The 65401-nt window shown below is 41.3% G+C and overlaps 1 protein-coding gene across 1 annotated transcript; it reads left to right on the top strand.

Moving 5' to 3' along the window:
- The first annotated feature begins 31373 nt into the window (after nt 1–31373).
- LOC117520093 (antigen peptide transporter 1-like) lies at nt 31374–48176 on the top strand. The gene is given in 9 exon segments (XM_034181392.1): nt 31374–31501; nt 31503–31566; nt 32272–32343; nt 32346–32385; nt 40917–41033; nt 45432–45509; nt 45511–45649; nt 45740–45937; nt 48048–48176. Coding segments are annotated over 9 exon segments (903 nt in total). The 5' UTR covers nt 31374–31435.
- The last annotated feature ends 17225 nt before the right edge of the window (nt 48177–65401 follow it).

Below are 65401 nucleotides of genomic sequence, written 5' to 3'. Positions count from 1 at the left end.
GCAGCAGTAACATACAAATATTAAAAAATACATTGTGATTTACGATTTTTTTTTTTTGATTATGTCTCACAGTGGACATGCACCTAAGATGAAAATTTCAGACATGATTTCTAAGTGGGAGAACTTCAAAATCGCAGGGTGTTCAAATACTTATTTTCCTCATTGTATTTAAAGATATACGTTTAAACTGTGAAACATTAAGTTTCAGTTACATTTCTTTGTCAAAAGTTTTAAAGTAGGTATCGGTTGTGTAAATTTCTGTCTCTAACATTGTGAGTATCCCCCCCCCCCCCAAAAAAAAAGATAAAGAAAATCACTTCAGCCCACTGTCCTGTAAATGGGTACCAGTCCTGGCTGGGGCAGTAACCTTTGATGGGCTGTTGTCCCTTCCAACTGGAGTCTTGGACTGTCTCGTACCCGGGGATAATAACCAACCAGGACTTAATACACATAGTTCAGCACAACAACTACCGTGTTTAACATGGTAACTCATGATTGGTTGCACATTTCTTCATGAAAGTTGATAGACTGACAGATATGACAAATATTTTGGAGGGCTTGAAAGAAGAAGGTTGGTTTCTTGCAGATGTCCCCCGAAGGGTTGAAACAAACAAAAAAAAAATCCTTGCTTACAGTCACGCAAATTCTGAAAATGACAAGTGTTGCTGTTATTTCTTCCAGTCTGTGCATGAAGCCGTCAACTCACCACTCGCTTAAGCAAATGCAGTTACTGTACTGTACTGTGCTGTACCTCAAAAGTACAAATGCTAGCTATAAAATATATTTGTTACAAGTAACCAGAATCTAAATGCACACATTTCTCCAGTGCCTGCAGGATTCAAAAGTCTTTTTCTTTTGGGGAAAATGTGATTCTAAAGTCAGTTTGTCTAGAAAATGGTTGAATGTGTGGGTTTGTAGGTTTGTACGTGCATTTGTAATGTTGCACTTTAAAACACACACACACACACACATTATTCTATGGAAAGTAGCATCAGGTTATCAAGTCTCAGTGCTTTATTTTTGGTTATTTTATTCCATAATGTTTGTAAAGTTCTCACCAGCTTTGCTTCTGCTGGTGCAGTTTTTCTTTTTAAATGAATTGAACGTGATACTGCAGTTTAAAAGTGTTTGGTTCCTCTGGTTTTGTTTGCTGAAGGTTTTACTTTGCTTCATTAAATCTACGCATACGATGTGTGCAGAGTCCAAGCAAAACAAAAAATGTTTCAGGTCGTGACCGCCACGTGTAAAACCTCCACGTGCAAAACCTCCTCTCCCTTAGTCATTTTTTAAAATGTTGAACTGGTCTTTTTATTTGTTTTGTAATCCTCAAAACTACATTAAGTTATCATTATTGTTATCACTCATGTAACATATTGTGAGAGTGTCTGATTTCTGGCTGTAGCCTAAACAGCAGCACTCAGCTGGTGACAATTCAATGTTTTGTTCAAGGACACTTCTGCAGACAAAATACGTCCCAGCTTCCAGCTTGGGAACTCAGTCTTAGCACCAAGACGGTCTTTGGTTCACGTCCACCTGTTCTCCCTTCCTTTCTGTGTGGAGTTTGTACGTTCATGCTGCTTTCACTGCCCTTGAGCAAGGTAGTTTCTGTAAACCTCAAACTGGTGGCTGCACTGCCCCTAGTGGCTGACGTGTGTGTGAATGAGATCTTGAGTCAGGAACAGAACTGTTTGACACTTTTCACCGAAACTTTAAATGTAATTAATTAGATTTTTTTAATTTTTTTTAATGAATAAATGAAGATGCCATTTTCACCGGGTGGGTTTGTAGCAGACCTGCATCAAATATTTTTCCAGTACCTGCACAAATCAGAGTGCCTTAAATGAAGTGATTCTTCTTATTTTTAAACTATGGAAAGGGTCATGTGATAAATCATGCACTGCAATTTTTCACGAACATTTCAGTTTTTGCACCAGAGATTCTGACTGTAAAACCTCCGTGTTTATGGCAAAAGTGTAAATTCAGGCAGAGCTGCAGCTCAGGGAATCTGCTACTGTTTGTCTCTTGAATAGTTCTTTTTCCACTGTGACATATATCCAGTTTATCACTGTAACAGCGCTGACAAATCTACAAAATCACATTTTAATCAACATTTTGTAGCTACTCAGTTACTCAATCATGTAACATTGTTCTGTGACTACATGTAGAAATTGTAAGGATCACGTTAGATGCCCATATATGGACTTCCTCTGAGGCATAAGGCGTGAGCTTGGCTGGTTGTGGGTGTGGCAACAAGAAGCTCCTTCCCATTTAAAGGGGCAGGCGCACTCTGATTTTGGTTCACTAAAGTGTCGTTTGTGTCCCGCAGCTTCAATGAACGAGGTCGAGAATGCTGAATAATCATGGAGTGAAGTAAAGTTTTGTTTGTTTGTTTTTGTTTTGTTTTTTTTTCCTTCCAGTCATAAGGGACACATCACTGTAGTTTCCTGTAGTTGATGCATGACGAGGGGAAATGGTCAAATTTATGTTTGTTACAAATATCGAACTGACTGTGTGAATGGCGAGTGTGCATGAGATGACTAAAAACCTGCCAGAATGAGAAACCTGGAAGCACAGGTTTTTACATTTGCCTAAAATGCAACTTTCTCTCACATTTGCTGTATTTTTCATTGAAGAAACAGGACATGTTGTGCATTCAGGGCCTTTGTGCATGATGATTGACCAATTGACCAATTAAATAATATATGATTATTTTTCTACACCTTAAAACAAAATCTTTAAAACTTACTTCTTTACTCTTGTCGATGGTTTGAACTCAGTCATGTTGCATTTAATGCTCAGCTGATGATTGTAAATTAATTTTAAAGGGGTTGGGGCATAATTCTCAGTGGGTTTAAACAGCCTGTAACTATGTAGACATTTGATATAAATAAGTGATTTAATCATTGAAATGGAATTTTTGTGAATGATTTCAGCTTTTATTTTTATGGAGTTTATTATTCAGACAATCAATGAAATAAGGCTGCAAAACTTCTTGAAATGTTCCTTATTTGGTGAAACTGCCTTTTTTTGTGCTGTACTCGAATTAAATACAACTTATTCAGGTCTTGTGTCAATGGATGCTTTTTATGTTATTTACCCTGAAATAAATCTACACTTATTTTATAGCTGTTGATCTCTGATACTGAGTTTTAGCAAAAGAAAGTGTTACAATATAAACACAAGCTTTGAAATAAAGTGTGGTTTATTGTGTCATAAAAGACAAGCTTCTCTGTTTGTCTTTGAAAATTACTTGTATTATTTTTTGACGATGTTACTTCATTCCTCCCAAAGATTCTGTACAGATTTTTATTTATTTGTTTTTCAGAGTCTTAACTTGTAGCCGGCTGCAGGGCTGAGATAAGATGCTTTCAGGTGGAATGTTACAGGGACATGCAGCCAAATACTATTTTTGTGATCTATGGCTGAATAAAGAACACCTTTTGTGCCATCGATCTCGATGTAACTGTCGTGTTGCGTTTGAAGGTGTTATGGAAAAGAATGTGAGTTGGTATCAAGTTTAGACATAATCAGGTCCAGCAATGACCATAATAGCGGAGGATTTTATTTCAAGCTCTAAATTTAAAAAAAAAAAATTACAAGCCCTCCAGTGTTGTTTTAATTTATTGATTTATTGTTCCTGCAAAATAGTGGATCAGATCATGAAGAAAAAAAAAAACATGCATTTGGTGAAAAAAGCACCAAATTTGGCATGGCAGTTCTCATGCTATTAGTATATCTGGTCGATTGGCCACTTGAAAATTAAAGATGGTGGCATTTTCCAAGATGGCTGCCAATTCTCAAGGTCGTGCATTACACCACTACCCTCTGGTGGCCATTTGTGACGGTGACAACCGCGAACTTGGTACAAATGTCATTTGGTCACATTGCAAAGGGGTTAGACTTGTGAATAAAGTCAGTGTAATGTACACAGTTCATGTCAGGTCAGCTTGGTGTATAAATGTCATCGTTCCAGGCAGTGAGAACTGTCAGCTGGCTGTTAGAAGCAAGTTAGAGACAAAACCAGCTGGTTTCAACAATCAATCAATACAGCCCAAAGTGTGTTTTCACCCAGTGGCCAGTCGTGGTCGTGGAAGTAAAAATTTGTCACACTCTACCTCACCAATATGACCTATAGAAAACCACTTCTTGCATAGAAACCCTCTTATTAGCTTGCTTAAAATAATATTGTCAAATTCCATTCTGTTACATTTTATTTGCTATTCATGGTATTTTGCTTAGGCAAAGGCTATACGCCCAAACGTTGGGCAGATAAGTTATACACTGAACATTACACTCCATCCGTTGGGCAGATAAATATAATGTCTTACCTTATTCGCCCAACCATTGGGCAGATAAGTCATACATTGAACATTACACACCCAACCGTTGGGCAGATAAATATAATGTCTTATTTGCCCAACTGTTGGGCAGATAAGTTATACATTGAACATTACATGCCCAATCGTTATGGACAGATAAATATGTCTTATTCGCCCAACCGTGATCGTGTATTTGACACGTTTTGTGCATCTAAGCTGTTTTTACACCTCTTTTTAAAGCTCTATTGTGGCGTATGTTTGACACATTTAACGGCATTGTGTTTAATTACTGTGAAAACATCGCAATGGATCAAAACAGACAAACTTCAAAAGCATTTTGAATGGAAGCCTGTTAACAACGAAGAAACTGCTGCTTGTCTGTAAGACGGTGTTAGTTTGACACAGTTCCCTGGGTGTGATGAGCCAAACAGAACTGCTTTAGATCACAGCCCCTCCGCGGGGTGCGAACCCTCCTGCAGCCGGCGAAAAAATATCCACCTTTTTTCCCCTCCGGCGTTAGAACCCGAAGTGAGTTTCCAAACATACTCATTCGTCAGTTGTGGTTGGGCGTATATGCTCACATATTTCCTTTATTGAACCAAGGGTTGGGCGTATAGCCACTCCGTTTTGCTTATGTGTTATACATCATATTTTCTGTGCCTCCCCCAGATTGCTTCAGTTGCAAGAGGTCACTCTCACAAGCGCCACTAGCTTAGCTTATGGCAAGCTAAAACGCTCTATGGCTGAACAACTGTCCAGTTTCTGGGTATTCTATGTTAGTATGCGCCTGCGGCTGACATGCTTGATGAATTCCTGTGCAAAAAGTACTTCCTGTGAGATAATGAGTATATCTCATCTAAATAAATTTATAAAGATAACTGAAGTTTTAAGAGTGGCTGTAATAAACACTTAAGAAACTTAAAATTTATGAGCAACTTCACTTGCTCAAGCACGTTGTAAACATTGACATGATGGAGTTTGATGTGGAAGAGTTCAGAAAGATACGATCATAATGTTTTGATTACCATTTACAGTTGGCGATGAAAAACATGGGAAGCTTGAATCTTCGGACTGGGTTGCTTGACATGAAGACGTTTTGCTTCTAATCGCAGAAGCTTCCTCAGCTAAAATTCATGCTCTGGTAGTCTGACTTCTGTCTTGGCTCTTTCAAGACAGCCAAGATGTTTATATCAAGCTGTTTAAATATAAATTTTGGTGACCCAGTAGATGAAATACACCTCAAGAGAGGGATTCAAATTGTGCCATTTTCATGGAATGACTCATTTCTCCTATTGTACTTAGGTTATTGTCGGGTTTAGAATACTGTACCTTTGATAAGAGGAAGAGACAACCAGGCAATAAAACAAGTGAGAGATAGAATTCAATTTAAGCTCGCGAGGAGTGCAGTCAGGCTGTACACCAAAGCTACACTAAAGTCTGGCCTGCGCTCCCGCTCTTTTTATTTAGGACTTCCCTACATACATGGGCGGTACAGCTCCTGAGGGGAAGAGTGATAGCACGTGAGCTGTTGCCGCAGAACTGCTGATTGCACAATACATTCAGGATGTTCAGAACCTTTTTAATCTTGGGCTCGGTTAAGATGTGTTTAAGACATCTAACAATTAATCACACTTCTTCTGACAAAAGGACTGATGTATCACAATCACACTGTGGTTGGAACATTCAATTCTCTATTCTTTATCTTACTGCTCAGCTTCGGCTGCGTCCTGCATGAGTCATCTTCACATGTCCTAAAAAGAGCTTAGCGTGCACACAGAGATACCACAACTTGCAGAAACACGTCATGTCACATATCTTAAGTAACCTTCACCCATCACATCAGTACAATACACTTTATCAGAGCAGAGAACACAAAACATGCATGATAAAATAAAACAGTGTATCTACAGAATAACTCCAAGTTATTTTTTTTTTATGTCCACCAGTCAGGTACTTAAAGTAAAATACACTATGTTCTTTCTCCGATTCTGTTCTCTGTACACATTGATGACTTGTTAATTAAGTTTAAAGAAAGTGGTATCAGATATTATCTTGGGAAAAATTATGTCAGTTGTTTGATTTACGCTGATGATTTAACCCTGCTAGTGCCTACCAAAATGGGGTCTTCAAAGTCTCATTTAAATATGTGAAAATTGTATGTCTCAAAATTTGATCTTACATTTAAAGGCAAAACGAGTATATTTATGGTGTTTAAAGGATTTCTGGAATAATAAAGTTCCTCACAAACAACAACTGGAGTCCCTCATTTTAAATAAGTCCTGGGCATGTTGTGGTAGAAGTTTGTTTTTTAATTTAAACCTAATTTGTATTATGATATAGTCAATCAAATCCCAAAATATCAAAATATGCAACCAGACAACCAATGGATTCGTCAGCTCACGATATGGTTTCTAACCAATAATTGTTATAGCCATCTTTTGAAGCAAAAATATAGGTTTTGTAGTCAAGAATACAATAGTTTTGTGAGTATTAATATTTATAAAACAGATAAGGCAGTCCATCTTGGACATACACTCAGCTCTGTGGATATCAAAGGTATGGCTAGAGTGGCAATTGGTCAATTTTGGAAACAATTTAATATATTACTCAGTGATTTGTCATATTGACTACAATGAGATTTGTATTTCCTGGCTTAAGGCCCTTAGAATGATTGTGCTCAATTCTGACAACAGCCTTGTTAGATCTGTGGGTTACAATCTCTTGAGAAATCCTGTCTACCTTCTGTAGTAATTTTCAACAATTTAGAAGTTTACCTGGTTCTGTACAAGATTGTATTAAATATTCCAAGGAGATATGGTAGTATACTAGTTAGGGATGGGACAGACGCGTGAGTGTTCTGAGGCTGTTAAATACCATAAAAAGCCACCTCAGTGTGCAACTGAGGAGGAGATGCTGAACACAGAGACTCTGTCAGCCGAAAAAGGGAAACGTTTCCATCAAAGTTCTGCACGTGTGCATCGCTGATGATACACCTATTCTAGAGTTGAAAGGCTTCAGGCTTCCAAAAAGTTTGAAATTTGCGCAGCACGAAAACAGTGAGAGTGAGAGAGAGACAGCCACATAGGCAGAGAGAGAGAGACACAGACAGAGGACCTAATTTTTTAATTTTTACTCTTAACACTTGCTTTGACAATGTAAACATATGTCTCCCATAGTGATAAATCTCCATTGAAATTGACAATTCAGGAGAGACAGACAGACAGTGCTGTCTTTTCTCTTCAAGTCTTAGGCTATTAAAGTCTTTAAAAAATAAAAGTACTTAATTCTTTCAGTAAAACATCAAATCTAGGCTTTCATCTTAGATACACCTTCTGGCAAGTTGTAGCTGAACTTTCAGGTCTCCTGCTTAAGAAAATCATCATGAAATCAACAATAATTACAATAATAACATTAAAGCAAACAGAGCTCTGGTCTTGGATCGGAAAAGTATCGGTATCGGCAGATATCCAAATTCAGGTATCGGTATCGGATCGGAAGTCAAAAATTGTGGGTCGGTGCATCCCTAATACTAGTCAGCCTTTACTGAGTGGTTTCATGTCAAAGATAGATTTTATATAAGTATAATAATTTAAATCAGGGATGGTCAGTTGTCAAGCAATATACGCGTATTTTATTTATCTATTTTTTTATTGAATCCTTTTACCTTGTACTTTCATTATTGTCTATTTCTTAATTTGTTATAATTATTTTCCTCTTACCAACATGTACATGTGTGGAGAAGCATATTTTTTAACAACTGTCTGCCCATCGACAATCTTATTCGTTAATGTCTTTTAATATGGGCTTCAGCCATGTATTTATTCATAATATTTGGTTATTTATCTATTGTCATCATTACTTGTATATGAAACATAATTTCTATCCCCACAGCCCATCAACAGACACAAATGGGCAGCACATATTTTATACATATATATAGGAAATGAAAGAAATAAGCTGCTCATATAATCTATCTATAATATCAATATAAATATCAAACTGTTTTGAAATTAGTATAGTTTCATCATTATTATATTTATCAATATCTCTGCAAACAAATAAAAGCTTATCATATTCTTATTCTATCATACATGTCTATTAGTGGATCCACAAAAATATTCATAATTAATGTAGGAGCTCCATAATTGTATATGTATACATACCTTATTACTTCAGATGCAATTCCCCTGGTATCATATGGCCATAACAATAACTAAAGAAACTTGCATACTTTCTACATAATAACACTTCAAAGAATTATATTGATATTAATAATAAGAATAATCAGTAATTGCATTCTCTTATCATAACTGTAACTCTCTTACAACAACCCATACTTACCAATACTTACCCTTTACTTCAGGCTGTTTGTGTTGCTTCTGTTAGGAAAGTGTAGTGACACGGACCCACAACAGGGGGCGCAAACGAACGGTCAATAGATGAGCCAAAATATAACAATTTAATGTTGTGAATGTGCACAACGAACATACAGACAATCTCAGAATATCACAACAGTCAATACACAAAGGTGACGTGTGGGCAGGCTCGAGGATAGAAGACGTCTGTCCTGAGGAGAGCCAGAACCACACGATTTCCGCCGCCCCAGAACCTGGTGAATACTGGAGCTGCCAAGTCCCGAATTCCCAGGTGATCACCGTCCCCGACTGTCGGATCTGGTACTGCTGGCGAAGAACAAAGACAGTCAAGTGTGGGTGTGTGTACACCCAGTAACAACAACGGTGGGAATGCCACCTCCACCTCACACTCAGCGCGTTGCAGCGGTCTCAGCTGAAAAGGAGCGCCGTCTTGCACAGCCTCCTCAAAAACGACCGGTTCTCCTGCAAACACTCACAATAAACAGATTTACAAAAGGCTGAGGATATTACCTCCAATGAAGTATGATATCTCGGCAACGAGGTGGAGATGACGTCTGGTCTTTATGGAGTGAGATGATGTTGAGTAGATGGGTGACAGCTGTCACCCCCGGCTGAGTCCATGGCGGCAGCGCCCTCTCGTGCCTGAAGCCCGCACTTCAGGCAGAGCGCCCACTGGTGGTGGGCCAGCAGTACCTCCTCTTCTGGCGGCCCACACACAACAGCTTCCTCAAAACCCAGACTCCTACCTCCACAGGTTCTGGTCACACATCAAATTGATCCTGCAACAGAAACTTCTCAAGCACATTAAGCAATGCCTCTCTCATAAGTTTATATGAGTTACGAGTCAAACTTCCTGTCATCGTACCGTTCCCTTTATTGTCACTTTGCGTGTTCCTTCCCATTTTGGCCTCTGCCACAGTGATTTTGAATCATCCCACAAAAGTAGGATTTCCAAATCCGTACTGTCCTTCTCATAACGAGTTCTCTCTGGACCTACTATGATTATTATTATTATTATTTTATGAATTAGTCCCTATTTTTAAATTGTATTTAATTATTTTTTATTTTAAGCACCCAATTGTTTATTTATTTTATTTTAAATATTGTAATTTTAATGTTTTAGCACCCAGTCGTTTATAGGAATGTAAACCTATTGTTTTTTTTTCAAACCAAATAAGATGTGATTTTTCTTACTTCACCGACATAGGGCTGCAACACCAAGTGCAAATGATACTATATAGCGTTGTACCAAATCTAACTATTTAGCGTACTCTAAGTTCAACTACCATCATGCAGAGAATTTTGTTTCCGTCCGATAGGCTGTCCGCTTGATAGATGTGAAGTTATACTGACGGATGTAAAACCCATCCATCCATCCATCCATTTTCTTCCGCTTTATCCGGAGTCGGGTCGCGGGGGCAGCAGCTCAAGCAAAGCCGCCCAGACCTCCCGATCCACACACTTCCCCCAGCTCCTCCGGGGGAACCCCAAGGTGTTCCCAAGCCAGCCGAGAGATGTAGTCCCTCCAGCGTGTCCTGGGTCTTCCCCGGGGCCTCCTCCCAATGGGACGTGCCAAGGAACACCTCTCCAGCGAGGCTTCCAGGGGGCATCCGGAAAAGATGCCCGAGCCACCTCAACTGACTCCTTTCGATGTGGAGGAGCAGCGGCTCAACTCCGAGCTCCTCCCGAGTGACCGAGCTCCTCACCCTATCTCTAAGGGAGCGCCCAGCCACCCTGCGGAGGAGACTCATCTCGGCCGCTTGTACTCGCGATCTCGTTCTTTCGGTCATGAGCCAAATCTCATGACCATAGGTGAGGATCGGAACGTAGATAGATCGGTAAATCGAGAGCTTTGCCCCCCTACTCAGCTCTCTCTTCACCACAATGGTCCGATACAGCAACCGCATCACTGCAGATGCTGCACCGATCCGTCTATCGATCTCATGCTCCATCCGTCCCTGACTCATGAACAAGACCCCGAGATACTTAAACTCCTCCATTTGAGGCAAGGACGCTCCACCACTGTGAAGAGGGCAAAGCACCTTTTTCCGGTCGAGAGCCATGGCCTCGGATTTGGAGGCGCTGATTTTCATCCCGGACGCTTCACACTCGGCTGCAAACCGCCCAAGTGCACGCTGAAGGTCCTGATTTGACGAAGCCAACAGAACCACATCGTCCACAAACAGCAGAGACGAGATTCTGTGGTTCCCAAACCAGACCCTTCTACACCCTGGCTGCGCCTAGAAATTCTGTCCATAAAAATAATGAACAGAACCAGTGACAAAGGGCAGCCATGGCGGAGGCCAACGTGCACTGGAAACAGGTTTGACTTACTACCGGCAATGCGAACCAAGCTCCTGCTGCGGTCGTACAGGGACCGGATAGCCCTTAGCAAAGGACCCCGGACCCCGTACTCCCGGAGCACCCCCCACAGGGTGCCCCGAGGGACACGATCGAACGCCTTCTCCAGATCCACAAAACACATGTGGACTGGTTGGGTGAACTCCCATGAACCCTCGAGCACCCGATGGAGCATGTAGAGCTGGTCCAGTGTGCCGCGACCAGGACGAAAACCACACTGCTCCTCCTGAATCTGAGGTTCAACCATCGGTCGAATTCTCCTCTCCAGTACTCTGGAATAGATCTTACCAGGGAGGCTGAGGAGTGTGATCCCCCTATAGTTGGAACACACCCTCTGGTCCCCCTTCTTAAACAGAGGGACCACCACCCCGGTCTGCCAATCCAGAGGCACTGTCCCCGATCGCCACGCGATGTTGCAGAGGCGTGTCAGCCAAGACAGTCCCACAACATCCAGAGACTTAAGGTACTCAGGACGGATTTCATCCACCCCAGGAGCCTTGCCACCGAGGAGCTTTCTAACCACCTCTGTGACTTCGGCCTGGGTAATGGATGAGTCGGCCTCTGAGTCCCCAGTCTCTGCTTCCTCTTCGGAAGACGTGACGATGGGATTGAGGAGATCCTCGAAGTACGGTATTCCTTCCACTGCCCGACAACATCTCCAGTCAGGGTCAACAGCTCCCCACCCGCACCATAAACAGTACTGGTGGAGAGCTGCTTCCGCCTCTTGAGGCGCCGGACGGTTTGCCAGAATCTCTTCGAGGCCGACCGATAGTCCTCCTTCATGGCCTCCCCGAACTCCTCCCAGACCCAAATTTTTGCCTCGAGTTTTGGATGTAAAACCATGTTAGTTATTTAAGACCAGTTAGCTGATTAGCTGTTATCGGTTAGGCTAATGGTGTGCGCGCAACTGGTCAAAGACAAACAAAGACTGAATCACACTCACATTCCACAACAAATGAACCCGCATTCATTGTCTTAATACCTCCGTACCAATTCCTGGCACAAAATATCCCCCAAAAACAAATAATCAGAAAAATGAGTATTTCAGCAGTTTACAACTAATAATTGTAGCTCATCAGCTACTTCTCCTCCCCTGCTATTCAGAAACTTTCCACATGCTCACAGACTATGGGGTTAAAATTGTCTCATTAATATTTGTAAATGCACGCAGGGTGATCTACAAATAATCATTGATTTGCAAATGTGTTCACATATCCACAAATGAAAATTTCATATTTGTAACTTGTAAATTGGTCTTTGCAAATAATGTTGTATTTGCAAAAACTTAATTTGTAAAAAAAAAAAAAAAAACCTTTGTAAAACTGGAAATTGTATTTGTGAATTGAGTTTCAGCATTTGTGGATCACCAATTACACGCATTCATCACTTTCCTCTGTGCCGTAATTTTGAGACATTCTTTTCGCGAAATTCACACAAATCCACAAATGACAAATGCCTACTGATTCGCAAATACACAACTGCGCACACTGGATATCCACTAGATTGCAGTGTGGTTCCATTCATTGATGTGGCACACTGAAACTATATGCTTCTGGATGAGAGAAGACCGACATGATGACGGATGTTTTACCAGAACCTCATGCTAGCTAGGTGGCTCTGGTAAAACACCCGTCATCATTTTATACAACAACACATCATAATTTTAAAAAATAATTGACCTTGCAGACAATATCACCACATACATACCCATCCATCAGACGCCTCCATTACGGTAATGGGAAATGATTTATTCTGAAATGTCGGTCTTCTCTCATCCGGGAGCATATAGTTTCAGTCAAATGTTTCCTGTCGTTTTTCATCAGGTTTGCACACACTGCAGCAGGGATTTTGGTCCACTCCTCCATACAGATCTTCTCTAGATCTTTCAGGTTTGGAGTTTTAGCTCCCTCCAAAGATTTTCTATTGAGTTCAGGTCTGGAGACTGGCCAGGCCACTCCAGGACCTTGAAATGCTTCTTACGGAGCCCCTCCTTAGTTGCCCTGGCTGTGTGTTTGGGGTCATTGTCATGCTGGAAGACCCAGCCATGACCCATCTTCAATGCTCTTACTGAGGGAAGGAGGTTGTTTGCCAAAATCTCGCAATACATGACCCCTTCCATCCTCCCTTCAATACGGTACAGTCGTCCTGTCCCCTTTGCAGAAGAGCACCTCCAAAGTATGTTTCCACCCCCATGCTTCACGGTTGGGATGGTTTTCTTGGGGTTGTTCTCATCCTCTAAACATGGTAAGTGGAGTTGATTCCAGAAAGCTCTATTCTGGTCTCATCTGACCACATGACCTTCTCCCATGCCTCCTCTGGATCATCCAGATGGTCACTGGTGAACTTCAAACAGGCCTGGACATGTGCTGGCTTGAGCAGGGGGACCTTGCTGCTCTGCAGGATTTTAAACCATGACAGCATCATGTGTTACTAATGTAATCTTTGTGACTGTGGTCCCAGCCCTCTTCAGGTCATTGACCAGGTCCTCCTGTGTAGTTCTGAGCTTTCTCAGAATCATCCTTACCCCACAAAGTGAGATCTTGCATGGAATCCCAGACCGAGGGAGATTGACAGTCATCTTGTGTTTCTTCCACTTTCTAATAAATAATCACAACAGTTGTTGTCTTCTACCAAGCTGCTTGCCTGTTGTCCTGTAGTCCATCCCAGCCTTGTGCAGGTTTACAGTTTTGTCCCTGGTGTCCTTAGACAGCTCTTTGGTCTTGGCTATGGTGGACAGGTTGGAGTGTGATTGATTGAGTTTGTGAACAGGTGTCTTTTATACAGTTAACAAGTTCAAACAGGTGCAATTAATACAGGTAAAGAGTGCAGAATAAGAGGGCTTCTTAAAGAACAATTAACAGGTCTGTGAGAGCCAGAATTCTTGCTGGTTGGTAGGTGTTCAAATACTTATTTGCAGCAGTAACATTCAAATAAATTATTAAAAAAATCATACATTGTGATTTTTTTTTTTTTTTAGATTATGTCTCTCACAGTGGACATGCACCTACAATGACAATTTCAGAACCCTCCATGATTTCTAAGTGGGAGAACTTGCAAAACTGCAGGGTTATTCAAATACTTATTTTCCTCACTGTATATATATATATATATATATATATATATATATATGAAAATTAATTTAATTGACTGAATTGATTTTTTTGGGGGGGGGGGGATTTTTGTGGATTGTTGTAGTGTACTTCTATCATTGGTGTTTATTCTTTTAATACTGGAATTTTCTTTCAGTCCTTTGATTCCAATTATATTAGTATTATTACTTGCATGTTGCCTGTGGGGATTGGTGGGCTCTAGATTGGGTGGTTGGTGATTGGTTATTAAACGGGTAACTGACATTTTTCAAGGGTGGTAATAAATTATGCAAAGTTTCTATAATGACTTGGAATGGCACGTGAGTCCATAATATTTTTAGAACCTTAGACCTGAACAGTTTTTAGAAGAAGAAGTCAACCCTTTTATTTCTGGTTAATACGTAAGTATACATAATTCTTTAATGTTAATTTACTATCTTAATGTATGTATAAATTGTTTGGGTTCTTGTCATACACACACTATTATTATTATTAAATCTACATTTTATTATTATTTAGGGGTGGTGGCCATGTTATTAGTGCGCTTGGTTTCAATGCGGAAGGTTCCCTGTTCAAACCCCACCCCTGCCACATTTCTCCATGTAATGTGGAGTTGCGTCAGGAAGGGCATCTGGTGTAAACTTGTGCCTAATCAACATGCAGATCCACCTCAGATTTGCTGTGGCGACCCCGAGTGCAAACAAGGGAGCAGCTGAAGGGACTTACATTTTGTTATTACTTCTATTTTGTCATTTGATTTTTAAATGGACCAGAATGGAAATAAGTGTTTTCACTTTCTTGTGTCATCCATGTATTTTTAACGTGTTTGCAATTATATTATGTACTTACGTTGAACTTATGAAATAAAATCACTCACACACATATGTTTTTAATATATAGATAATTTACCGCCCCCTTCTGGATTGGCGTGTGAGTCCAGAAAGTAATTATCAGCATCCATTGTTCAGTGTTATTATCCCTAATTTCGCCAAAAATATTAGTCCTATCAACATTCTGTTTTGGCGGTGTTCATCCATGACCCAAAATACATAAGCATGCCATATGGCAAATGTCAGTTCTCCCCAGCATGCACAGCTTTTAGGCTTTTCTGCATTCTGCCGCAAGCAGATAATTTAGTTTTTACACACCCACTAATAGCCATGTGGCAGAAAACATAAAACACACTACACTTCTCAATCATGGTACTGGCAACATGACAGTTAACTGACTAAACCAATTGAACAACAAAACACAATAAATCAATAACACTAACAACACTGTTAAACTAACATTAACCACAACAACATTTAAAACCCCAAAACCCTGAACTCCCATGATGCATTGCAGCACAACATCCATAATTTCTCCAGAAATTAGTGCTATCAACTTTGTTTTCGCAGCGTTCATCCTTGACCCAAAATACATAAGCATACCAAATGGCAAATGTCAGCTCTCCCCAGGTTATCTGTAATTGAAGCCATACACACCCACACATACACATGCACAGAGGCCACTTGGCTATTATGATATACATTGTTATTAATGAATGTGTGAGTTGTTGGTACAGAACACAAGTTGCAGGACATTACAAATTTTGGGGGTTTAATTTTCAAAACCTTTATTTTAACATTGTAACATTCGTACTTACAAGATGGCGTGGCTCACTGATGTTACTGGTAGCAAAGTTAGACAACATCAGATATTTCATGTTGGTTGCACCGTTTCACAATGAAAACATTTAATGCCAGAATCTCAGCAAATACTTTTACTGTGAAAGGCATGCTGTCCGTATTCCTTGTGACTGAGTTTATCTTGACAACACTGAGGAGACATTAGCTAAAATCCATTTTTGATAACACCCAACAAATTTCCCACAATTTGTACAACATTCCAGTAAGTACATAAGGTAAATAAAATCTTAAATTTGCTTTGAGTTCAAGTTTAAATAAACTGTGTTCAGGAGGTGGGGTACTGATTTGCTGTTTCAGATATTGTAAATGTTCTGTTTAATTTTGTCTGACCCTCTTCCAGTAACCTGTTTACGAATCCTTTTATTTTCATATAACTGACAATAAAACTGATACTCCCAATTTTCTATAGGAATACAAACTTCCCACGGACACTGCACTAGTATTGAAAATAAAATGATTTATTTATAACAGCAATAATCCTTTGTAATAGAAACTTATGTTCAGAAATGATACATATTATGGTGACACACATCAGACGCAAATATACTAATTAATATTGATACAATTCCAACCGTCATAACTCTTGAACACTATTTTTGTTATCAGAATGTGAAGATGTTTATAACTTAGAAGAACATTTGACAGTCCAGGTGCCTCTTGTTTTCCAAGAACAAAGACAAAAAAGCAAACATTCTTCTTGAAACATTCAAACAAAAACAGTCTGATTTGGGGTAGAATGCGATATAGCTATTTATTTATTTATTTTTTAACTTCACAAAGCATAAGGAAGTTACACTTTAAAAGGTGATCTGGAGTACGTTAAATCAAGTACTGGATGCTAATTATTTGTGTGTGTGTGTGTGTGTGTTTTCAGGTTCAAAAGGGCAGCAGCTGATCACCAACTGGGGACCAGCAGCGTTTTCTGAAGCAGAGCTGGACCTGAGGATGAAGAAATGGTGCAAGGCGAAGAACCAGTCGACCCAGGCCCAGTAGTCCCACTCCAGCTCCCGGAACCTAAAACTCAGAAGATGGAGCACAAGCTGGTTTTACAGTGGAATCCAAATGTCAGATTTAACAGACAAGTGAAGCATGTCAGATCAGTTTGAAATGATTCATTTACCACCTTTTATAATTTTATCATTCTCTGTGGGATTCATCTGGCTAAAAGCTTCCTAAACTCCTAACAGAGCAAAAATAAATAAATAAAAATCAGTTAAAGTTTAAACAAGAATGTGAGAATTAAACTTAAAAACAAACAAAAAAAACTTTATTCTATTAATTAACAATGTTATTATGTAAGTAATATGTCAGGGAAATTGCCCACACTTTCATTCCAGCTTCTTAAATGTGAACATTTGTATTTTTTGATGTTTCATGTATCAGTGTTTGGGAACAACTCATTCATAAAAAATAGTGGAAACGATAATATAAATTATTTTAATAGACATTTTATAACCTAAATGATAAATAAATGAGCATGAAATCATTGACAGACTAACATAATTCCTTGTTGTACAGCGAGACGGTCCTGAACAGATGACTCTCCTGTGTCATGTTGTTTCTTAATTTTGACATTACAATCACTTATGGACATAATTTGAGGTTCACCACAAGAACCAGCACAAAACTGTCATATTAACAGCCACACCCTTTTTCGCAAAAAAAAAAAAGTGAAAAAATTTAAATATCTTGAAAACCGTTGGTCCGAAAAAGACTAAATTTGAAATTCTGGCTTTTCTGGCGAATAATTGCCTATAGGTCAAATTTCATGTAAATTGGAGGGGGTGAGGTTTAAAAATGCAATTTTTCTTTTTTTTTTTTGGATGATCTGAGATGTGTGTGTGTGTGTCAGGGTCAGTGTGTTGTGCTGCACACACTCACAGTGGTCACAGAAGGTCCTTCTGCAGCACGGCACGATCACTGCCTCTTGCAGAAACTCACAGCAGAGGGGACAGCAGAGGAGCTGAGGTATTGGCTCCTCCTCCTTCTGTGAGGTGGACGGGACCTGTGGAAGGAACGGACCTCTCCCATTGCTTCCATTGGTACGCCTCACTGCAGACACACACACACACACACACACACACACACACACACACACACACACACACACACACACACACACACACACACACACACACACACACACACACACACACACCATGTTTTATCCCACACTCGTCATCAGAGCCACTTTCACAGCATCAGATGTTTTTACTGAAGGTGACGACGAGCGAACACGTGACATTTGATGTGACGACCTCGCCGATTTCTTTTTGTGTTTGTGCAGAATCAGAGCAGAACTACTGACTGCTGACAAACATCTGGGTCAAAGATTGTCTCTGGTCTCCAGAAAGCAGATAAAGGAGCAGATTAAAGCCCTTTTAAGACATTCTGCTGCTGCTTTAGAGTTTAAATCTGTCTGTCCTCTAAATCTGCTCCAAACAGTTAAAATCAAACAAAAATCAACAGATGCTCACATGAAGGAACATTTCAAAGTTTTGAATTGTTTCTGCATAAATAATCCATTAATTAAAAAAACAGTCTGATTGTTTTTATGTTGTTTGACAAATTCTTTCAGATCCAGGAAGTTTTCCATCATACAGAAGAAGCAGTGACTGCACACACAAACACACATCCTGACTCTTTTGTTGTCACTCATGCATGCATGGTGGGATCGTCCACTTTCACCAAGAAGGACTGAGGGATCTCTGAGCTCCACTTGATCCTCTTCAGAGGCTGGAAACTTTCATCCTGCTCCAAAAGAACACAAAGAGGGCGTGGCTTCAATGCTCAGCATGAACATATGAAACATCAATCCATAGTGTGTTTACTGGATGAATCGCTCCACAGCAGTACTTTGGAACTACACAGGGCACTGCAGTCACGTTTGAACTCGGCATGATATTGCAGGATTTGACCTCTTATGGGGACCTTCGCTACCGTTGTGTAATATGTACACAGCATAACTTCACACAGACAAATGGTGTACTGTTTTTGTTTTCGGCTGCAATCACCGAAGCAGTCACGAAAGTGGGTTTTTTTTCAGTTCCCAATAGAGAAGGAAAGATGAAACGAGTGGGAGACATCGTGTCAGTAAGTGTTAAGCCCTGGTCCCACCGAATAATGAAGGATGAATAATGAGGCACGTAGCATTTATTTATTTTTTTTGGTATGAGTCCACTTATTCAACAAACGTGGGAGAATTGTGACTCTTAGAGGCTCTTTGTGGCAGAATATTCAGCTAATGAGGCTCATCTGAGTGTGGCGCTAATTTCAAGAAGTTCAAAATTTAGCAAAAACAGCGTGGATGGTTTGGGTACGAGGTACTATGAAGACAAACGAGGATGTTAGAGGCAGGCTCTTAAAAGCCCATTATCTGAGTACCTGGCAGCTACGAGGACAGGATGTTGTGTGGGACGCTGAAGAGGAGGTACTGCTGGCCCACCACCACCAGAGGGCACCCTGCTTGAAGTGCGGGCTTCAAGCACGAGAGGGCGTCGGAGCAACAGAGAGTGACAGCTGTCACTCGTCAACAGCACCAGCTGTCACTCATTCTACCATCACCATAAAAGCCGGACTGCAACTCCACCTCCCCGCCGAGAAATCAGCTACCACTCAGGTAACCTTCTCTGCTGTGATTTTTTCTGAGACTGAATATTGTTCTGTGTGCAGCCGTGTAAAGCGAAATCAAAATACCAGCATGGCTGCAGCTTTGAACACTGTTACAAACAGCCCCGGCCTCCCCTATTACCATTATAACTGGTCTGCTGTCCCAAAAAAGATCACAGCTTTGACCCCCCAAAACAAACAAAACAAACAAAAAAAATCACTCATTCGTTTTAAATTAAATTTTCATCCTCGTTTCCACACCAGGAGCAACATTGGGGAATAAATCCGAGCAGCTCGTCAGCTCACCTAAGCTGAAGTGGATCCAGAGGAGTCAGTCCGCAGCTGGCAGAGGTGGATGCGCTTCTTTCCACCCCGCAGTAAAGAGCGCAGATCAGCAGCCTCCGTGACGTGTGCGCGCTGACAGTGTGAATGAAGCCTGACACGGTTTATAACGAGTCAGACAAACGTCTCTCCTCCAACCGGGATGTGCAATTGTCATTAAACCACGAGAAAGATCTGATGTGCGCACCTCCATGCGCCTCCAAAAGGATCCCCGCGAAACTTTGGTGTCATTGATTTGATTAGTTTTGTCCCGTTTTAAACCTCCGAAGAGTTCTTCAATTTACTCCAGCAAAACACACAGAGACAAAATATAAATAAATAAATATAACCCAAACGTAGCAACTACATACAATTGGTTATTTCGCTGCACTTCAAGGGCGCTTTGAATGATCGCCCAAGACGAGGAATGATACGTTCTCTGCTTCTGTCGGTGGAAATGCACTGTTGAATGAGAGTCAGTTGGAGGAAGTGTTGTTTTAATCATTCATATTACATGTAGGCACATACTATTAAGTAAAACTGACATTGATAATACTTTTTATATATATATATATATTATGACTTTTCCCCTCCACATCTAGGAGGGCAGCGCCCTAGCGCCCCCTATGGGCCAGCCGCCACTGCTGGTTATCCAGAATATGCAAAAATATAGGGAAAATAGAAAATGTGTCAGTGTGAGGTGACAAATGAAGCTAGAGATGCACAACTAACACCAAATTGTAGCTGAATCTGTACTGATTCAGTAAGGTGTCATCAGATTTGATGTAGCTTCAAATGTTATGGAGCTAGATCCAGAAGAAAACCGCCATTACTGAAAAATCGTTTTTATACAATAACGTTTGAACTAATAAAGACATAAAAGTGATTCCAAGTTCTAGTGGTATGTTTTCATGGTCAAGGATGTCAAATATAAAGGAAAGAAAAGTGTATGTATCATAGTTTTGGTTGTAACACTGAACTGTTGAATAGATCACTGTGCCAAGGAGGGAATCTCTTTAGGGTCAGTGACCCTATGGCCTTGTTAGTAAATGATGTCAAATACAACACACTGCAAAGAGGAAGTGTTGGGGTGCACAATGAATTTATTAGATGAAGGACTATCATTTGGCATTATTATATTTTAGTGGCAATGAATATCACTATCCAGATTACTTCAGTTAGCAAAAGCAAAGTGATGAGTCAGCAGTATACTCAGCAGTGGTTAAGTTTTGGTTCAGTGCACATCACTGAACAAAGTACACAAGGTGAAAAACCCACTCCCAAGTGTTGATGAATCATGCCTAGGATCCAGAAAACCCAGAGACTGACATCACCTCCTTACTGTTGCATATATTCTGCTTCGGTGCATTTCACTGAATATATAGAAGGTGCACTTCATTATGTAGCACATGCAACACTTAAAAAATAGTTCTATTTCAGAATTTACTGTTATTTATTTAGAGAAGTGTTTCATAAATGTTAAAAAATTCATATATTTGCAGTTTAGTTGAATAATAAATTGAATTTTGTCTCTTATTTGTTTTTGTCTATAAGCACATGCAATATCAATATCAGTGCTCAGATGACAGTAGCTTGTAGGAAAGGTGCAAGTTGCAATAAACTGTGATGCCAAGCGCTAAGGATACATGCTATCCAGTCACAGCAGATGAAACTTTTTTTACTACTGAGCAAACATCATTGTTAGACTTTTTTAGGTTCAATGATTCCACCGCGTGTAGATGTTATGGCGTCAGTGACCCCTTCGCCTTGGCGGAGGTTTGCACTCTGAGTGCTTCTAGTTATTCAGTGGGATCAAAGTTTTAGCCTACACAGCTAACCAGAGTAGTTCCGTTCTCTTGCCTGCAAAAACGCCTCGACATGTTTGTTCTCCGGGTCATAAACAAACCACAGCACATGTCCACTTTCCCACCGCATTGTCACTTTTTCTTAGCATTTTCACTTTGTCTGTGTGTGTAATTTTCCCAGAAAATCAGAGAAAGGCTGTGTGTTTCTGTCCCCTGAAGTAGAGAAATTACATCATATGCGTCATATTTTAGCCCTTTAGCGTCCACCCTCAACGAGACTGCGGTGCCAAATTGGAATGACGACAGGATGAAAATTACTGTGGAATATGGAATTTTTTTCTGATAAACAACTTGCACATTTTGTGGAGTTGAGGATGAATTTGTGTGAGGGGCACCAACTCTGTTCTCACCTGTTTGGTGGGACAGTCCCTGATGTGGTGCCCACCTCGTCCACAATGATAACAGACGTAGGAGTCTGGCGAAGGACGATCAACCTGCTGGTAACTGTGGAGGCAAAGAAAAGAGCAAAGGTCAAAGATGACAAACTTTAGTCAACCAGTGTGGTGATGAGATGAAAGCATGAATATACAGGATGTGTGAAAGTGAAAAAGCAGGGACAGAGTTCTGACACACAGCTGTGGATGAAGGACAAGATGTGAAATCTTGAGAGAAGTGACTCACTGTGTGGAAGTGTAGCAAGAATAAGACATGAGCACTTTGATTTTTTTCATCCTCTGTCATGTCATCAGTGAATTTCTGAAAGAGAACACGTGAATGTTCACTTCATTACAAACAAATATGCAACCTCTAATTCTAACAAATAAGCAGTGATGCAGGAAAAAAGGTGCAGGGCGACTGGGTTTGGTTCTTTACTGGTTCAAATGGTGTGAGCTGCTGGATTTTCTCAGCATGTCTGCTCCACCTGAAACACACAAAAAGAAATAGTTTATGACCGAGATGCTTCATGGTTATTTTACACTCTGAAATATGTAATTCAAGAAATCTTTCCATGTTTTAAAGAGTTGACCTTGAACATCAAGAAAAGCAACAATCAAATGCAGAATATCCAAATGTTAATATTTGGCCCCGCCTCTTTTTGTGTGGACACGGTTATCATGGTGTCTGGAGTGAAACTTTGAAGAAAAAAAGACCTGCCAGTGACTGAGGCCATTCTAACAATAAATATGTATGTATGTAGCTTGGTCATAAACAAACATGTTAAAAAAACTTTGCAATATTAAGATATTCTTTTAAAGTGTCCAAGCTGCATACTTTAATCTAGATCCAACAAAGTTAATTCATTCATTCATCTTCTACCGCTTAGTCCATTTAAGGGTCTCGGGGGGGGCTGGAGCCTATCTCAGCAACCATAGAGCACGAGGCGGGGTGGACCCAGGACAGGACGCCAGTCTGTCGCAGGGCCACAAACAAACAAACACACACAGACACACCCACACACACACACCTATGGACAATTTAAAGATTCCAATTCACCTAACCCAAATGTCTTTAGATGTGGGAAGAAACCCATGCAAACACGGAGACAACATGCAAACTCCACACAGAAAGGCCACGGGAATTGAACCCACGACCTTCTCGCTGTGAGGCAACAGTGCTAACCACTAAGCCACCGTGCTGCCCCCAACAAAGTTTAAATGGTTAAAAAGGAAACAGCAGCAAATTGAAAACATCAGTTACGTGTAGCGGCACTTCCTGACTGAGGAGTCGTAGCTTTTGATGGGGATTCTGAAAACCATCTTCGAAACGCTGCTGATCAGTCTGTCGTTTCTGGAGGCTGAAAGAGATGAAGAGAGAAAGTGTTTTAATTTTATTGAGGGATGATACTAATCAGTGGATCAGTTTGATGTAAAAAAATGAACATTATTTTAATTCTAACATAATGATCTCCCCCAACTATCATCCACATAAAGGTTTATTCTGTGAAATGATTTTCCACAAACACTGACTTAACAGCAGCTTCATTAGATACACAGGTATTTTATGTGTGTATGTGTGTGTGTGTGTGTGTATATATATATATATATATATATAAATAAACTTCTTAAAAATTGTGATTAATTACAAATGTGATTAATCACATGTATATTTTTTTGCAAGGTGCACAGCATGCAAATATTAGGATACCAGACTTTAAATAAAAGAACAAAAAATGTTACAATTTATTTTTAAAACCAATTACAGAAATGTTTTAATGTATAAAAATAAACAGTGCAGTCTCTGAACTTTGCAAAAAATGGTGCTTCAGGAACACACTGAGCACGACTTATTCTGGTACAATAACGAGTATTTTCAAAAATGTTTATCACTTTGTTTACTGCCGTAGGGGTTTGATCAACTGGTTTGTGCACTTGGTTTCTGTGCGGAAAGTTGCTGGTTCAAACGCTGCCCCTGCCACATTTCTCCATGTAATGTGGAGTTGCGTCAGGAAGAGCATTCCGGTGTTAAACGTGTGCCAATTTAACATGCAGAGCCACCCCCGATTTGCTGTGGCGACCCCGAGTGAAAACAAGGGAGCAGCTGAAGGATATTTATTTGATTTAAAGTGTTGTCTGTTGTGAAAGTGTAGGTACACGGACCCACAACAGGGGGCGCTAATGAACGGACAATGGAGGAAGTCAAATCACAAAGCTTTACTGTTGTGAACACGCACAACAAACACAACAGATTACAATTATAGCGGTAAGCCGAATTCCAATGGTGTCGTGTGGGCAGGCTCGACGATAGGAGACGTCTGTCCGAGTCGAACCGGAACCACCCGATTTCCTCCGCCACCGAACCCCGGGAATACTGGAGCCGCCAAGTCCCGAACTCCCAGGTGGCCACTGCCTCCGCTCGTCGAATCCGGTACTGCTGGCAAGGAACAGAAACAGTCAGGTGTGGGTGCGGCCGCACCCAGCAACACACGGGGTGGAAACACCACCTCCACCTCTACTCAAAATAGTACTGTAGGAGTGGAATGTGAGTACTTATCCTACTTCGTCCAATACGGTCTTCAGCTGACCTAAGCACAAGCAACACAGTATTAATTCTCAGAATAATACAACTGGCTGAGTTCGTTACCTCCTTAGTAGAGCGATATCTCGGCAATGAGGTGGAGATGCCGTCCTGCTGATATACCTCCCTGGTGATTGATATCAGCTGTCTCAGGTGATGGGTGACAGCTGTCACCCTGGCTGCTCCTGTGAGGCGGCAGCGCCCTCCGATGTCTGGAGCCCGCACTCCAGACAGGGCGCCCTCTGGTGGTGGTGGGCCAGCAGTACCTCCTCTTCAGCGGCCCACACAACAGTTGTCTCTGTGATGAAGCAACTTTCACTCTGCACATCAGTTTTTTTGTGACTTTTAAATATAGCTGCAATCCTGGGCCTTTGACAAATTAAAGTGTATGTACATATAAATTATCCACAACAATTTTTGGCCAATCAAAATCCAGTGAGTGGGCAGAAAGAGAAGGACAGCTATCAATCAACAGCACCAAGACTGCAGGAGATGCAGTGCTGCTTTTATTCCAAACTAAAAGTGGACACAAGAACATGGTTTATTAGCACTAAACCTACAGTCAGGGAGTACACGACAATTTTGTCAGAAAAGGAAACAATCATTTCTTGAATAAAAGCCTGGTTCATACAAACAACATACAGAGGAGAAAGTTTGTTTTGAATGATGGATGTTGGTGGATCTTTACTACATGACAGAGTGTTTAGTAGCAGCAAGACATCTGCTGTCAGAAATCACAGAATGAGCATTTTACAATCCCCGTACATCTCCAGCAGTTTTCCACAAGAAGGACTGATCGCTGAGCAACACACCAGCTATCTCGATCAGCCACTGGAGGCTGGAAACAGGATCCAACAACTCAATCAATGATGTTTTACGAAGTCAAGGAGCCTCTGTCACCATGGTGTTCACAGAACTATGGACCAGTCGTCAGAACCAGGCCTGTCAGTGCCACTGATACTAACCACAAAGTCATTCCAGCAGTACCCAGTGATCCTCTAAACCAGGGGTGGGCAATCATGTGCCATGAAGGGCCGAGACACTGCAGGTTTTCCTTTTAACCAATCACCTCAGCAGCTGATTTCATTGACGATTAGGTGTTTATGTTCAAGGGAGAAGCTCATCAGCAACCACCTGCTGAGGTAATTGGTTGCAAGGAAAACCTGCAGTGTCTCGGCCCTCGTTGCCCACCCCTGCTCTAAACAGACCTGGGACCAAAGACACCCAGAGTCATCACCTTCACTAGTTAGAGCCCAAGTCTCACAACCACACAGGAAGACAGGAAGCACCTGGACATCACTGAACATCCATCCATCCATTTTCTATACCCGCTGACTCCAATAAAGGGTCACGGGGGGCTGGAGCCTATCCCAGCAGTCATAAGGTGTGAGGCAGGGTACACTCTGGACAGGACGCCAGTCTGTCACAGGGTCACATACTGATATTGACAAACATGCACATTCACACCCACATGCACTCCTACGGTCAATTTAAAGTTTCCAATTCACTTAACCTGCATGTCTTTGGATGTGGGAAGAAGCTGGAGCACCTGAAGGGAACCCACACAAACACGGGGAGTACATGCAAACTCCACACAGAGAGGGCAGGAAGCGATCCCACGACCTTCTGGTTGTGAGTCATCAGTGCTAACCACAAAGCCACTGTGCCATCCATCACTGGACATGGCTTTACATGTCTTCAATGATGATCAAAAATGATTTGAAGCTTTTGACTGAATTGATTTATTTTGGGTGTTTTCAATCATATTAAGCACTGAGCCCTCCTGCATGGCAGCAGGCTGTCAGACTGAAACGTGCTACAGAAATGCAGTGCATTTAGTATTTTAGATATAAACCAGTAAACTGGTGTCCTTCACTGTCAACAAATGGTTTCCAGAGACTCCAGAATTTGTCAGATTTATGTCCGAGTGAATTTGAGACAGAAGGCATCTGTTACAGATTCTGTCACAGAATTATTAAAATCATTGCCAGAATACTTTATTCATAGAATCAAACAGACAGACATTTGGTTTACAAAATAAAATAAACAGATTTGTTTTCTGGGAATCTTTGAATGACAGAATGAATTAATTTTCAGAAGCTTTGGATCAAATGCACTTTTATAACAACTGTCTGGCAACATTGTCTAAAGATAAAAATACATCTTTTAAAAACCATTTAATTTCTTTTTTATGTGGAGAAATGGAATATTTTGGGGATAAAATCCCATTGTACGTCTTCAGGACTAAATGTGAACCCAGATCAGGTTCCCAAACCGGTTTTAAAGGCAGACTGAAATCAAACCAGGATTTTTTTTTTTTTAACAGTTCTTATTCTTTTACAACGGATGGAGAAGGAGGGTTATTTAAGAGCGATGCAGGAGAGGCAATGGGAGTGCGGCCATATTGGTAAAGTTGTCGGGCAGCACTGTGACGTCATACTGTTCTGTTGAAACACCACACGCACATACATGTGCACACTCACTCACTCTCTCTCTCTCTCTCTCTCTCTCTCTCTCTCACACACACACACACACACACACACACACACACACACACACACACACACACACACACACACACACACACACACACACACACACATAAATATGTACATATATGTGTGTGTGTGTGTGTGTGTGTGTGTGTGTGTGTGTGTGCGCTTGCAAACAAACCCAAATCACTTTGACAAATTAAATATTTAACAATGAAATAAAATCAACAGTGGGCAATGTGTGTGAACAGTGTGTATCACACAAATATATGCAGAGTTTTTTTTTTTTTTTTTTACGTTTCACGCCCTTCACACGCGCGCACACAATAAATTAGTCACAGTCCAGCCCAGTCTCACTCGTTTTTTATGCTCCTGTCACGAAATGAGTCAGATTTTTGTAATGCCATCACAAAGACTTGTGAGGTTGGTTTGACCATTCTGGTTGATTCATGGATGTTTTATTTTGTTTGTTTGTTATTTGTGTCCCGTCAAGAAATGAGAAATGTGTTTTTTTTTTTGTTTTGTTTTATTATCCATCCATCTTCTACCGCTTAGTCCAATGAAGGGTCGTGGGGGGCTGGAGCCTATCCCAGCAGTCATAAGGCGTGAGGCGGGGTACACCCAGGACAGGACGCCCGTCTGTCACAGGGCCACAAATAGACAAACAAACAGACACACCCACACGCACACCTAAGGACAATTTTAAAGATTCCAATACACCTAACCCGCATGTCTTTGGATGTGGGAGGAAACCGGAGCACCCGGAGGAAACCCACGCAAACACAGGGAGAACATGCAAACTCCACACAGAAAGGCCACGGGAATTGAACCCATGACCTTCTTGCTGTGAGGCAACAGTGCTAACCACTAAGCCACCGTGCTGCCCCTGTTTTATTATTATTATTATTATTATTATTATTATTATTATTATTATATCTAATCCTCCCCTTCTCCTAATCACCATAACCATAGATTATATATCTATGAACCATAACGATCGACTCTGAGAGGCTTCGTGGATCAGGCCTTGCTGCTTTAAACAGTTTCTGCTCTGGACGCGATGTCGCTGTTGCACAGAGCTGAGGTTATTGTCACCGGATGATACGGACATAGTTTAGATTCACTCTTTTTTTAAATACTGGCAGTAGTTTTTAAAACCATCCTGCTAAATGTTGATTTTCTACTATGTGGGAGTTGTTCTGACATTGTGTGTTGTAGTTTAGCTGTTTCAGAGAAATCAGCAGTGCTAAAGAAGGTGAAAGTGAAAGTGACCCAGACTACACCCTGCAGCAGTTTGGTCTCAGTAAAGGACTTAAATACATCTTTTTGTCTGGTTAACTGTTATGTTTTCACTCCTGTTTGTGTTTGTTTGTCTGTTTGTGAACAGCCTGTAACCCACAATTTTTCATATATCGTTTTAAAATTTTTACACAGGATTCCTGTCTTGATAGGTAACAAATGCTTCGATTTTCAAGGTCCAAGGCCAAAGTCTTTTAAACTCGCGTGGAGGAAAATTCAGAAATAAGGGTCAGTTTGTACAGTTCAATGACTCAGTGTTTGCTTACTTCTTTAAATCTCCTCTGGAAATATAATTTACATCCATAATACTATGAAAGGCATGCTGCACTCTTCAGAAAAGCATGTTTTCAGAAGTTAGCAGATACTTGAGATTTGTAACATGTTGTCACAGACATTTGCATGTATATACACTGCGAGTGCATGGTGATGCCTTCAGTGCTGCTTGTCATCAGCAGTGATCTGGAGCCTCATGTACAAAGATTTGCGCTGGTTTCCTACTGATGACCTGTTCAACAGCATTGTATAGGAATGTGATGTACCTGGATGACATTCAGATGATTCCATCCCACACAGCTGGCATGGCTCAGCTCAAGGTGGACTGGCACACTCCTGGCCGATCGGCCAGGTCCAGCTGGAATGCCCCTGTTGCCAGGAATGCCAGCATGGTCAGCACCTGTGTGGGCACAGACAACCCCTGGCTCCTCATCATTGCGCTCTATGGCAGGCTGCAGTTCTGAAACATGGTGTATGCTAAAACCCAGACATTGTCGTATGCACAAAAAACGTCAAATGTATCACAGTGTGCATACGTGTGGATCCAAGCATGTTCCTTTTGTACGTCCCAATCAATGTGGAATTGAGCGCATATTAAGAAGTACCAAACTCCTCCCTGTTCATACCCCCATTTAAACATTTATTTAACAATTCATTTAAATAGGCCCTGGGGGGTGGGGTTCCCCTCTCTGTCTGATCATTCTACATACAAAGAAAATAAATTATACTGAGTATGAGCTACAGATGAGTGGAAATGAAGTGAAGACATGCAGGGATATTTAATTTTGTACCCTGTCAAACGGGATAAATATGAAACGGAAAAGAAGTGTGTGGGAGTGTGTGTGTGAGGCTGTAAATGCTGTGGGATCAGAGCAGCGCACACACACTGAGATAAAAAACAAAAAACGTGTGCTGCGGCTGATAGTGTTATTCACAACTTTATGCATGTGTTTGACAAATACTGAACACAGGGAGGGAACTGGGGGCTTGTTAAGAAGCTCTAGTTATTATAATAATGACAAAAAACATATTTGAATGCGAACATGACCAAATCTGCCTGCGCTGGTTTTCATTCGGAACAGTTACATGAATAAACTATTTACCCACCAAACACGTCCTAGCCTGTTCCCAACCCAGTTCAGTGCATTTACGCATCACATATGATTTGAACATTAATGGAATGGAAAAAGTTTCCTATTAACAAAAACAAACTCATCATGTTCATATGATAACAACAGGAAAATTGCTGAAAATTGCGCTTTAATGTTGGCCTGTTCAACAGCATTGTATATAACAATGTAATGTGCCTGGATGACATTCAGATAATTGTGTTCCACACAGCTGGCATGGCTTGGCTCAAGGTTGACTGTCACACACTCCTGACTGATCAGCCAGCTCCCGTTGGAATGCCCCTGTTGGCAGGAACCCCAGCATGGTCAGCATCTGTGTGGGCACAGACCACACTTGGATCCTCACCGTTGCACTTTTGTGCCAGTCGCAGTTCTGTGCATGACTCCAGTAACACTGGCCTTGGTAAATGAAATTGGCTTATGAGCCAATTATCATTTGCAAGTAATTCCTTGCGTTCCCTGAATACTCACCTACATCGGATTGCACAATTTGCAAGGTCCTCTAACAACGCTAAAGCAACAATTGTTTATAGCATTTTTTTTTTATCACTTTGCACATGCTTTTATATCTACCCATATAATTGCAAACTCGTAGGTGTGTTAATTGTTCTTAAGTGTGTCTCTGGTGTGCACATCAGTCTGACTTCTTGTTTTCACACCATTGACAGTTTCCCAGCATCACCTCTTTGTGTCACCAGAGGGCCAATAGCTGTAGAAACGTGCGTACGCCAGCCATGGGTCACCACACATTTTCATGGTCATCTCACTTTTGATGCATCTGAACGTTAGTGTGGAGAAAGACGTACACCACGTTTTTGGGTGTACGCAACCTTTGTACATGAGGCCCCTGGTGACAATTGTGCAACACACAACTGCAGACTGCTGCTGCAGACAACTGTACCAGATAACTTCGCATTTGGACTTCAGGTGTCAATTTGTACCAGAAATCGCCAATAGGAGACTGGCCTTAGTTTAATTAACTCCCCTTTCTTTATCTTTGTTATTATCTTAAATAACTTAACCATCACTAAAATTCAGTCAGAATACACCAAAAAGCATTATTTAAAATAAATAAAGCTGCTGGGCTGGAGGTGTGCCCCTGGACCCTCTACTTTATAGGTGAGCAACATTTTTGATTGATGCACTTCATCTTTGACTCAAACAACATCAGGAAGTGTCTCTAGCCATTTTGTTGAAATAGCCATTCTACATATCCCCTGTATTGAAACATTGAACAAGACTTTTATCCTTGGTCCATGACCTTGACTTATTTTCCCTCAAAATCAAATCATTTGGTTCTGCGTAGAGTTGGTAATAATACCTATAGGTAATGAATTTGGTTTTATTCCAGCATTTGTTTGTTCATCAAACAAACAAACAAACAAAATAAAATGGAATTGTGGAATTTTGAGAAATGTTTTCCAGGAAATCCCAACTCTCAGTAAAAAGTTCAATAAGCACAGCTTTTGCACAAAAAGATCTGTTTAACATTACAGTTTGGGTAATTCTGAGTCTTGGCAGAGAAATTGTATGCACTTTCAGTGGTTTCCTCGAAATTTTGCTTCAAGGTGTCAGTTGTTTTGCAGATGCTACAGGGTTATGGTGTAACAGCAGTGGCCTGGATCTACTGGAGTCGATATATCTTACCTTGGTTGATGAAGACGACCACCAACAAGCCCAGCGAGGATACTGGTGCCATCCTGAAGAGACTGATGGAATATGTACATGCTGCCTTATCGCTGGCGTTTTTTTGCTGTGCTGATTTTTGTGGTTCTGTCCTCTTGTGGTGAGTAAAACATCACCTCTCTTTAAATGTAGTCTGCACAGAGTAATTAAACAAGTGTAGTGTTTTGATTGAAATGCTGACATAACCTGTATTTTCTGCTGTTTAAAGTTTTAAGTGAACATCACCAGTAATTCTGCATGTTTTAGCTGAAGCCTGTTCATACAATGTGTTCCTTACAACCACTTTACACAGCATGAAACTCAAGGATGCAGAAATTATTTTCAGGGCTTCCATTTGATTCACTTGATTCCAGTACAATCTTACAATCTGATTGCTGACATGGGGTCGATTATCTGTGCCAGCAAACAATTTGTGTGTTGGTTTTTATAAAGTCATATTTTTAGCATTTGAATGTGACAAAAAGTGCAGACTGAGTGGTTTGGTCAGGATGAATTTCGGAAGTGTTGTGAAGAACATTCAGCTGCATTGTTATCAGGTTGGGAACGTCAATGTGGATTCAGTAACATTAACCATATCAAAATGTTGTTTTATGCAAATTCTGTTTTTATAACTGGCTAAAAATGTGCAAAATTGCTCATCTTTTTTTGCAGCAACTTGCAAAGTTGCTCATCTTTTTTCAAGGTGGTAAGAATGTTGCATATTGTGATATTGAGTCCTTGTAGTCACGTTAGGAGGAATCTTGATGTAACACCCAGACTGTGTGTCACCAAAAGTGATTATGATTATGTCATCCTCTGAGTTCAGGTGAGATGGCTGTTCCGAAATACACTGGTCATGTGGCTGACTGGATCCAAAATGAAGAGGCACCTGGTGCATTTGAGAGGCCGTTACAATCATGAGAATAATGACTGTTGCCAGGTAATGTACTCTTTGCCACAGAGTGAAAGACTTGGTACATTTATGGCAAACACTTTAAACACTTCGTCCTGGTCGCGGCACACTGGACCAGCTCTACACGCTCCATCGGGTGCTCGAGGGTTCATGGGAGTTCGCCCAACCAGTCCACATGTGTTTTGTGGATCTGGAGAAGGCGTTCGACCGTGTCCCTCGGGGCACCCTGTGGAGGGTGCTCCGGGAGTACAGGGTCCAGGGTCCTTTGCTAAGGGCTATCCGGTCCCTGTACAACCGCAGCAGGAGCTTGGGTCGCATTGCCGGTAGTAAGTCAAACCTGTTTCCAGTGCACGTTGGCTGTCGGCGATCACCACACCGACAGATCACACAGCACTTCCTTCAGATCACACCTGATTGCAGTCGACTAGCACTTTAAAAGTTTTAATCATCACATTGTTTCATTATTCAGGTCTGTGATGACCTGATCAGTGGGTGATCAGGTCTGATCAGGTCCACTGATCAGGAAGCAACCAGTGCTTTCAACATTTAAAGAGTCACAGCCCTCCATTCAATCATGGCAGCATTTCCCACAGCCAGTCCACTCATCAGCATTATGTACACAATGAAAATAGTCCACCAAGAAAAAAAATGAAAATAAAAAATAAAATAATGTTACTCTGTTTCTGATGTGCACCACACGGTGCAGAACCAACCTGAACCATTGGGTTGAAACGGGACTGTCGGTATACACTGGATAATCATCAAGGTGTGACAGCTGCATTAATTTATTAGATGTATGACAGCGTGCGCCAGATGAAAATTTTTATAACACAGGCACTGTGCCAAAGAATTCCATTCGCAGTCTCTTAAAATAAAGTGGAGAGCGTTCAAAGAAATCAACCCAGACAGTTTCAATTCTGTTTGGAGGGCATTCCAAGCAGAGGGAGCAGAAAAACTAAAAGCTTTCTTTCCCGTTTCAGTGTGGACACGAGGTACACGAAAGCACAACATGTCATTCAAGCACAAACCATAACACCTTTTACATCTCCGAAGTAAACTGGATAAATAAATTTGAACAACCCAATAATAGCCTTGTATACCAGAGTCATCCAATGTGTAAAGAAGGCATGGCAGCATTAGCATACAATTTAAGCCTGCGTCCCACTGAATAATAAGCCATGAATAATGAGCCATGCATGGGTGTGTCAGCGATTATTCAAAAAAATGGCCCACGTTTTCATCTATCACGTATCCGCTATGAAAGTGTCTCTATGTGCCTCTGTACCCCGCATGTGCCACGTAGCAGCCTCTAGTGAGCCATGACTGACCTGTCATTAGAGCCTCGAATGGCTCACATCAGCCACACTAAGCCACGTAATGCCGTGATAACGCAATGTTGGCGCATGTTTAGGCATGATGGGTTTGGTCCAAACCTCCAGCCCTCCCACATCTGGTCCCTTAACATGTGGGTTTTCAATTCACAGATTCACAGCAGCATTTAAAGATGTCACATTTTTAAATGCAGTCCAAAAATAGATGCTCCAGTACAGTCCCGCGGTTGTGAGCTGTGCGCCAGGCTGCTGTCCCCCTGTAATGCACCAGAACCGCTAGAACCGAACCAAGGGCTCCTGGACAGCCACCTCTGTGCTCCTTGCTGGCTCCATGGTTCATTGGCTTCATTTTTTTCCCTGGCTTTAAACACACACACACACCATGATCCCACTTTAAACTTTAGGTTTGTCCGTTTATTTTCGCAAAATCGCTCTATTGTGTGTGCGCTGCTGCAGAGAGCTGGGTCCAAAGTAACAAAGGCTACACAGAGAGGGACTCAAATCCTACAGTGCCAGGCGTGTCCCCCTGCTTAAGCCAGTACGTGCCCAGGTCCGTATGATGTTTGCCAGAGAGCATATGGATGATCCAGAAGAGGATTGGGAGAATATCATGTGGTCAGATGAAACCAAAATAGAACTTTTTAGTAAAGACTCAACTAGTCATGTTTGGAGGAAGAAGAATGCTGAGTTGCATCCCAAGAACACCATATCTACTGTGAAGCATGGGGGTGGAAACATCATGCTTTGGGGCTGTTTTTCTGCAAAGGGGACAGGGCGACTGATCTGTGTTAAGGGAAGAATGAACGGGGCCATGTGTTTGAGATTTTAAGACAAAACCTCTTTCCATCATTGAGAGCATTGAAGATGCAACGTGGCTGGGTCTTCCAGCTTGACAATAATCCCAAACACACCACTCGGGCAACAAAGGAGTGGCTCAGTAAAAAGCATTTCAAGGTCCTGGAGTGGCCAAGCCAGTCTCCAGACCTCAACCCCATAGAAAATTTGTGGAGGGAGTTGAAAGTCCATGTTGCCCAGTGACAGCCCCAAAACATCACTGCTGTAATCAAATCAAATCAATTTTATTTATATAGCACCAAATCACAACAAACAGTTGCCCCAAGGCACTTTATATTGTAAGGCAAAAGCCATACAATAATTAAAAAAAAACCCCAATGGTCAAAACGACCCCCTGTGAGCAAGCACTTGGCGAGAGTGGGAAGGAAAAACTCCCTTTTAACAGGAAGAAACCTCCAGCAGAACCAGGCTCAGGGAGGGGCAGTCTTCTGCTGGGACTGGTTGGGGCTGAGTGGAGAGAATCAGGAAAAAGACATGCTGTGGAAGAGAGCAGAGATCAATCACTAATGATTAAATGCAGAGTGGTGCATACAGAGCAAAAAGAGAAAGTAACACTCAGTGCATCATGGGAACCCCCCAGCAGTCTAGGTCCATAACTAAGGGATGGTTCAGGGTCACCTGATCCAGCCCCAACTATAAGCTTTAGCAAAAAGGAAAGTTTTAAGCCTAATCTTAAAAGTAGAGAGGGTGTCTGTCTCCCTGATCCGAATTGGGAGCTGGTTCCACAGGAGAGGAGCCTGAAAGCTGAAGGCTCTGCCTCCCATTCTACTCTTAAAAACCATAGGAACTACAAGTAAGCCTGCAGTCTGAGAGCGAAGCGCTCTATTGGGGTGATATGGTACTATGAGGTCCCTCAGATAAGATGGGACCTGATTATTCAAAACCTTATAAGTAAGAAGAAGAATTTTAAAATTTAAATAATTAACAGGAAGCCAATGAAGAGAGGCCAATATGGGTGAGATATGCTCTCTCCTTCTAGTCCCCGTTAGTACTCTAGCTGCAGCATTTTGAGTTAACTGAAGGCTTTTCAGGGAACTTTTAGGACAACCTGATAATAATGAATTACAATAGTCCAGCCTAGAGGAAATAAATGCATGAATTAGTTTTTCAGCATCACTCTGAGACAAGACCTTTCTAATTTTAGAGATATTGCGCAAATGCAAAAAAGCAGTCCTACATATTTGCTTAATATACGCACTGTAGGACATATCCTGATCAAAAATGACTCCGAGATTTCTCACAGTAGTACTAGAGGTCAGGGTAATGCCATCCAGAGTAAGGATTTGGTTAGACACCATGTTTCTAAGATTTGTGGGGCCAAGTACAATAACTTCAGTTTTATCTGAATTTAAAAGCAGGAAATTAGAGGTCATCCATGTCTTTATGTCTGTAAGACATTCCTGCAGTTTAACTAATTGGTGTGTGTCCTCTGGCTTCATGGATAGATAAAGCTGGGTATCATCTGCGTAACAATGAAAATTTAAGCAATGCTTTCTAATAATACTGCCTAAGGGAAGCATGTATAAAGTGAATAAATTTGGTCCTAGCACAGAACCTTGTGAAACTCCATAATTAACCTTAGTCTGTGAAGAAGACTCCCCATTTACAAGAACAAATTGTAATCTATTAGATAAATATGATTAAAACCACCGCAGCGCAGTGCCTTTAATACCTATGGCATGCTCTACTCTCTGTAATAAAATTTTATGGTCAACAGTATCAAAAGCAGCACTGAGGTCTAACAGGACAAGCACAGAGATGAGTCCACTGTCTGAGGCCATAAGAAGATCATTTGTAACCTTCACTAATGCTGTTTCTGTACTATGATGAATTCTAAAACCTGACTGAAACTCTTCAAATAGACCATTCCTCTGCAGATGATCAGTTAGCTGTTTTACAACTACCCTTTCAAGAATTTTTGAGAGAAAAGGAAGGTTGGAGATTGGCCTATAATTAGCTAAGATAGCTGGGTCAAGTGATGGCTTTTAAAGCAATGGTTTAATTACTGCCACCTTAAAAGCCTGTGGTACATAGCCAACTAATCGAAGCATTAATTAATGGTAGGGCTTCCTTGAGCAGCCTGGTAGGAATGGGGTCTAATAGACATGTTGATGGTTTGGAGGAAGTAACTAATGAAAATAACTCAGACAGAACAATCGGAAAGAAAGAGTCTAACCAAATACCAGCATTACTGAAAGCAGCCAAAGATAACGATATGTCTTTGGGATGGTTATGAGTAATTTTTTCTCTAATAGTTAAAATTTTATTAGCAAAGAAAGTCATGAAGTCATTACTAGTTAAAGTTAAAGGAATACTTGGCTCAGTAGAGCTCTGACTCTTTGTCAGCCTGGTTACAGTGCTGAAAAGAAACCTGGGGTTGTTCTTATTTTCTTCAATTAGTGATGAGTAGTAAGATGTCCTAGCTTTACGGAGGGCTTTTTTTTTATAGCGCAACAGACTCTTTTTCCAGGCTAAGTGAAGATCTTCTAAATTAGTGATATGCCATTTCCTGTCCAACTTACGGGTTGTCTGCTTTAAGCTGCGAGTTTGTGAGTTATACCACGGAGTCCGGCACTTCTGATTTAAGGCTCTCTTTTTCAGAGGAGCTACAGCATTCAAAGTAGTGCTCAATGAGGATGTAAAACTATTGACGAGATAATCTATCTCACTCACAGAGTTTAGGTAGCTACTCTGCACTGTGTTGGTATATGGCATTGGAGAACATAACAAAGAAGGAATCATATCCTTAAACCTAGTTACAGCGCAGTCTTTGGATGTGGGAGGAAACCGGAGCACCCGGAGGAAACCCATGCAAACACGGGGAGAACATGCAAACTCCACACAGAAAGGCCGCGGGAATTGAACCCACGACCTTCTCGCTGTGAGACAACAGTGCTAACCACCAAACCACCGTGCTGCCCCATATATATATATATATATATATATACACAACAAAAATATAAATGCAACACTTTTGGTTTTGCTCCCATTTTGTATGAGATGAACTCAAAAATCTAAAACTTTTTCCACATACACAATCTCACCATTTCCCTCAAATATTGTTCACAAACCAGTCTAAATCTGTGATAGTGAGCACTTCTCCTTTGCTGAGATAATCCATCCCACCTCACAGGTGTGCCATATCAAGATGCTGATTAGACACCATGATTAGTGTACAGGTGTGCCTTAGACTGTCCACAATAAAAGGCCACTCTGAAAGGTGCAGTTTTGTTTTATTGGGGGGGATACCAGTCAGTATCTGGTGTGACCACCATTTGCCTCATGCAGTGCAACACATCTCCTTCGCATAGAGTTGATCAGGTTGTCAATTGTGGCCTGTGGAATGTTGGTCCACTCCTCTTCAATGGCTGTGTGAAGTTGCTGGATATTGGCAGGAACTGGTACACGCTGTCGTATACACCGGTCCAGAGCATTCGAAACATGCTCAGTGGGTGACATGTCCGGTGAGTATGCCGGCCATGCAAGAACTGGGAAATTTTCAGCTTCCAGGAATTGTGTACAGATCCTTGCAACATGGGGCCGTGCATTATCCTGCTGCAACATGAGGTGATATTCTTGGATGTATGGCACAACAATGGGCCTCAGGATCTCGTCACGGTATCTCTGTGCATTCAAAATGCCATCAATAAAATGCACCTGTGTTCTTCGTCCATAACAGATGCCTGCCCATACCATAACCCCACCGCCACCATGGGCCACTCGATCCACAACATTGACATCAGAAAACCGCTCACCCACACGACGCCACACACGCTGTCTGCCATCTGCCCTGAACAGTGTGAACCGGGATTCATCCGTGAAGAGAACACCTCTCCAACGTACCAAACGCCAGCGAATGTGAGCATTTGCCCACTCAAGTCGGTTACGACGACAAACTGGAGTCAGGTCGAGACCCCGATGAGGACGACGAGCATGCAGATGAGCTTCCCTGAGACAGTTTGTGCAGAAATTCTTTGGTTATGCAAACCGATTGTTTCAGCAGCTGTCCGAGTGGCTGGTCTCAGACGATCTTGGAGGTGAACATGCTGGATGTGGAGGTCCTGGGCTGGTGCGGTTACACGTGGTCTGCGGTTGTGAGGCTGGTTGGATGTACTGCCAAATTCTCTGAAATGCCTTTGGACACGGCTTATGGTAGAGAAATGAACATTCAATACACGAGCAACAGCTCTGGTTGACATTCCTGCTGTCAGCATGCCAATTGCACGCTCCCTCAAATCTTGCGACATCTGTGGCATTGTACTGTGTGATAAAACTGCACCTTTCAGAGTGGCCTTTTATTGTGGACAGTCTAAGGCACACCTGTGCACTAATCATGGTGTCTAATCAGCATCTTGATATGGCACACCTGTGAGGTGGGATGGATTATCTCAGCAAAGGAGAAGTGCTCACTATCACAGATTTAGACTGGTTTGTGAACAATATTTGAGGGAAATGGTGATATTGTGTATGTGGAAAAAGTTTTAGATCTTTGAGTTCATCTCATACAAAATGGGAGCAAAACCAAAAGTGTTGCGTTTATATTTTTGTTGAGTGTATATCTTACAAATCACGATACAACTTTTAACTTTGTGTTATGTCTTCCTTCTGTGTGGCTCTGCTCTGCTTTTAGTGGCTTCACTGGAGTTAATTCTTCTGTGGCTTTAAACACACATCCACTTTCACGCAGTCATCCAAATTTTAACTTTGTGTTTGTCCAATATTGATTGAAAAATCACTCTTTCATGAGCTGGCATTCTGCCTAAATGCTCCTTTGAAGCATGATGAGTCAGTGCACAGTGCGTACACACAGCGGAGCTCATGTGATCCATTAACAAGATATTAAATCAACTATTGACATACTTTTACAGCTAGGAACTGTTTTATCAAGCTATAAAAACATTAGAAATAGTTACCTTAAGCTGTTCAAAATACATTCCACATGGAGCAGGAAAGAGACGAAAAAAGCATCCAGATGAAACAGTCCTCTGTGATTCCAGAAGTGAATAGAGGTGTTTTCAGCATCCAGTTTTTGGCAGAAAATGATTAATCCGCTACAAAATAATTATTTTATATACAGCGTCCAGCGCACAGAGCAGGTGGAATTGTGTGTGCAAGAGGGCAGCCGCTCCAAAAATAGCCTCTCAGGTCCTGCGTAGTTGCCAGGCACACAGATAATGGGCTTTTAGCAGACTTGTAAGCACCACGCAAATGCCTCTAAGTCATCGCAGTAACTCGTACACAAACTGCGCCACACTGTTGTTGCTAAATTTTGAACTTCTTGAAATTAGCGCCATGCTCACAGAGGAGCCTCGTTAACTGAAGATAATGCCTCTCAGAGCCACGAAACTCCCACGATAGTTGAAGAAACTGTTGTGAAAGTGTAGGAACACGGACCCACAACAGGGGGCGCAAATGAACGGACAATGGAGTAAGTCAAAATAACAACGCTTTACTGTTGTGAATGTGCACAACGAATACAACCAATCACGGAAATGAACAACAGTCAATTCACAAAAGTGTCGTGTGGGCAGGCTCGAAGATAGGAGACGCCTCTCCAAGGTAAGACCGGAACCACACGGCTTCCTCCGCCACAGGACCCCGGGAATACTGGAGCCGCCAAGTCCCGAACTCCCAGGTGGCCACTGCCTCCGCGTGTCGGACCTGGTACTGCTGGCGAGGAACAAAGGACAGTTAGATGGGGGCGCGTTTGCACCCAGGACTCCGAACAGCAGGGAAGTTACCTCCACCTCTCGTTGGAACAGTAATCCACAAACTAGCACAATCCAAAAAGATACACTCCGTTAGCTTCGATACGTTACCTCTCCGGTAGAAACGATATCTCGGCAATGAGGTGGAGGTGCCGTCCTGCTGATATACCCCACTGATGATTGCCGTCAGCTGTCTCAGGTGATGGGTGACAGCTGTCACCGTAGCTGCTCCCGTGAGGCGGCGGCGCCCTCTGGTGCTTGGAGCCCGCACTCCAGGCAGGGCGCCCTCTGGTGGTGGTGGGCCAGCAGTACCTCCTCTTCAGCGGCCCACACAACAGAAACCCTCTTGTAGCAAAGAAAACATGCTGCGTGGCTCATTATTCGGTGGGACCCAGGCTTTACAGTGTTGGGTGTGGCAGCTACAACCAGTGATGAATCTCGGAGTACAATGGTATGCTGGAGTCAAGGTCTATAGACAACTGGTTGACGTGCACATATACACGACATCACCTTAGTCCAGTATAGGTGAGAAGGTAGCAGTTATTAGGAGCTTCCGAGCTCCTATGGAAAAACATGACTTATTTCTATAAAAAAGCCTAGCTTCACCCTTAATTTGGATATTGCGTTATTAATCTTGTTACATGTACTATGTTGTCTGTTTCAGTGCTGTGCTTGAGTTTATATGTGACCTCATCTACAACATCACCATGAGCCTCGTACACACCTCAGTCCAGGGAATTGTATTCCAGTCAGTGCTAAAACAGGAGATTGCTTTTTTTTAATGCCATACCAACAGGTAAGTCATACATACTGTACATTGAAGTGGCTAGACACAAGCTCTGCTTTAAATGCTGAACTACCCTAAGGTTCAAAAAAGAGTCTTTGATGAATAAATGATAAACACGTTTGTTTATACTGCTTATTGTTTTATCAAGGCATGTATTTTCTACTCTTTGACTGTTCTGATTTCTTTAAACAAATATACGTACTTGGTACGAGATTAAACTGCACCCGGGTTTGTCGGTGGTGATCCAACCTGCAAAAAGCTGATTGATGGTGTAATTAGCACTTCAACCACTGTAAAATGCCTCACAATTTTCCACACTAGGAAAAAAGATAACATTAGTTTTGTATATAACTGTGACCATCACTACGGTCAAAACAGAATTCTTGAGAACTAATGTCAGTAGTCACGCCCATGACCCCAGGAAGTGGAAACTCATGCCCTATAAAAGCAGGGTCAACTTCATGTTCATCTTCTTGCCTTGAACTTCAAAGAGCATTCTGAGAAGCAAAGGATAGTGATGATTTTCCTTTAGTCTTATAGATTTGCTGTTTTTATGAGGATTGGCTGAAAAGTTCTTAATGGTATCAAATGAACAAAATACTGCCTTGTTTGAGAAACCTGAAATTCAGCCACACCTAGTCTGCATGACCAGGACTGTAGTTGGTGCCCCATAACACCCACCAGCATCAAGTGCAGGTTGACGAGACTTGGCCGAAGTGGTAGGGATTTCAGAAGGGTGAATACATCACATTGTCCATGATTTATTCAGCTATAGAAAAATATGCACACGATAGATCTCAACTTGAAGCAGAACCGAAAGAGGGTTTATCAGGTATTTCTGACTCAACATGCACAGGAAAGCAATGTTTTCCTCCAGTGGATTATCACTGGTGAGTAGGGCTGGGGATCGAGAACCGGTTCTTTTCGGGTATTGTTAAGAAATGATTCGATCCACCGATATCAATAGTCTTTTTGCTTAACAATTCCCTTATATCCTTCAGAGCAGCCGTTGTTTTTGAGGGTGTTTGTCAGGAAAATGATCATTCCTCTACGTTGATTGCAGACCCTACAGTGGGTCTGTAATCAACCGTTTCTGCAGCGCGACTCCACTTTGAAGCGTGAACCAACAAAGCAATTCTCCGATCCTCTGGCTCATTGGTTCTTTGATTCGCTGCTCTTTGGAAGCGGCAAGTTCACTTCTTAACCCCTCTCAAAGCCATTAAAATATGCCAATCATGAGTCACTTTTGTGTGGATTAAAGTCATTAACTGGGACTCGTCTTTTTGCAGTCAAAAAATGAGAATCATCCTCTGTTCCATTGGCACAGCTCCAAATGCTGTGCCACTCTCTGCCGAAACAGAGTCCGGTCGGAATTAATAACTTCAAAACGAATTGCCGCTTTAAATAAAATGACACCTCTTTCCAAACTCTGTAATACAGACATTAAACTACAATCGACTAAAACGTTTTTTTTCTTCCCAAAATGAGACGTCCTGCATTCTTTATGAATTACATCCTGATGTGTAGCGCAGTCAGCTGCAAGAGTTCAGCTCAGATGTATGGAAAGACATTCATGCCAATAATGTCTAAAAGGAAATGCTTTTGACAAAAACTACAGATTTTGTTTATTTCTATTTATGTCCAGAGATCAAGATTCCACCATGTACAGTTTATTATGTCCAGAGTTTAAGGATCCAGTGACCAATTTCACATTTTTTTACGTTAAGACTCAATAAAATGTTGTTGACATAGAAAACCTGTAAAGACTACTTTTAGTACACAGAAAGTAGTACAAAGAAACTCTTCCCTTTTGCGAGAAAAGTCGTGATGACCTTGTCCTGACAGAATTAATGAAAGATGGCAGTACTGTCAATTACAACCAATATGTGGACACATTACAAAAGTGGAAGAGATGCAGTTCTTCAGCATGTTTCTCCTCACACGAGTCGACAAACATACCTTACCACACCTGCCGTACAGATGTTGCGCCCTCCATCTTTTTCCTTTTTCCCCAACCTGAAAAAAGACTGCAAAGTCCTGACGTGAAGAATTGGTCCTCCTGTGTTGAGCCATTCATTTGGTGAGTGGCTGTTTGGTTTCTCCAATGTTGAGGTCATTGCACTGAACTGCAGACACCGTATTGCTTTTGGCAGTGTTCAGTCTTTGAAGTGAACCATATTTTGTCTACTGGTGTTGCTGGATTTGAAAAGCACAGGAATGTTGTTTGATCAAAATCCTCCTTTGTTAATCAGACATTCCAGCCACATATGGAATTACAATGTTATTCCTTTTGTTCTTCATTTCATCATTACCCACAGTGTTGGTATTCCTTCTGGGTCTTGTAGCTACGAGGTCTGTCAATAAAGTAACGGTCCTTTTTATTTTTTTCAAAAACTATATGGATTTCATTCATATGTTTTTATGTCAGACATGCTTGAACCCTCGTGCGCATGCGTGAGTTTTTCCACGCCTGTCGGTGACGTCATTCGCCTGTGAGCACGCCTTGGGAAGGAGTGGTCCCGCCCCCTCATCGGATTTTCATTGTCTGGAAATGGCGGAATGAAAAGAACTTTTTTCCATCAGAATTTTTTCAGAAGCTGTTAGAGACTGGCACCTGGAAACCATTCGAAAAATTTATCTGGCTTTCGGTGAAAATTTTATGGGCTTCACAGAGAATAAGGACTATTACTACAGCTTTAAGGACCCCTTTAATGACCCCTTTAAGGACGCTCGGCGCGCCGCGCTCCGAGCTGCGACGATGTGGCACAAGCCACCGGACCATTTCTAAACGGATGGCTCTGTGGATGCGAGACCGTTGTGTGCTCTTTCTCTGGTTATCACAAGAGCTGTACATCAGCCATTTTCCGGCAGATTTCACTTTTAACAAGAGATTTTGTCATGGAAAGCCGCGCGGAGGCTTCGCACGTAAAGACCAATTCGTTTTGGAAGCGAGACAAAGGAACACCTCCGTTTCGGTGTGTCAGAGGACAAGTTTGGACATGCCTATCTCGGCTTTCAGTGCTTACCAGTCCAGTAAGTATCAGAGAAATTGTGGAGAGCTGGACATGTCCAAACTTGTCCTCTGACATGCCGAAACGGAGGTGTTCCTTTGTCTCGCTTCCAAAGCGAATCGGTCTTTACGCGCAAAGCCTCCGCGCGGCTTTCCATGACAAAATCTCTTGTTAAAAGTGAAATCTGCCGGAAAATGGCTGATGTCCAGCTCTTGTGATAACCAGAGAAAGATCACACGACAGTCTCGTATCCACAGAGCCATCCGTTTAGAAATGGTCCGGTGGCTTGTGCCGCATCGTCGCAGCTCGGAGCGCGGCACGCCGAGTGTCCTTAAAGGGGTCCTTAAAGCTGTAGTAATAGTCCTTATTCTCTGTGAAGCCCGTAAAATTTTCACAGAAAGCCAGATAAATTTTTCAAATGGTTTGCAGGTGCCAGTCTCTAACAGCTTCTGAAAAAATTCTGATGGAAACAAAGTCCTTTTCATTCCGTCATTTCCAGACAATGAAAATCCGACGAGGGAGTGGGACCACTCCTTCCCAAGGCGTGCTCACAGGCGAATGACGTAACCGACAGGCGTGGAAAAACTCACACATGCGCATGAGGGTTCAAGCATGTCTGACGTAAAAACATATGAATGAAATCCATATAGTTTTTGAAAAAAATAAAAACGACCGTTACTTTATTGACAGACCTCATATTTTCACAAAGGTCCACTTGGGATATACAGAAACTTTAAGTGCCTCCTTCAGGTGGCACTTAAAGTAGTAGTGGTTCAGGTGGTGGTTTGGCCAAAGCAGATAGCCACCCCACTGAGTATGTTCTGCTTCAGGTTTCTTCCATTTATCAAAAAACACCTGAGGGAGATTGTCCTTAGCATTGTTGCCATTTTGTTTGTTCAGGGGCTGGGTATCTGAAGCACTTTGGGGTGACTTGTGTTGTGATTTGGCACTGTATTAATAAATTAATTTGAACATTGATTTTATCTTTCCTCAAATCTGAAACTGTAGCCAACTGTGAAATCTGTACATCTCACTGAACAGTAAACTGTGTGTGAATGTCGGCCATACATGGTTGCTTTGTGTAAAATGTGGCTGCTGTCTTACAAAAATGCTGGATAGGCAATTGCATACATTATGTTGTTTGACTTAAGCCCTAAATCAGTGGTCTCAAAAACATTCCAGAAAGGGCCGAGAGGATGTGGGCTTTCTTTGCAACCATCCACTCCACCAGGTGATTTCACTGATTAACATCACTTTGAGCAGGTGGAATCAGTTAATCAGCGACATCACCTGATGGAGTGGGTGGTTGCAAAGAAAGCCCGCACCCTCTTTGCCCTTTCTGGAATGAGTTTAAGACCTCTGCCCCTAAAGGCTGACACACTGCTCTGTTTTTAGGTAAACCGGTGTCACGCATTACCACGGATACCAATAGCATGAGTGAGGTGCTTAGTGAGCAACTGTCTTGTGATGTGGTACACAGCACGTTTTGGCTTCATCTTATTCTTTATGGTGAACCAGTCATGGAAAATGTCCCTGCTCACTTGCATGGGACTGCCCATCATCTCGGTCATACCAGCGCTCACTGGACATTTCCTTCAGGTAAAGAGGAGAGAGATTGATTTGTTTCTAAAAACATTGAACTGTTACATAATTTTTTCAGTCCACTTAAAATGTGCATCTGTGTTTCAGGCTGTTGCTGTAAAGGTTCAAGAGTTGCTGGCAAAGGCCAACCAGGTGGCCACAGAGACCTTCTCCTGCATGAAGACAGTGAGGAGCTTTGCCAATGAGGATGGTGAGACAGAGAAGTACCGATGGAAACTGGATGACACCTATTCCCTAAACAAAATCGAAGCTGCATGTTATGCAGCTACTAACTGTGCCAGTAGTGTAAGTTAGAAAATGACCTGCATTTGCATTTTCAGTACTTCAGCAGGAATTAATCTGCAAAATAATGCTGTATCTGTAGATACAGGGTAACCCAATAAAAAAAACATGAAAATTGTAATAAATCCTGCAAAGGTCCAGCAATTTTTTTGAAATTTTAATTCGACAAGAAATTTCAGGAAGACTATTGTTCCAATTGTTGTCCTCAACATGTCTTGGTCAACCAAAGAAACGATAATTTGCCTGGAGGCCTGTTTCGCCAAATAAATCATATTATTTGGAGCATAATGTTGAAAGAACATGACTTTTATGCAAAACGACCAAGATAGCTTTGAGGAATGATCATACATAGACTGAAGCTGAACCTTAGGATTTATAACAGTTTTTGTGGGTTCTGGGTTTTTTTTTTCTTTCTTTCTTTCGTTTTTTGGTCACCTTGTACTATTTGAAATTTTTTGATAGTTTTTTTTTTTCAATTTCAGTTTAATTTATTTTATTTAAATAGCGCCAAATCACAACAACGCTGGCTCAAGGCGCTTCACACAGGTAAGGTCTAACCGAACCAACCCCCTGAGTAAGCACACAGGTGACACTGGTCAGGAAAAACTTTAGCTAACATTTTTGTGGAGGAAACCTCAAGCAGACCAGACTCACAGGGGTGACAGTTACAGGGTTTTTTATTATTATTTTTATTATTTTAGACAGTTACTCATATATGAGGTCTGTTAGAAAACGATCTGACCTTTTTATTTTTTGCAAAAACCATATGGATTTGAATCACGTGATTGCATCAGCCAAGCTTGCACCTTTGTGGGCATGCGTGAGTTTTTTCACACCTGTCGGTTGCGTCATTCGTCTGTGAGCATGCTTTGTGGGAGGAATGGTCCAGCCCCCTCGGCCGATTTTCATTGTCAGGAAAATGGCCGAGCGACTGCCGCTTTGCTGCATCAAACTTTTTTCAGAAACTGTGAGAAACAGCTAGGTGGAAACCATTTGGAAAATTCAGATGGCTTTCGGTGAAGATCTTATGGGCGTCACACAGATTAAGGAGCATTACAACCGGATTAAAGACGGCCCACAGCGGCTGAGGGCGCACCGCGCTTCGAGCGGCCATCGACAGGCTAAAACGACTAGATCATTTCCAAAGTGAAGGCTGTGTTGATCCGGGACGTCGTCTGACTACTAGAGAATGGCAAGAGAGGTGGACATAGCACTATTTCGGCACATTACACTGTTACAGGAGATTTTGTAATGAAAGATGTGTGGCGGAATTCGTGCGTCAGGATGGAGCCGCGTAATGGCGCAGAACAAAAAGCACCTCCGTGTTGGAAGTCTCAAGGGACATGCCCAGCTCTTCCACCATTCGGAAAATTCAGACGGCTTTGGGTGGCTTTTCAGTCGAGTGAGTATCCGAGAAATTGTTGAAGATCTGGGCATGTCACATGTCCTGTGAGACCAACACGGAGGTGTTTTCGCTCCGCGCCATTAGCGGCTCCATGGCGAATTCCTCCGCTCCTGTTTTCATGACAAAATCTCCTTTAACAGTGGAATGTGCTGGAAAAGTGCTATGTCCACCTTTTCTGCCATTTCTCTGGTAGTCAGATGACGTCCCGGATCAACACAGCATTCAGTTTGGAAATGATCTGGTCATTTCAGCCTGTCGATCGCCGCTCGGAGCGCAGCGTGCCCTCTGCCATTGTGCGCCGTCTTTAAACCGGCTGTAACACTCCTTAATCTGTGTGATACCCATAAAATCGTCCCTGAAAGCTATCTGAATTTTCCGAATGGTGTCCACCTGGCTGTCTCTCACAGTTTCTGGAAAAATTTGATGCATTGCTGCTCCAGCCGTTCAGACATTTTCCTCACAATGAAAATCCGACGAGGAGGGAGGACCAGTGCTCACTCAAAGCCTGCTCACAGGCGAATGACGCAACCGACAGGCGTGAAAAAACTCACGCATGCACACGAAGGTTCAAGCTTGGCTGATGCAATCACACGTGATTCAAATCCATATGGTTCTTGCAAAAAATAAAAAGGTTGGATAGTTTTCTAACAGACCTCGTAAATTCAAACTGTTGTGAATTACAGTTTAAATGATTTTGTGTCTTTCTAGATGACCACTTTGTCTCTAAAGGTGTGCATTCTGTACTATGATGGAATGCTGGTGACCAGAGGGACTGTTAGCAGGGGAGACCTGGTGTCCTTCATCCTCTATGAGCTACAGTTTGCCTCTGCTGTTTAGGTGAGGAAAAGGAAAAGATGTAGGAACGGAACTAACCAAATTATCAGCACCAAATTATCAGTGACCGGTGGTCACTAACCACTGGTCGCCGATGTCTCACTGGACCAAGAACCATCATTTCAGTCTCATCAGAGTTTAAAAGTAGAACGTTTCTAGACATCCAACTTCTCACTGATGCAAGGCAATCTTCTAAGGATTTTATGTGAAGGAGATGACCAGCAGTTATCGACATGTATAACTGAGTATCATTAGCATGGCAGTGAAAGGTAATCCCAAAATGCCGCAATATGTGCCCAAGGGGTGCTATATAAAGGAAGAAAAGCAGGGGGCCTAAGACAGACCCCTGTGGAACCCCATATTTTATGTCACTGAGGTTAGAGGTAGTGTTACTGTACAAAACACAGTGTGACATCAACCATGCAAGGGCACTCCCAGTAATCCCAAAATGATTTTCCAGCCTATCAAGTAGAATATGATGATCCATGGTATCAAATGCAGCACCAGAACCGTAGTGATGTCTGAATCCATTGCAAGCAGAAGATCATTCACCACTTTAGTGGGAGCCTTCTCTGTGGAATGATATTTTCTAAAAGCAGACTGCAGTGGCTCAAAGAAATTATTCTCAGTAAGATAGTCCACAAATCCACTTTTTCCAAAATTTAGGGTGGTGGGCAAGTGGTTAATGAGCTTGGTTTCAGTTCAGAAGGTTCAAATCCCACCCCTGCCACATTTCTCCATGTAATGTGGAGTTGCGTCAGGAAGGGCATCCGGCGTAAAACCTGTGCCAATTCAACATGCAGATCCATCTTGGATTTGCTGTGGCGACCCCAAGTGCAAACAAGGGAGCAGCCGAAGGGACTTACATTTTTAGAGCAAAATGATAGATTTGATATCGGCCAATAGTTTTTAAAATGCTCGGGTCAAGATTAGGTTTCTTAAGTAATGGTTTAATCACTGCAGATTTGAAACATTTAGGAACAGATCCAGAAGTTAAAGAAAGATTAATAATTTAGTCAGCCTAAGAGTGAGCTACAGGTCCTTAAACAGTTTTGTTGCTATAAGATCAAATAAACAGATTGTGCTTTTTGTTGACGTTACGAGTTTCGTCAGAATGCCTTGAGAGATACTCTCAAATTCTGTAAATCTAGGTAAAATCTCAGTAGTGGCGCCCACCTCGATCGCAGGGCGTAGTGGCTGGATTAAGGCATGCTGGGACATGTTTAACCTGATGTCTTCTATTTTCTTCTCAAAGTAATCCAGAAAATCTTGTGCTGTAAAAGGAGAGCAAACTACAGGTGGTTGTCCATGAATAAGTGTTGCCACCATGTCGAACAAGAACTTTGACTTGTGCTTGTTTTGTTGATCAAATCAGAGTAATAGATCCACTTTGTAACCAGTAATGCATGCTTATCATCTTAAGATAGCATCATGTCACGCAAGGTGGAATACTGAACTACACTATTTCTGTTCTAGACCTCAAGCCTTATGCTTGAGGTCATGCAGGTAATCGTTGAACCAAGGTGACTGTTTTGGGGGAGTGTGGTTTTAACAAAGGTGGCACAATCATGTCGAGTGTAGCTTTGAGCACTGAGTTTAAACTATCCACAAGACTGTCTACTGATTGGGTATTTGCCAAATGTGAAGCTAAGACATCAGGCAGTCTTAGTTGAGGAAGAGTTGATGCATCACCATAGTGATATATAAGGTTGTTGTTCCACTAAACACAGCAGCGAAACTGTAAACTTAATAAGTGAGTGATCAGAGACCGCTGATGTAAGAGACATGAAGTGAATATTCGTGACAGCAAAACCACATGCGAGAACCAAATCCAGGGTATTTCCACTAATGTGCGTTGAATCCTGAATGCATTGCCGAAATCCTAATGCATCCACAATTTCCATAAATAGGTTTAAGCCAGGTTTCACATAACCCAATCATATCTAAGTGATGATCAATAATTAGATCATTAATCAACAATGATTTTGAGGATAGTGGTCTTATGTTAATGAGACCCAGACTAAGGACCTCTGTTGTGTGGGCCGCCAGAAGAGGAGGTACTGCTGGCCCACCACCAGAGGGCACCCTGCCTGAAGTGCGGGCTTCAGGCACGAGAGGGCGCTGCCGCCACGGACACAGCCGGGAGTGACAGCTGTCACTCATTAATTCCTGACAGCTGTCACTCATTCTTCATCATCGCACGCCATAAAACCCAGACGTCATCTCCACCTCATCGCCGAGATATTGTACTTCTTTGGAGGTAATAGACTCAGCCGTTTGTGTTTTACAATATAATCTGTATATTGTGAGTGTTTGCAGGAGTACCGGTCCCTCTGTCTGTGGAAGCTGAGTGAGTGCTGGACGGCACTCTTTTCCCCTGAGGAATCACTGCGGTACTCTGCAGAATATTGTGTTAGAGGTGGAGGTGGCATTCCCACCGTTTTTGTTACGGGGTGTACACACACCCACACTTGACTGTCTTTGTTCTTCGCCAGCAGTACCAGATCCAACAGTCGGGGACGGTGATCACCTGGGAATTTGGGACTTGGCGGCTCCAGTATTCACCAGGTTCGGTGGCGGCGGAAATCGTGTGGTTCCGGCTCTTCTCAGGACAGACGTCTTCTATCCTCGAGCCTGCCCACACGTCACCTTTGTGGATTGACTGTAATCATATTCTGAGATTGTCTGTATATTCGTTGTGCACCTTCACAACATTAAATTGTTACTTTTTGGCTCATCTATTGACCGTTAATTTGCGCCCCCTGTTGTGGGTCCGTGTCACTACACTTTCACAACAACCTCAGTGGGGTTGACAGTTGAACTGTTTGGGTTTAGGGGTGGTTCCAGAGTAACATATACAGTGGGGAAAATAAGTATTTGACCCCTTGTCAGTTTTGCAGGTTTTCCCACCTACAAAGAATGGAGAGGTCTGTATAATTTTTATCATAGGTACACTTCATCTGTGAGAGACAGAATCTAAAAAAAAAAAATCCAGAAAATCACATTGTATGATTTTTAAATAATTAATTTGCATTTTATTGCATAAAATAAGTATTTGACCCCCTAGAAAAACAGAGCTTAACATATGGTACAGAAACATTTGTCTGTAGTTCTTGACCAAGTTTTCACACACTGCAACAGGGATTTTGGTCCACTCCTCCATACAGATCTTCTCCAAATCTTTCAGGTTTGGAGTTTCAGCTCCCTCCAAAGATTTTCTATTGAGTTCAGGTCTGGAGACTGGCCAGGCCACTCCAGGACTCTCATTGAGCAGGTCCTCCTGTGTAGTTCTGAGCTTTCTCAGAATCATCCTTACCCCACAAAGTGAGATCTTGCATGGAATCCCAGACCGAGGGAGATTGACAGTCATCTTGTGTTTCCTCCACTTTCTAATAAATAATCATAACAGCTGTTGTCTAATACCAAGCTGCTTGCCTGTTGTCCTGTAGTCCATCCCAGCCTTGTGCAGGTCTACAGTTTTGTCCCTGGTGTCCTTAGACAGCTCTTTGGTCTTGGCTATGGTGGACAGGTTGGAGTGTGATTGATTGAGTGTGTGAACAGGTGTCTTTTATACAGGTAACAAGTTCAAACAGGTGCAATTAATACAGGTAAAGAGTGCAGAATAAGAGGGCTTCTTAAAGAAAAATTAACACCCAACAACTTGTCTTCAGAACACAGCTTTTTTAATGTATCCACTCAGAGCGCTTTTAAGTTGAAAATCTTTCAACTTTTCAGAAAGGCAGCTTGACATCACTTAAGTGCTTTAAAATAAACAGGAGGGGAGGATTCTTTCTGCTGATTTGTCATTCTAAATCTACCACAATAGAGATAAAAAAAAACAAAACTTTGTGACAGTAGATTGGACAGACGCTTAGTTCTAGCTGTGGGCGAGTATGTTTTATCACCCTACATTTTAAGCTCGCTACCTGTTTATTGTTGTCATATAAACATACACCCCTCCCCCACACGGAATCTGAAACTGAAATTGCTGGTAAGAAACCATCTGTGACTGTTATATGGGCACCGGCAAGTAAAGGTCAAACAAGGTCAACGTCCATTGGATTATATGACATGTGAATGTGATATGTTACCCTGTGACGTGATAACTAAGCATGATACATGGTCCAAACTATTCCTTTGTAAAACCCTGTTAACTCAACCAATAATTTGCATCATTTTTACCAGAATTGGAGCAACTTCAACTTTTGGCAACTATACAAACCGAAATTGACTTTCATCACCATTTTTGCTGTTTCTGCCCCATGACATTCAGTCACAGATAGTCCAAACTATACCTTTTTGGAATCTTTATCTTATGGACCTCATAGTACCATATCACCCCAATAGAGCGCTTTGCTCTCAGACTGCAGGCTTACTTGTAGTTCCTAGGGTTTTTAAGAGTAGAATGGGAGGCAGAGCCTTCAGCTTTCAGGCTCCTCTCCTGTGGAACCAGCTCCCAATTCAGATCAGGGAGACAGACACCCTCTCTACTTTTAAGATTAGTCTTAAAACTTTCCTTTTTGCTAAAGCTTATAGTTAGGGCTGGATCAGATGACCCTGAACCATCCCTTAGTTATGCTGCTATAGACTTAGACTGCTGGGGGGTTCCCATGATGCACTGAGTGTTTCTTTCTCTTTTTGCTCTGTATGCACCACTCTGCATTTAATCATTAGTGATTGATCTCTGCTCCCCTCCACAGCATGTCTTTTTCCTGGTTCTCTCCCTCAGCCCCAACCAGTCCCAGCAGAAGACTGCCCCTCCCTGAGCCTGGTTCTGCTGGAGGTTTCTTCCTGTTAAAAGGGAGTTTTTCCTTCCCACTGTCGCCAAGTGCTTGCTCACAGGGGGTTGTTTTGACCGTTGGGGTTTTTTTCGTAATTATTGTATGGCTTTTGCCTTGCAATATAAAGCACCTTGGGGCAACTGTTTGTTGTGATTTGGCGCTATATAAATAAAATTGATTTGATTTGATTTATGATCAGACAAATAATGTGGTGTAGTTTTCAATTTGATTGAAGCATTTTAAAATTTTGACCCCTGTGTAATTCTTCAGTTGTCCCCTTCCTAGCTGCCTATTGAAAATTTAAGTGGCCAGTCAGTTTTTTTCAAAAAAAAAAAGAAAAAAAAAAGGAATCTCTAAGGAGTATTTGTGGTGAATTTGGTGCTTGTATCACCATTTACAGGATTCTGCTCTAAATATTCTCTTATTTGCTGCACTATTCAGTCATCAGGGATCTAGTAGTTGTGGCAAAAACGGTTCAGTGTTCCTTGACACTGCACAGAGTAGGGGGCTATGAGTTTCTGGATCTTGGGTTCAGTGTCCAGACCCACTCAAGGGTCAGTGTATTCTAATACTGGTGACATTGCCAAAGAGATTGACAGTGTTCTTGTGGGAAAACACTGGAGACTTCTGCAGGACCTCTGTATAAGTGTGTATTTTGACCACAAGCTTGGTGTGGTTTCCTTACAGATTCAGTTGAGGTCTTGTAGACTTCTGTTTGCTCATTGCTCAAGATTACATGTAGCCAGACTTCAGTGCCAGACTGATTGTAGAGAATTTGTGCAGAGTCTGGATGCAGCTTTTTATTTTCGTATCAGGAATAACTTCATAGCAGCTGTGTTTTTAGGGTGTTGTAAGTTTTTTTTTTTTTTTTTGGAGTGAGTGATGAGAGCAGGAAAAAAAATTCATGTTATTTAAATTTGCATTAAAAAAGTATAGGACATTTCTAAGACTAAACGTTTAAACACAGTCTTTAGCTCATCAGTGCTTGAAGTTAATTGATGGACTGTGATTGCAGTATAGCACCACCTGCTGTACAGTCATTCCACCTAAATATACTTCTTTAGAATCAAGTGTTAAAACATTTATTTTCTAATTCCATTTATCTATTTTCTAAACCTGCTTATTCCAGTTAAGGGTCACACTCTTTAGTTATCCCAATGTAACAGGAAAAATTAACACAATGTAACACATGCATGTTTACAGTCTGAAGATAATTTAATAAATTGATAATTTGTACTAATAGCAGAGACAGTAAATAAGTCATATCAGTACTTTGTTTTAAAAAGAAAAAGTTCATACAAATTGTTCTGACTTTATGTTTGTGAAATATTATACAAGTGTTAAAACCATGAAATACCAGCCAGATGTTTGAACACAGCAGATTGTGACAACATTTTGATCTGAAACATAGCACCTAAATTAATCATGGGTTTCTTTGTTAAAGTACAGAACTTGTTTAAGGTGCTTATTGTTGACAGCAGTATGCTGCACATGATGATATCTGTGTGGTCCAGGTTACTGGAGGAGGAGGCTACGAAGAGGGCAGAGCTTGAACAGATCCACCTGCGGCAGCAGCGGGCTATTTCAGAGACCGAGGCTGAGAAGCAGGAGCTGGAGAAGGAGCGTGTGGCCAAAGAGAACGCCCTACATGCTGCCATGGTACAGCTGGAGCAGCTGGAGCGTGAGAGGCAGGAGGCGCTAGAGCAGTATTAGGTCAATTTGGACAGTCTCACAGAACCAATAGTTCCTGGTAGCTACTGGAGTTATGTAGCGTGGGTGAAAGCACCCCCCCCAAACCCCCACCCCCCACAAATCTAATGTAATAAAATGTATATATTTACAATGTTTGCTATGTAAACCTCTGTAATGAACCAAGCTGATCACTGCGTTGATTATACATTTTGTTAAAGTATTTACTATAAATGTCTACACCAGCCACACATGATCAATATTAAAGGTGAACTCAGGTATTTTTCAACCTGTGCTCTATTCTTAGATGTTTTTGGGTTCATGTATTTACTTTGGCCAAAAAGTGATTTTAATCAGTGCAGTATTGATTTTAATCACAAGAGAAGACTGACATGATGACGGATGTTTTACCAGAGCCTGATGCGGGCTAGGTGGCTCTGGTAAAACACCCGTCATCATTTTATACAACAACACATCATAATTTTAAAAAATAATTGACCTGGCAGACAATATCACCACATACATACCCATCCATCAGACGCCTCCCTTACGGTAATGTGAAATGATTTATTCTGAAATGTCAGTCTTCTCTCATCCGGGAGCATATAGTTTCAGTTTACCACATCAATGAATGGAACCACACTGCCATCTAGTGGATATCCAGTGTGCGTGAGTGTGTATTTGCGAATCAGTAGGCATTTGTTTGTGGATCTGTGGATTTCGCGAAAAGAATGTTTCAAAATTACGTCACAGAGGAAAGCAATGAATGCGTGTAATTGGTGATCCACAAATACTGAAACTCAATTCACAAATACAATTCAGTTTTACAAATGTAATTTTTTTTTTTACAAATTAAGTTTTATATTTGCAACATTATTTGCAAAGAACAATTTACAAGTTACAAATATGAAATTTGCATTTGTGGATATCTGAACACATTTGCAAATCAATGATTATTTGTAGATTACCCTGTGTGCATTTACAAATATTAATGAGACAATTTTAACCCCATAACGGACAAAACAAAAGAAAATCCACATGGTTACACTCACTCAGTGAACAAAGAAACACACTCAACCCCCCATGCATGTGGACAAGACAAAGGAAAATACAATATGGCCACACTCACTTGGCAAACAAAGAAACACACTCGCCGGCTTCACCCATTCGACAGACAAACATTTAGCATGTTATCAGGACAGTTGGCAGTTTTGGTAGAATCACCGTCTCCTAGGAAGCAAATTTTCCTCATGTTTAAAACGGGGTGTGTGTGTGTGTGTATGTGTGTGTGTGTGTGTGTGTGCACGTCATCCCCTCTTTCTGGGACTCAAACCCATTATATACAAACTTTACAACAATAAAAATTCAGGACACCGGTTGGCCTTTTAGCAGAACCCCCCAGGGACTTAAACCTATTAATTACAATTTAGAAAAAGCAGGAATCTCCCTTTTTTGTAAAGGAAATTCCTCTTTTTCCAGGACTTTAATCTGACTTTCTTTAGTGAAAGTGGGAATTCCCCTTTTGTGAATAGGAAATCCAGCCTTCGCCGGGCCTTTAACCCTTTTTTCGCAGACACCGACCAAGGACTTGAAACCCACAGCGCGCCGGCTGGTTTTCGATAACTCCTTCTCAGTGCAAAAACTCCGGCCACTGATATTAATTCAACATCTCTCCATCAATTTATCATACCAGAATCATGACCACAGATCTGTTCAACACTGAACAATGTACGAGCCTTAGCTCGGCAGAACTTTAGAAAAGGTTTCTGCTTACCTTGAAATGTGGCCACGAAGTTCAGTGTTGAAGGATCAGCCGTCCCAAATCGGTAAGTAGGCCTCAAGGCCTCAGAATTCAACAAGTCTCACTGTTAACCGGACGGAAACACCATTTCTGTTAGGTTCTTTTATCACAGTGAGACCTCCAAAAAGAATTGGACAGGAAACGGATTTCAAAGTTTAGATGTTGTATTGAAAATAGTTGTTGCACCGGTACAGCGTTATCTCAGTGCTGGGATCTTTGCTGGTCGCATGCAAACACCAGGAACAAAGAACCCAGACTTTCTTTGTTCTCTAACTTTTATGTCGCGTTCACACCGGCAGACACGCGATGCCACCATCGCGCAGCAGTGGATACGCCACCATCGCCTGGTGTGTCGCTCTGCTTTCGCTGCGAAAATTCACCCCAATGCATCATCAAATAGGAGGAGCTTCCATTCCGCTCGCCGTCAAGTCAACATACTGAACCTTGATCACACGGAGTGAGTTGCTGTGCTCTATTTGTGGAAAAGCTGACAAATGTCACCAGCTGCGCCGTCCCTGGGTTCACAGCATCCTCATGAGATGTTCCCAATTCAGGGAGTTTCATTATTTGTTGCAGGAGCTGCGTCTGGATGACGGCCGCTTTCAGCGGTCCTTCTGCCTCTCCAGGACCCAGTTTGAGGACCTCCTGTCCCATTCGGATGCGCACATGTGAACAATTAAAAAAAAATCTGGCTGCCACTGCTACGGTGCTGCTGCTTGCTCTCCCCTCCAACTCTGTCATAATTTTGTTATAAACCAGTAACCATCTGTTTTACTATACATCTGTGTAGTTAATAAAATTATCTTCATGGACGATTCGTTCATGCGCACGTGAAAAAAAAAACAAACAAACTGGCTGCTGCCGCTGCTGTGGTGCTGCTGCTCACCCGCCCCTCCAACTCTGTCATAATTGTGTTATAAACCAGTCACCATTTGTTTTATTATACATCTGTGTAGTTAATAAATAAAATAATCTTTATGGACAATTCTTTCGCGTGCACACATGAAAAAAAAAAAACAGCTGCTTGCAGTGCTGCTGCTCGCTCTCGCCTCAAACTCGGTCATAATTGTGAAATAAATGACAAAAGGGACATACGTCCTGCTCACAGGCTGGCTGCCAGTGACATCAAGTATAAATTCCAGACATCTCCACGTCACTACATATCCAGTCCCTGATTGGTCGTCACGACAAGACAAAAAAGTTCAGATTTTTCAACTTGGGGAGGAGGGGCAACGTGACACGATATTGCGCCACAAACATGAATCGCTCAAAATTGCTTCATTCGCGTCGCTTCATTCGTGTCCATCACGTCGCACTGCGTGGCAAGAACGTTTGTGGTGCCACAATGCGTCCTTCCATAGGGATTACATGGCAACCTGTCGCTGCCGTCACTTGCGTGTCCTCCGGTGTGAACGCGGCATTATAACCAGCCTAAGCCACCCCCATATGGGCGGTCCTCAACCTGGCTTGAGTCAGTGTCTATGTGAGCTGGCAGCAGGGTGGTGAAAGTGGGCGGTGTCTTCACGGTGTGTTCATGGTTGTTATGTAAAAATCTTATCTTGTGTGTTTATGTATGTAGTGTAGTTTCACGCAACAAACACAGAGTGTTCCATCATGCTGATTCTTTTTTCAAATAGACTTGAATACTTTGGTTTTATCAATTAAACACATATAAAGAGAACAGATGGTTTTATCAATTAGACAGATGTAAAAGGATCTGATAGTTTTGCCAAATACAAGGACATTTTGTGCGTCAGCCATTTTGAAAGGCAGTTAGGTTAAGATTAGATAGTTACAAGGACATTTTGGATGTGTGTCAGCCATTTTGTGTTATGCATCATGGAACACTCTTACAACTGTAAAGCTGCACTATTGGGAAGATTTGAGAAATATTTGCACTTGTTAAAAGAGCGATGCTGTGACGTCACCGTTGTCCTGAGTTTGCCCCAAGCACATGTTACACTATAAAAGAATTGAGAAATTGAATGTATTTTATATATTTTTTAGTTTATTTTACAATATATTACACAGATAAGTTGAATGTATTTTATATATTTTGAGTGTAATATTTTTGAAGACTGTAAAGAAGAGACTTACCATGGTTAATGGTTTATTACATTATGTTGTGAAATATGAATGTTTGTTGTTATTATATACTGTATGCTTATGGTATATGTTTTACATTCCATGATTATTAGCGACACCGGGAAAAAATATTTGAAGATGATTATTTGAAATGATATTTGTTAATGTTAGTGTGTAAAAGTTAAGCACTTACATTAGCTATATGGCCATTGTGATTTTGAAATATGAACTTTGTAGTAACAGTCCTGTTTTCCACATTGCTGGGGGTTTTTTTTTCCTCTCTATTCCATCTATTGGATTTTGGATCTGGAATTCTCCCTGATGAGGGAGGTGGCGAGCCTACCCTGTTGAAATGAACCGAACCGGAGTTGGCCTTTTGAGAGAGCAGGCCGCTCTCCCAGCAACACGGACAGTTGGAGTGTGGTAGGACGGAACCTCACAAAGGACTTTTGACTTGACTAACTGAAACACTGACTAAGCCGGCAGGACCGACAATTGTTTTGAGCTCACACAGGGACACTGGGGTTCTATATTTAGTTTATTTCCCCAGTGAATGTGAACTTGGTCTTTACAGTTACTTGGTTCAAATGATTGTGTTCAATGTAATTCACCTAAACTTTATCTGTGGCTCCAGTAACTGTTTCTTGCCTCTTGCTCTTGTCTCCTTCCCGAATCTAGTCTCTGGTCCATCCTAATCAATTATACGGTAATTACATCATTACCGCAGAACCCTGGTTACAGCGTTAAACTTACATAAAGCTGGACTTTCGGGTTAGTCATCAAACTCCACAGTGTTCATGTGCTTGTAGAAATTCTGTTTTAAGTCAAATTTAACCTGAAAGAGTTCAGTTTATACTTCTGTGACATATGTAACAACTTTATGTTTGCACTCGCTCAGTGTGACACACCCACACAGTTGGTGCTGGGGAAAAAGGACACACCCCCAAACCCAGAGAGGGGGTGTGGCAAACAGCAGATTGTTTCCATTTAAAGCAACAGGCGCAAGATTGTTTTTTGTTGTTGTAGTTGTTTATTCCTACCAGAATGCATTGAACTTGCAACAGACTGGCGTCCAGTCCAGGGTGTACCCTGCCTCATGCCCTGTGACTGCTGGGATAGGCTCCAGCCCCCCGTGACCCTTATTTGGAGTAAGCGGTTGAAGATGAGTGAGTGAGTGAGAATGCATCATCTCAGGATCTATGAGGGTATTTTGGTAGTCTGTGACCCCTTCAATTCACTGTTCTTGGAATAGGTTAATCATTCCACTTCAGCCCTTGATGGATTTAATCATTAGATTTCTTTTCTTTTTTCTTTTTAAATCACAATCAATCTCTGGAGAAAATGTAAAGCCTGCATCAACCATATCAGACACTAGAGGGCGGCAGAGACTGAGGTTTAAGTTGTGCCTTTTGAACACTTTGAGCATCACTGTGCAAATTAGTGCGTTTTTATTTAGTTAGAAAATTTGAGAAATAATCAGTCAAGCTATGTTCTTTAATTTCAAAGTAAAAACAAAATTATCTAAATTAAAAAAATACTGTGCCATGCTTCTCCATTTGTTAATGATTTAACTGAACTTCAAGATGTAATCACTGACTTTTAAATGTTCTTAAACGTAGTCCTTACTTGCCTAAATGGTTTTTCTTGCAGAAATGAGATTGTTGCTGCAGTCGTGATGCTTTCAGGGTCCTCAGGTCAAAGTCGGAAACACAGACTTTAATCAGGCGGAGCTGAGCTGATTACAGTCGGTTTCACGGCTCATTGCGTCCACAGATTAGTTTTGCTGAGAAACAGCACCTGTTCTGATGAGGTTGTGACAGGCCACCATGTTACTCCTCCATGTTGATACAGTAGTCCATAAGGGACATACTATGTGGGCTGTTTGCATTTTGCAGCGCAACCAGGAGACTGCAGAAAAAAAAAAATAATAATAAGAGTAATCACTGCTCTACTGGTTGTTAGTGCAAGCTAATAAGCTTGAGAACCCTCATTTTTTGTGAAATGGAGGTTCAACCATATTCTTTTTCACTAGAGATTAATCCCTGTCACCAAAGAAGCAACAACACGGTAGAAAACAAAATCAAGACTGGCAACTTCATAATGCAATCTGCAACCTCACCCCTAGGAGGCACTGCATTCTGCACACTGTAGCTTTAAATCATGAACTTCTGGAGGAAATCTGATAAAATGCAGATCTGGAACATTATTAAATTAAAAACCTACACAGCGCTTCATGTTTAATGATTCCTAGCATGAATGCATGCATGCACACAGACATGCATGCATGTGATGCTTTTCCAGCAAATGTGGGAATGTGTCTATATTTGGGCATTTTATGAAAGTCTCATTTCTCTGTCCACAGCTTATGTTCAGGTTTCATCCCCTAAAAGCCGCTGTTTGTCTGTCTCACTGTGGATGGAGCACTTGTCTTCCACAGGGAAATCATTTGATGTTGTCCAAACCTCGCTGTTCTGCAGAGAGAGACTAATATAATTCATCCAGGGTTCAGGAGAGGAAACCAACAGGCATTTCATGTTTGCTGTCAAAAATATTTCCATTACCATCTCCGCCACATCTGACTCTTTGTATCCACACAGATGGAGCAGAGCCTGGAAATGTCCATCAAAGTAAAGACTCTGGTTTAGTGTCCAAATGGTGAATGAGAACATCAAGCTAATTAGTGGTTTCCACATAATGAAAAGTTTGCTATCATTATTGGATCCTCGCTGCATGCTATTTAATAATTTTAACCGCATACATTCAAAGTTTTCACATTAAGAGACTCCCCTAGGCTCTGGAAAACCTAAGCATGTACTCTGTAAAGTACAGTGAATGAATGATTGATATGAGTCTATCCTCTCCAGTTTGTTAACACAATAACTCAAAAACAATAAGCACCATCATCTTGTAACTCACCAAATTAAATGGGATGAGGATAAATAGATTACAGGTTGATTAACGCTGCTGTATCAGAATAATCCAAAAAGCAACTGTGTTTTGCACTTGCTCTTGGTGAATTTTTTCTTGTAACTTTATTAACGGTAAATGTCCACCAGGTGGAGATATTACTCCATTCCAAGAACCACGAGTATAAGCTGCTGTGGGACACAAAACAATAGATACATGTCTGCCACCTGCTGGACATATCTGGGCTTTTTGCTGGGAATAGTCTTATCATTGCATGCATTTGTTCATCATACTACCATCTCAGGGAGCAAAACTTCTGATATGGCATTTTGGTCATCTACCTATAGAGACTTGACATCATAATCAGCTAACAGGAATAATAAAGGGAGTTGTTTTGACCGTGTTTGGTCTCCAAATTTATGGTCAGACATAGTCAACATTCATTGGATTCTGTGACATATGAGACATATAATATGTTATCCTGTAACATAATAACTAAGCATGACAGAATTTCTTTTTAGAATTCTATGAGCTCAAGCAATAGTTTTTTTTTTTTTTTTTACCAGAATTGGAGCAACTTTAATTTTTGACCTTTGTCACCATCTTTGCTGTTTTTATCTAATAACTCCATAATTTTCAGTCATAGATAGTTCAAACTATACCTTTTTGGTATCTGATTGATTAGTCAAATAACATGTTTAAGTTTAAATATGACTGGAGCATTTTTCAATTTTGACCCCTGTCTACGGCTGCCACCCTGGGATGGCCACCATACAAAAATATTATGTGGGGATATAGGCCTAGAGAATTATGGGTTGTACCAACTTAGGTGGTAGTGACACAACCACTTTCAGGGGTCTGGTCAAAGGCCCAATGATGGAAATTAAGAACAGGTGATGTTGAATTTACATGCATTTTGTAATTCACTTGTTTTCATCACTTTCTGTCATTTCCAAAGCCACAACTGAATTTACATTAATACACAATTTGAGGACAGAACCAATTTAATAAAGGAGACTTTGGGTATTTGTGATCAACCTTTTGGAAACCCGGACACTGCTAATTTTTATTTTTTATTTTTTGGATTCTACCTTCAACTAGAAGCACTCAGAGAGTGCAAACCTCCACCAAGGCCATGGGGTCACTGACGCCATAACATCTACACACCGTGGAATCATTGAACCTAAAAAAGTCTAACAATGATGTTTGCTCAGTAGTAAAAAAAGTTTCATCTGCTGTGACTGGATAGCATGTATCCTTAGCGCTTGGCATCACAGTTTATTGCAACTTGCACCTTTCCCAGAAGCTACTGTCATCTGAGCACTGATATTGATATTGCATGTGCTTATAGACAAAAACAAATGAGACAAAATTCAATTTATTATTCAACTAAACTGCAAATATATGAATTTTTTAACATTTATGAAACACTTCTCTAAACAAGGCCATAGGGTCACTGACCCTAAAGAGATTCCCTCCTTGGCACAGTGATCTATTTCTTTTTGTCTCTTTCTGTAAAATTGTATATAATAATCATTAGATTATTAATATATAAACGAAACAAAATTTAAGAAATATTACAATTTGAAAACAAATGCACCCGAACGTGATGACAGCTGCAACTGCTTAATGCTAACTTTTAACACTGAAAATGCCATACACATGCTAATGCATTAGCATCGGGATCCAGATCGTGATCTGGATCACCACTAAAATTTAATCACTTGTTCCTCTTGTCATTTCCAACCACTCCACAAAATTTCATCAAAATCCATTCAAAACTTTTTGAGTTATCCTGCTGACAAACAGACAGACAAACAAACAAACAAATGCGACCGAAAAGCATAACCTCCTTGGCGGAGGTAAAATCAGTGACCTGTAAAAAAGGTGTAAAGGTTATCCTGCTACAATACTCCCGTACTGTCTCCAGAAAAAAAAAAAAAAAAAAATCATCCTATTAATAACTAACAAAAGTGTCATTTTTGATATATATATATATTTTAATTGAAAATATCACTTTTCTTTAAAGAGGAGGTTATTTTGATAGATTACTGTTAAAAAGAGGCCAACTGGATTTTTTCTTTAAAAACTCCAAAATCCTCAATGTTTAAATGTTAAGTTGGATATAAAGCCTTTTCTCTCATCTTATATAGTTTATATAGTTCTTCCCTCTGCAACCACTAAAATTAACAATCCAAATGAATAAAGAAATAAACTTTAAATTTGAGATCTAATAATTTTATTGTATTGATTGAGTCTGTAGTTTTTCCACATTTTTATATTTTATGGTTTAATATTTGACATTGTTGATTTTCTTTAATGGTGTTTGCTGGTTGGCATTTTTAAAGATTTGTATTTGTAGGCATTTTTGGATTTTTTTTTCCAGGATATGTACCACTGTGGAATTAATTACTAATCAGATACATTCCACAGCTGTGTGATGACTCCTGTGGCTTGAAGACACGCCCCCACTGGATTGAAAAAAAAAAAAAAACCCGAGTTTTTCTTTATATGTTTGCTTTAACAGCCATTTTTTGACACTGAGGAAAACCTCTTTAGTCAACATGTTGGTGGTGAAGACACATTAAATGCATTTTTTTGTTGTTGTTTGTTTGTTGCATCAGAGCTGTGAGTTTCTGTGATTACTTTGGTCTTGGTATACCATCAAAACACTCATATTTCCAAATTTATCTCTTCGACCATGAAAGTGGAGGAAATGCTTCAGTTATGATCAATTATATATATTTTTATTTTATTTATTCATTTATTTTACTGAATTAACCGACTATTTTATTCAAAGAATTTAATTTTCAACTCAATTTGGACCAAATGTGGAGCAAAGTTTGTGGGGATTACAGATTTTCCCTGGCAAGATCAGCCAGAGGTCAATGATTTGGGTGATGGTCAAGGAGGTTGGTGTCAAATCTCAGATTATCATCTCCCTCACAGTCCTCATGCCCACTGATACTATTACCGAGACCCACCATTCATTAATTCATCGTGTATATCTGTTTGTTGCAATGAAGGACCACAAGGGGGTGGAGCCTATTCCAGCGGTAATTGGTCAAGATGTCAAGATGTAGGGTACACCCTGCACTGGATGCCAGTCTATCACAGGGCCATATTACCTAAAAAAAAAAAAAAAAAAAAAAAAAAAATACTACTACTACTACTAATAATAAAAGCAATCAAAGATTTCTGACATCCGCCAATCCGGATCTGGATCAACTCCAAAACTCAGTGGAGTCTTCCATGCCCTAATATCTATCTGTGGTTCAAATTTGATGAGAATCCATGAAGTATTTTTGAAGTAATCCTTCAAAGCCTATGTAAAGAGAAATCTTGATCCAGAATCTGGATCTCCAAAATTTAATCTGGTGAAAATTTGGTGAGAATCCATGAAGCAGTTTTCATATATCCCTTCAAAGCCTATATAAAGTGAATCTTGATCCAGAATCCGGATCACCTCCAGAATTTAATGTTGTCTTCCATGGCCTAATATGTATTTCATCAAAATCTGTTCAGTAGTTTTGACGTAATCCTACTAACAGACAGAGACAGACAGATAAATAAACACTGATGATTTTATTACATCCTTGGCGGATGTAATAACAATAAATTTGCCTGTATAAGATCTTTAAAGTTGCAGTTATAAAGTGTTTTTATATGTAATGTGAAAAAAGAAAAAACTGCACACCGAGTAAAAAGTAAAAAGCAACAAAATCTATATTATGATCTCCAAGTGGCCTCTGTGTGTGTGCGCGCGTATGAATTTGATCATGGAGAAACCAGGGAGAGCTGACATTTTCCATTTGGTATTCTTATGTATTTTGGGTCAAGGATGAACACTGAGAAAACAAAAGTTGACAGGACAAATATTTTGAAGAAATTAGCAATAGTAGCGGACAGCAGTAAACAATGGACATTGTGTTATGTGTCGGACGCGGTCGGAGCACCGACCCAGC

Source organism: Thalassophryne amazonica, chromosome 11, assembly GCF_902500255.1.
Source record: "Thalassophryne amazonica chromosome 11, fThaAma1.1, whole genome shotgun sequence".
NCBI lineage: Eukaryota > Metazoa > Chordata > Actinopteri > Batrachoidiformes > Batrachoididae > Thalassophryne > Thalassophryne amazonica.
This window is presented reverse-complemented; position numbering and strand designations above follow the sequence as displayed.